A 54,512-nucleotide genomic window follows, 5' to 3' on the forward strand; every position below is an offset into this window, starting at 1 on the left:
CAACACAGAAGGTTCCCTGGGTTTTATATTCCACGAAGATCATGGTCCACCCTGAACCGCATCCGCACAAACCACGGCAGATGCGGATACCTGATGCACAAATGGAAAATTTAAAACTCTCCAGTGTGCTACTTTGGGCATCCAGCATAGACCGGATAACATAGGACGACGCAATGCCCGATCAATAAATATGAACGAGACATTACGTTGAGCGACACGCTGGGCTACTCCTGACAGTTATCTGGTTTTACCACCTGAATGCGAAATTGCAGCTGTTTCCCTGCATCTACATCAGCCATATGAAACAAGGTTGAGGAATGTGTGTTGACTGTGTTATTCAATAAAAGCGCAGAAAGTACTGTACTGTATATAAATGCATTTGCACTATATGAACTGTAGGGGGCAACCTTGCCTCATTATTTTAATCATAAGCAGGGCTATTTGGAATACAAAAGTGGAGCACTTTCCACTTTTAACCTTGCATTTGGCTTGTAAATATTAAAATTTCCACAGCCATAATCATTGGAATTTCCATCACATGTGTGATTTTGCAGAATGGCTGTCGACTTTTCCATGACAAACTGATGACACCACTAAGTTTTACCCTTGCTGGCAGTAAAACAGGTGTTAATATATTATTTGGGTCTTTCGGTAAAGTCACGTAGATAGGTTCAAAGAAAATAACAAAAAAAACTACGTTTCGATCACAACAGGATGACGACCGCTTGTGTTGCGATCGAAACGTCGTAGTTTTTACTTATTTTTTTATTTTCTTTGAACCTATCTACACGATTTTACCGAAAGACCCAAAGAATATGAATTCCTGCAGTCACGAAAGCTTTAAGTAAAGATTTCGGTGTTTAGATGTTCAAACACCAAATACAAACCTTTTGCAAGGAATCAAGTCCACATTAACCACACACAGTACTTGTGGTGAACATGCAAACATGGTCTGATATAAGCTGCTCACAAGTACTGTGTGGTTAATGCGGACTTAATTCCTTGCAAAAGGTTTATATTTGGCGTTTGAACATCTCAACACCCCCTGTTTTATTGCCAAGAAGGATACAATCTATTCTTATTACACACTTTTGTTTAACTCACTCTGTCTGTTGTTGTCGTTGTTATTGTATCCTCAAATCTTGTAACTCAATTTCAACCCACTTCCCAATGTGGTATCGACTGCAAAAAAATAGCATACTTATGTCATACTTATGACAATACTATATTCTGTCATAAAAAATAGATATTTTCAAACGGTCTTTTTTATATGTTATGTTTCGGCTTGGCTATAATTGTCCACGCTCAACTGACGTTGGCTGTAAATCACCACGGTCCCCTTACGTTATGGCAAGCTTCGGGGCCACTACATTTCACTAAAGCGTGGTTTTCAAAAAGTTTTTTTTTTAATATTACTTATTTTTCTGTCAAAAAGGCCCCATTTTCATGACGTCACATCGCACGATAAACCACCACACACCACAACAGAGGACTTCGCATAACACAACACTCCACACTACTCAAGTATTCTTTTATTGTTTCCGCTGGGGAGATGCGCACAAAGTACAGTGATAAAGAAGCCATTTATCATCATTATTATATTCATCTCTACTACACCCACATTGATCAGCCTGTAAGTGTCAAGCAGTAATAATTATGGATAACCAAAGGAAATTAAGTGTCGAGGAGCGAGTTGGTAATGGGGAGACAGAATTACTGTACTCTGTTTCTCGTTGTATTACAGAACTAGCATCTGGTGTAAAAAAGTTTATTTGAAGTTTAAAAACAGTGGGCTTACATTCAGTCGTAGGGTATAGTTAACACCTATACTTGTTAACTATACCCCAAATTAACTATACCTGTTGCAGGATACGAATATGGACACAGACCAAACTGAAATGCCTCCCCAAAATCCAAAATTCTCGCGCTTCTTAGAATACAATCTGCTTAAGTCAAGGCACAGCGTGTGTACTGTGTTTTAGTTTGCAAATATATTTTACTCGGCAATACAAGCTGAAATGTTAGAACTAAAAATCCTCTGTCGTACATTAAACAAAATGTCAGACCAACTTGAAACGTTTCCAGTTAAGCAAAGACTAATTGAAAGATCAACTCCCTTACGATTTTTTAAACTGGATTCTCAGCAGTTGATTGGCAGTCAAATTGATGCACGTGGATCAGTTTAAAGGTTGGTAAAAGTGACAGGCAATGGTAATGCTTCTGTATATTTAAAAATATGTTTTTTTTTATGCAATCACGGACGCTTTATGTAGAGTTCTCGAATGCATGCACTGTGATATGTTCGTGATATAAGATGACGAGGTTTACCGATTGCCCCAACAAGGCACGTCGTGAATGGACTTGTTACATTCATTGTGAATGGCATGCGACATTGCTTACTCTTGGAAATACCGTGCGAGACAATTTGGAACAGGATAAAAAAAAACCCACCACCAATTCTGAGAATCCCTTTACCACATGTATTGTAACGTTTTCCTTGCCTACCTGTCAATCAATACGGTTTACCCTATTCTTATACATGGAAATTGAGTTTTCAGGTCCAAACACCATACAGTCCTTTCAATACGGGCAACAACAAAAAGAGTAATATTATAATAATAGGGTTTTCCCCTTTTTTCTGGCAACAAAACTGAATTTTTTTTACAAGGATTAATGTCTGCATTAACCACAATACCTGCAGTCAAAATAAAAAAGAAAGCCGTCCCTTGGTGTGGACCAATCAGTTTCAAGGACAATGCATATATTATCATAGTTTATTTTTTGTTTGCATTTTGACTGCAGGTATTGTGGTTAATGCAGGCATGCATCCTTGTAAAAAGGTTTCAGTTTTGTTGCCAGAAAAAGGGGAAAACCCTATTATTATATTTTGGTACTGGCAAAGGAGGTCTAATGAAACAAAAAGAGTGTCTATTTTTTGTGTTTCTCCTTTGTGATGGGACTTTGTAGGATGAACGTTGAGATTTACAGGGTGCTTCAAAAAGATGTTAACACTTCCGAGACTTTGCAAAACAACACCACAAGGAATGTGCTGCTGCCTCCGGGCTCTGGAGACCACCTGGAGAAGATTCCAGGCCACGTGTGTCGACAATGCTGGCGAACAAGTGGAGACGGACTTTTTGAAGCTATTAATACACATTTGTTTACATTGTTACAGTGTATTATCCATTCGTTTTCCATTCATAAACGATAGTCCCATGTAAGTGTTAACGTTTTTTTTTTAAAGCACCCTGTATAAGGGCACGGGGTGACCAATAAGGTCTCTGACTTGGTCTGTAATAAGGTGGGCACTGATACGGGGTTGACAGGTACGCGTTTTACGACATCACTACCGACTACAGCTTGAGTTTATTTCAAGCGCATGTTTGCTCGTTTGGTGTCAGCCAACGCTGTGTGTGTGTGCTCACGTGACTCACAAGGCAGCAGCAGAGGAGGTTAAGAGTCCACACGCAATGTAGCCCCATAATTGCTTGCCGCTCGCTTTTTTTACCTACGTGACTTCACCGAAAAGAACCAAAGAGTATGTGTATTTGTGTACGTAAAGTAATATAACAATTTAGCCATTTATTTACCTTACAATTCCGTAACACTGAAATTAAACATTATCTGCATCAACAAATAGTATTTAAAATGAATGCACATGCTGATTTTCAGGTGGACAGATTTAAGCATAAAAATTATTGCCTTCGCACCTTGTGATTGTTATGTAGGCATTTTTCTTAAAGTTTTTTTTTTGCCCTAAAGGAGATAGTCTCGCTAAAGTCATGGATACAATTACCCGTGAAAATAATTGCTTTGAAACATCAATGGGAATTTAATTATAATAATCTTTGTAGCTCCTCTGCTCCGCCACGTTTGAATATTTTCTACAACAGCCTTTGGAGTGGACTTAGATGTAAGAACGCCTGTTTGGTCTTACCTGCGTGCTTTGGCTTAATTATACATTCACAGTTATTGTTCCGATATTTATTGGGGCTACCTCTTCATTATACAAACTATGCATAATCACTACCGTGACAGTGAAGCAAAATTTTATACCCCGCGTGAATTGCGATTGGTTGTTAACGTAAATCAAACAAAAAAACATATTCAAAACAAATCTCGAAACAATATTAACATTGTAAGACTTGAGAAAATAAAACAAACCAGATCCAAATTTGTATTATAGTAGAAAAGAGCGTTTCTCATTCAACAACGCAGGCGCCGATTATCTGACGTGCACTCTGTGGCTCTTCTTTGGCAATCGCACCGATCTCGATGCACGTGGCGGTGCGTCAAGGGGTCGTGTGGATGTCAGTAACTCTGCCTCGCTGCCCTCTCTGCTGCTGACATAAGAGTCACGTGGGTATGGATGTGCACCCGCGGTGGCGTCACTGGGGCTTTCTTTTCCAGCCTGCAGGCCAAGCGTTCACGGGTGTCCACTTATCAGACTGTTCAATGGTTATGAATATGTAACTCAACTTGCGTGATAACGTTTTCAATATTTGTTTTTATTTTACAACCTTTTTTTCTGCGTGTGTGTTTTCTGTGTATGCAGTGAAACTTATAGACCGTCACACGCAATATTTCCAAATCCACACATGTGCAGAGTATACGGTAGGATGCCAATGATAACCGCAAAGAAAAAAACACAAAGAAAATCAGCTGTATGCAGGAAACAACTATTTGAACTATGCTTTAGAATGTTTCACTTGACCTGATACACTGCAGAAGTTTGTGGATTATTTGTGTTTGTTAAAGTAGGGAACACTACTACATTTTAAATAATTTCCAAAACAGCCTTTGGAGTGTATTTAATTGTAGATGAAAGCAATATTTATTTTTTCTATTGTATATATACCGTATACTGTGCAGTTACTTGAACACCCACCACCACTATCCCAAGCCAATTGACTAGTAGACAACCACTTGCCAGCTTGACATGGCTTGGCCAGTGGACAGACACCCCGTTGCAATGCATCCCAGACACCCCACTCCCGAACAAATGATGCCATAAGCACAGGCCTAGATGGATTTGGTGTTCACCTAAATAGGATATGGTAGTTCACGTACGTGAGCATTTCCATGCATCTACCTGAACGTTGGAAATGGAGGTATTCATCACTCGTGGTCCCGTTGTGTACAGACCAGTTGGTCGTTTTTTAGGATGACAAATACATTTCAGGTCCTGCCATTTGACCAGAGATTCCCACTTTGAGTATCCTCTACACAACAAATAATCAATCCCAATATCATAAAAGTGTATCATGTCACAATAAAGATATATATAGCAAGTAAATTGCATTTCTGTAATATATTGGACAAAATGTTTGGCCTGTGGGAGGGGTGGGTCAAGGGTAGAGGTGGGGAACTCTTTCATTCCGGAGGGCCTAACCGGACTTTGAAGTAAGTTTAGTGGGCCACAGGTTAACACACCACTTATTCACTTATTTCGTATGTTTGCATGTATGTTGAACTTCTTTTGCACCGTACATACTCACCCGTGTTAATTGAAAGGCCCTTACAGTGGCAGAGGTGACTGAGCATGATAAAATTAGAAAATGTCAAAAATATTTTCTTCTAGTACCAGATTAGGGCAGCCAAGATACAGGGATGGACACATAATTTTTCAGAGGTCTCAAAGTGGCACATGCCTCATGGCTGTGGGCAATATGACGTGAACTCGTGGGCCGAATTTGTTTCGCAGGCTGTAGGTTCACCACCCCTGGTCGAGGGAATGGCAATGTGGCTGGGATGGGAATTGAACACACGTTGAACGTCTAGAGGGCATGGGCCCACGATGGACCCGTGAAAGTGATTAATTTAGGAGCACACCAAAGTGGGCTGTTCCCACAAAACCAAATATGCCTGCCATCTTGGCAAGTACAGTAATATAATTACACAGTCTATTGCATTATAATCATATGTCTTTGCTCACTTTGCCTATCCATTATGATTATGCCAAAGTCAACAACTTAAGTTTGGTGAGAAGAAATAAAGGAATCTGTGTGGGGCTGGAGAATAAGATGACAGAGGACCAAGTCATTACACCAAGCGCTCCTCCTGCTCATCAAGGATGGGCTTGGACTCCGGGCTCTTGCGCAGCACTGTGGAAGAAAGGCAATTATTTTAGCTTAGAGATCTCGAATTAAATAATACATGCCTACATATTAATTACTCGAGATGATCTGGTAGCTCAGGGATCAGAGCACTGAGCTGCAGCCCTGAGATGCTTGGCTTGAATCGAGGCAGCCGCTTGTGATTAAATCAGGCTCTCAAGTCCATTGAGTTGATCCGAGTCTGTTTACCAATACAGTATTCCCTCTTCATTCCCGAACTTGCTATCCGTGATTTTGGCTGTCCGAGAATCTAATTTGCAACTCTATACGAATGCATAGATAGAGAGAGAGAGAGAAAGTGATGAGATAAATTGATGTGAGATACTGTGATGCGATAAAGTGATGAGCTATAAAGTGATGAGGATAAAGCATATGATAAAGATACCTTGTCGTAGGCCAACATCACTATTCACCAGCATCTCCGAAACGTATCCCTCGTGAATAATGAGGGAATACTGTAATTGCACATGGTTGACATGTGACGAATATTTTTTGCAAGGTGTGCCTCGAAAATGGATGAACAGGTCTATTAAAGTAACTACAAAAGCAGTTCTGTGAGACCATCTTACAGGGCCATTATCTGACAGAGTGATGCACTGCTCGATGCAGAGTTCCAATTGCGAAATTTCTCTATGTCGTGACACGTTAACACCAAAGAAATGTGTACTTACGATACCATTGGTATACATTGCATTGTAGGGCATTTAATTTGTAGCTGCAATAACAACTGCAATGTGGTATGCGATGTTGTTGACATTGGGACCATCCTCAAGGCCGCCACCCTAAAATGGTGAATTCTCTGGGCATGCCGCTGGCAGTGAAGCTGGATGCCGTGTTTGAAGCGACACGTACGTTTGGTGATCGAGTGGTTGGGCCGGCTGCTCTCTTTGATGGCCGCCACGGCCGACTTGCGGTACTTGATAGTGACGACCAAGACAGCGAGAATCCCGGCGATGGTGACAAGCCCAATGGACGCGTAGAGCCATAGCTTGCCTGGGAAACACGCAGTGTGCATGATAACTCTGTGATCAGGGCAGCTGTGAGGAATGTGAATGTCCTGTGCTGATCGTGCACCGTACAGAGAGCAGCATGTACAGCACAAAGGCACAGCACAGCTTATTGGGCAAAGGAAAGAGAGGCAAGATACAAACTGTACAGATGGTATGTGGCACACTGAACACATTCTTTCGGAAAAGTAAACACCGTCAACAAAGGGTGGGAAAGCGGACAATCTGCAGAATAGGGCACATTGCTGCTGGGATTTGTGGATAGATGGGGCACACCATACAGGGAAGCCCTCTCAAGGCCCAGTGCCAAGGAAACACGAAGCAAGGACATGCAGAGATCCGGGAAACGTGCCAGGAAACAAAGGGCAAGTGGCGTAGGACAGCAACAGAGCACACAGCCAGGCAATGGATGGATGGCGCTGAGGATTAATGTGCACTGAGCAGAAGTGCGAATGAGAAATAGAAGTGTGAAGAGAGGTTTGCATTGGGCCACTGGCCGACCGAATGTTTGCGGGCAAGACGGTCCTGGAGATGGGCCATCTTGTAACCCCGCACAGCTGCCGAGTTGATTGAAGTTACGGTCTGAATATGAAACAGCCCAACTCCAGGTCTGGCTTAACGGTGCATGCGACTGGTTGCCAAGAGGCCCATTTCACCGTTGAATGAGGAGAGGTAAACAGGATCATGGTTCAGTGAGTAAAGTATGCAGAACAATGGTGAGCGAGTGGAAACTTATGATTTTTGCTCACGTACAATGAATCAATACTTTTGTAAATATGAATGCTTAAAATGTGCGTGGCGCACCATTCCTCTTTCTCAAACTGCAGAGCTCATGTTTTTCGCTTTGTTTATTGTCTTATTTGTCCTGGTATGTCCTTATTTTGTAATGTTTATATTGATACATTGTACAGTGTACAATTCAAATGATTACTTATTATTAAATACTCTCAGAAGCGGATTAACTAAAGCTACTTTTACATGTTTTTTTTTACTCCATAATTGAACGTTACTCTTAAAAAAAACAAATGCCCAGCAGCACATTCAAGCATGGCCTATGTCATCAGAAATGTTCTCATCTGATTAATGGGATATTTTAGTGCTGGTGAAAAGCTGTCTGCTATGCTTTCACAAGTTAATACAGGAGCACTCACAAGAGTGACAAGCAACAACACACTGCTTTGTATGGGTTTGTGTATTTAGAATTCAGCGTGTGTTTATAATTAGAGTGCCTGCGTGCATTGACCAGCATTTGTGATAACATGCACATGGGTGTGTGTAGGTGCGTAGCGGGGTTCAGTGTGCAAGCCCAGTCTACATGGCCATAGCCTGTGTGACTATGAATTGTATTCCAATGTCTTTGCCTAATTGTTGTTGTTTACCATACAAGATGCCAATATTTACCACGAAAAGACTGAACATCAAGAGCCATATTCTTGGTTCTTTCGGTAAAGTCACGTAGAAGGAAAACAATAAAATAATTAAAAAATATATAAAACATTATTTTATTGTTTTCCTTCTACGTGACTTTACCGAAAGAACCAAGAATATGAATCCCTGCAGTCACGAAAGCTTTAAATCAAAAATCAAGAGCCATGTTTAATTACCACTGCCGCCCTACGTGTCTTGGTTTGCGTGTGGATCTAAGAGTTTGTACTGCGAGAAGGGCGAGTGCCGCTAATTGTGTGCGTATATGTGCCACCAACTTCCTGTGAAGCTGAACGTGTTGGGATCGTGAGCACTCTCCTCCTCGTCCTTGATCTCCTCCAAGAGACTGGTGATCTTCTCCACCTGGACCCCGGCATGCTCCAACTCATCCTCCTCCGTCTTCTCCACTTCTTCCTTCTCCCACCTCTCATTGTCCTCCTTCCAGTAGTCTCTTTCTTGGGATGAGGCTATCTCCCCTTTGTTTTTGCCGTCATCCTCAGTCGCACCTGAAATGGAGAGAACAAAAGTTTGTTTCAATGCCAAGTTTGTCAAGTCATCTATTTATCCCAATCGTGTATACTCCTATCAGCATCGTATCTTATATAAATTATATACAGCGCCTTACTCCAAGGCGCTTTACAAAAGTATAAAATTGTACATAAGAAGAGAGTACGTGGTTAAAACAATGAGTGGCGTTAATAGAAGTGGTGGTGTCGTTATGGTGACAGGACAGGTGGGAGTGGTTAAGGGTTGGGGGTCCATATAGGGGTTGAGGTAGTGATAGGTTTCGTGGTAGTATTAGGGGCAAAGGTGATGATCAGGGTTGGGGAAGGCCTGGTCGTAGCTCGGGGGCGGGGGCAGGGAGTAGAAGTCAGCAAAATGTTCTAGGTAGAAGATATGGGTTGTTTTAAGGATGGAATGGAAGCAGGTTATGGCGAAGATGATTCTTTAATGTTACATGGGAGTTTGTTCCAGTGAAGGGGCGCAAGAAGGGAAAAGGAACGAAAGCGAGACTGGGCGCAGGGCGAGGGAGGCACACGGAGGGACGGTAGAGACTGGGAGAGTAGAGGACAAGATGGGACAGAGGAGTAAGATCCAATCAGAACTATCACGGTAATTCAATGTTCATAGAGGATCTGGTCACAAATTATGTTTATGAAACTAACAAGTGTTTTTGGGCAACAGCCAGGGTATGAACATGGTTCACCTCGCTGCTATAACGCATTTTAGTACACATACTCATGCCAAAAAGAGTTGCAAGTACTGTACTGCAATAAAGAAATCAAATACAGAGCAAGATAATCCAATTCACAGTAGAATGTGTACATTTTATTTCCTGCACTGAAAACAAGATACGTTTAATCGCAACATTTAACTATATATTGAATCACTGAACATACGAAAACATGTCACTCGACACCTTGCTATTGCTTTTTTCATTTTGCCAAGGCCCTGCAGCTATTGTGATGTTGACTCATGTCCTAAAACGTTTTGCTTTGCCAGGTCCCACCTATCTGGCTTCAGGTCTTCCCCTTGGTCACCGACTTTAGATGCAACTTCACTCTCTGTATTTAACTACCCCTGCCACCGCCCTCGATATGCTGCGTAGATGCCCCATTGCAGTGCAGGTGTGCCTGCTTGCAAACTCCAATTGCGAATTTGAGAAAGTGATTTTCGTCAAGCGCAGAGGTTTGGGGTATACGTTAAGACGGTGTACTGTAATAAGGTTAAAAAGAGAAGGAATTAGTGATGTCTTGACAAACCAATATTGTGGAAATACACTCTCATTTTAAAAGGGGGGGGGATAAACGATAACAGTTGGCGTCTCATGTAGCACGAGTTGAGTTCCCTCGCTGGCCTGCTGTTCTTATCAACAAGGTCACATATTGTTAACCGTTATCTTGTTGATAGAGGAGACGACCTCTGTGTGCCCGTGAACTTTGGGGGAGACTCGGAGACACGGGATTGTTTTTGCAAGCTTCAAAATATGATTTATATTTGTTAATGGCATGAGAGAAGATTTCAAATGTATTGTTAAATGACGCAGTGTGCTGAGGCATGCTAAATCATTGCTTTTGTCAGACATCACGTTACATTTTATATGTCAGTGAGGCTAATGCACATACGGATGTAACTTCCGGATAAATTATCCATAAACATAGCATGGTCGAACACACATGTCTTATCGATTCATAGCCTAAGAGTTGTTCGCAAAATGATTACTGGTCTACGAGTTGAAAGTTTTAAGTGCCACGTCTGCATCACTGTAGGCGTGTGCTTTTAAAGATGTTGGCGTCATTAAAGAGGAAGCCCTGGTGTGTTGTCAACGTGCGCGTTATTTCATTTATTATGAGGTTTGGCTCGCTTTGCCGATGCTACCTTTCCTTTTGACGTCGTTATGTATCGTTTGCCGACCTTGCGTTCTGAAGTAGATCACCAGGACAATGGCATTTTTGTGACAAAGGGCAACATAGTTATGCAAACGACAAACTTAAGGCTTGAACGAGTCTGGTCTCTAACTTGACATGCCGCCGTGAAGAGAAGCCGCTCGGGAAAGAATTCCGAGTGCAACGGAGAAAATATTCGCGAGAGACACCGCAAGTGACGACGGCTTGCGACCGAGGCCGCTCGTCAGTGCGGACAGAAGGCTGCCCACTCGACTTGCTTGTCCGTGGCCTTCGTGGGCCGCACCTTGGCCACTCAAGCCAGGGCGTTGACGAAAACTACGTTATATCCCTGCCTAAAGCAGAAGAAGGTATTATCATGTTGGCAGAGGGGAAGAGGAAACAGTGACATTGTGCAGTGTGGCTGCATAGACTGAGTCGGCATCATCGTCGACAAGGAATCGGTGAGCAAACTGCTCTGAAGATATTGTATCAATGGCTCACTCTGTTTGATGAGCACCCTAAAGCCAAGGCTGTTGTCAAGTTGAATGAGGAAATATTGAATGACACTACGAAGCTATGTAGGCCCACTCTTAAGTGAATGCTCGCGTAACCATCGCCTCCTGTGTGTGTGTGTTTATATTCTCTGCATCTGTCAGTCGCCTTTTACTTAAGTATAAAGACATTATCTGGATGACTGAGAGTGGTTTTGCTTAATTTCGAGTTGATTAATTCTGAAAGTGAGAAAGTCTCTGGTAAATGCCAAGACAACAGTAATAATTAACCAGACCTGCCTACACACGACAAAACCCATCATCAAATCCTCATTCTAATTACAAGATGTTCGCTAATAAATCCCGAACAGTTTAACACGTAGGCTTTCGCGACCAATATTATTCATAATAAAGGGTTTTTTTTGTTTCGATGACGTCAATATAAATGTGTTATTAACCCACCACCACCCGACAGCCAATTAGTAAGGTTTGTCATGTAAATAAAAGTTCCAATTAGTTACAAATTCAGTACGCCAGTGTGTTGGAGAGTAAACCCAAATAATATGAAACCCATAACATTTAAAATTTGAGTACGACATTTTGCTGGTGATTACAACCAGCTTCATCAAGCGATTTGCCAAAATTCTAAAGCAGTCTTCCTGTTTCCGGGCTTAATACTCAAATTCAAAATGCTACGCAAATTTGGACTTGAGAATAATTGCACATACATCTATATACTGTATATAAATCAATGGGGCTGCTGCAGGAATCAAACCCAATGAATTTGGGCAAAAACTGACTCAACAGAAACTTCACGCTCTCCCGGAAGGCTGTATATCAACCCGTCATACCATCCTTATTCTGTTTCGTCAACGCAGACGCAGTACAATGCCGTAATTAGAAATCTTTGTATTTGTTTCATTGAGACTACGGGCTTGTGTTGCACGGACAGCCGTTTAGCACCACTTGAGATGTCCGGCAAAAGGGAAACAGCAGCACACAGTGGATCTCGGGAAGTGTACAGTGCCCTCAGGCTGCTTGCCAGGGAGGGAAATCCGCTCTGGAGCTGTTTTCCTCTGCATATAAATTATGTTGTGATTTTTTTTTCTCTCTCTCATTCTCTCTGTTCCATTTTACAAATTGAAATCATTTTTCATTTCCTGTATTGAGGAAACCATACGGTTATGTATTTCGCGGTGCTTTCCAAATACTGCTTTACAGAAGTGCCATATCCGTATCCGTAGAGCACGTACAAGCTGTGTGTGTGTCACATGCACTGGTGTATTAATTGGTCAATAACGCCTTCATTGGCTGATAACATCTTGATATATATGGGGCCGCAGAGCTTGGGGAATTGTTGGTGCCGGCTCATCGCGTGGCTGCTTGAATGTGATTCCTCCTTGCACGTTTCAGACATTCCCCCTCTCTCAAAAAGGAGTGGTGAATACTGTGTCCGTTATAAGTTGAGAATGACATTTTCTCTCTATATAAAAGATGCACAAATGTACGAATAAAGCGAATTTGCATCTGCTTTTCTCCACGTAAGTACGGTACTCGTGCATACACCGCACCCGCACGACACAAGCTCACAAAACACGCACATCAGTGTTCATGTAAGAATCGATTATTTGTAATTATATGCAAATCATATGTTATTTATCATGCTCGTGTAAATGTGAGCTAAGAATGAACAACATTTCACGAGTTAAAATGAGATTAAATTGTCAAATTTGTTGAATCGAATCATAACCAGAAATCGAATCGATGAGGCAAGTGAATTGTTGTGTGCCTGCCTGATCTGCACACGTTCAACAAGTCACACAGCATAATCATAAGCTCATACGCACATTGCCTATACGACCCGAGATAGTTTTTTACATCAGCGCAAAGCATTGTAAAGGATCAAAAGGACATTGAGATGTATTATTAATGTTTAATTCGTGCAATAGATATGTCTTGGTCATGGATTATTGGCACGTGGCCGCCTTGCACAGGAAAATGCAGCCTGGCAAACGTCTTGAGATGGAATGAAATCTGTCAGGCATCTTGCTTTACAAGGCAAATGCATTTCCCCAAAGTGAACATTCATGAAAACATTTCACTTCATTTTTACTTTTAACTACCCTAACAAAAATGTCACCGTGGTGACAGCAATAGCCCCCCTTCCCCCTGGCTGCGCAATATGCTTCGTGAGCCTTTCCCCCCTGCAACCATGGCAATGGCTGAAGCAATTGCTGCCACTGATATTGAGGCTGCCACTGTTATTGAGGCGACCCTTCAGGGCACAGCTGGAGATGCGGGCGCTGTTTGCATTTCAGCCTGGTAAGCGGCCAACTCGGGAGAGAAAAACTAAATAATAAATATATGATCCGCCGTGCAAAGATCAAGTGCACCTTAGCTTTTGAGCCTTAGTCTAATTGACGTCAAGTGAGTTGCCTGTGGTCTGTCATGTTCAAATGTTATAGGTTCAATCACGGCTGCCCATCATTTTCACAATTGACATTATTGGGTTTTTTTTCATTTGCGTTTGCTGGCTGCAGTTATAGGCAATTATATAGTCATTACAACAACGCATCTCCTCCATATTTCTCACACGCCTATGTATGTATGTTGAACTTCTTTCGCACGGTAGGTAACCAACCGTGCTAATAGGAGGTGAGCGATCAACAAGGTCAACTTTGCAACTCACTAATTCGTCTGATTCTCATCAATACGATGTTTTTATATTGATGAACACTTACACAACATTAATAATGCCAGTTATGTATTGTAATGTCAGTTATATTCCAACCCACACTGACCGTTTGCTGAAGTACAGTCAATCAACCCCCATGACCACAAGGCATTTGGGGAGGCCTTCATCCAGCAGTGGATTTACAAGGGATGTAAAAAATGTTTAAAACATTTACAGTTATTCACCCAGGAATAACCCACTGTCTCAATAATATATATCAGGAAGGGTCTTACATTGAGATGTTTGGCCAATAAAATGAATGAGTGGCTTATATGTGGGAGATGTTATGGTGAATTGCCCAAAAGGTGACTCATTTCGCATTGTCTTTAGCCTCTCATACACCAAGCAGGGACTCGTCAGTGCAATTGCAGCCACACAAATGCAGCTCCAGAATCAAACTAAACGGGAAACAAGTAACATGCCAATGACAATGTTGTTTTTAAACATTTTTTTTTAATGGAAATACCATATAGATCCTGCACTCGTGTGAACTTATTGCCGTAAAAATGTATTGATGCCAACTACTCATAAAACTATTGATTCATCATAAGATGTGTTTCACTCGACTTGTAATTCAAGAGCCGTAAGTGCAAGTATGCAGAACGCACTTGAATGTATTTGGGGGGGGGGGGGTATGGGGAGGCGGTCACAGTTGTGTCTTGCGTCCTCCACAGTGACACGTGAGTGTCACCTCAGACTAGGATATTACCTAATATTCTCACGTATAATTTAACTTCAAACTACACGTTAAATGATCAAAGGTGATCACATGTGATGTAACCGATGAATATAATCTATCTTAATACAAAGGGCTATCGTACGCCTAACACCCTCGATACAATTTAATAATATTGTTGTGAATATTCATTTATTTTTAATCAATAGAAAGAGTATATCTCTTGTTCAGAAGCTGACCCAAACGTGTAACGTTTTTATAAATACCAGCCTGGAATGAACAACACTCGGGTCATGAATCAGAGAGGAGTTCAGCTGATAGTTTACTCATGTTGCATGAAGGGCCATTTGTCTACCATGAATGCACCCTCTGATGAGCATATATATACACACACAAGTAACATTTCTTGCCAAGACATTACATACTCAACTTGGCTTAACCCTTGCACACCATCTTCATGTATGTGTTGAAGAAACATAATATTTAATCAGGTAAAGTCCAAAGAGCTATTTGCTCTTTTTCAGAGATGATCTGGCCACATATGATAGCTCATCAAAGTGATTTATGAACGTGGAAATATATAGTATCTGCCAAATAAATCTAAATGCATGTTTATAAATATGGAGGGCAAACCCGGAGGAACCCTGAAGAAAAATCCACCCAACGGGGGTAGGTAAGGCACAAACTCCAAATATAGAGCATCATCATCATCAGGGTCAGGATCGAGATCGAATCTGCAACCTCCTGCACACCAAGCGAGGGAAACAACATCTCGCCACCACGGCACCCCAAAAAGCCACCCATATCACAATGTGGCCATCCTCCTGGCACATAATTGCCGACTGCACACTGTACAGTGATTAGAGGCTCCCAACGCAAAGGATGTCCCCTTTAGCAAACAGAAGGCACAGTCAAATCGCTGAAGTTTAACAGGACTTGACCACAGTCACAAAATCCGTGGGAAAAGGCAGCTATGGTAATACGGAAGAAGAGGGTCGGTGAGAACTCCCTCTCATCCTGGCCCTTTTCATTTTCAACGAACACACCGCACATGAACACGGTAAATGACTGGCCGCTATGGGTGAAACATTCCACCACTATTGGCCAAAGTTACATTTTTCAGAAACGTAAACTTGATCAGACTAAAACATTGTATGGCTTCCCATTGTAGACTACATCGAAAGTGTAACGTGTAAATAATTCGTCATGAGCTTGCAGAGAAACACGATGTTTTCGGACTCTTCTGTCGCTCACTCGTCCGTTTCCCGCCAAGGAAGTGAGAGTTATTTTCAGCGTGGGTTGGGGGTTTTTTTTTATCCACAGACAATTTCACCTTCTACAGTCTGCTACAACTTCAACTATTCTCAGCGGCCTTGACGAACCGCAAGTGTTCCTCGCTCCGACTAGAAAAGTATCAATCGCAACTTGATCTCCAATGCGCTGCTAAATAAGTGGCCCACGTGAATGCCTTGATGAGTTGCAATGCATACGTAACTTAAAGCAAAAGCGCAGACTGAACACATGAGCATGTCCCGATGTTTTTGTTCAGTCAAAACTGAGCCAATGTACACAAATGTTATCAAGACTGACGGCTGAAAATAGCAACATTCCCATATTGCCGCGCATTTAGAGGAACCGTGCGACATATGACTTATAGGAAACGGTGTTAAATATCCCTCCCACGTCATATGTAACTAAAACCCAGAACTTGCCCAACCATACACCACGAGATGCTGCCATCGTGTAATGGTTAGCTCACTGGACTTGCAATCCCGCCCGGTTCGATTTCCCAATGTGGCATTTTAAACAATGGACACATTTCTTAAATACACCCACCGACCCCCGCCACCGTCTCTGTCCACCCAGAAGTATAGATGGGTACGCTACAGTCAGTCGAACATAAAGTCATGTGTGATGGGATAAAATGTATGTGCTGCCATCTTTTCCAAACTACCTTCAAGAGGAGCTCTCTACAGGGCTCCTTCTCGCCGAGGTCCTTTTGCCAGCAGTGGCGTGAGCAAGCAATTGCAGAGCTGCACCGTTACCATCACACAACACAGTCGAGTGTTGTGCAGTCGCTTCGTATTGGGAGTTATTGAATTACAGGTTCATGAGTGATACAAATTTACCGTCCAAGGCATTCAATAATTTGTCATCATACAGCGTCGCGTTTCAATCCAAGAAGTGATGATTATTATTATTATTATGGTTCTTGTCTCACGTTTGTCCTCTCATTTGTATTGTGCCTTGGGTTTTTTTTTGTCCATCTCGGTTGTAAAATGTGTTTGCTTGACCCGAAACGTTACATGAGAATAACATTTTCTCGTATCTCTCGCGTACAATAACATGTCATGAGTAATAACATAATAATTTACACGTCTAAGGCGCAGTTCATCCACAGATCCCAATGCACCAAACAGGTACATCAATTCATCGCTATGTGCATACTTTATCCTCATTTTACAAGGTTTTTGTAACATGATATTCATAACTTACTTATTCATGAGATGTGTGCACGTTACACTGTTACAATGCCTGAAGCTAAGATTCTTCTGGACATGGCCAGCCTTCAGATTAAAAAAATGACTACTGTCAAAAACACAGTACACGTTTATGTGCAACCTTTTGTCAGTCCATATTCTAGATGAGGGCCTCTTTTACACCGTTTGGGTCGTGGGGATTATTTGACCATACTTCACCACACTAGTCAGTGCAGGTTAGTGATGACGGGGAACAGACACGGGGGAGCATAGAAATATTAAATTACATTTTTTTTTTACTTTAAGAAAAAATTATCATCAGAATTTGTGATTTTAACTCTTTCAAACTGCAGTCACGTTGAACACATGAGCTGTGTCCAGTCGATATCTCTAGGAAAGTTAATCTAATATAACAAAAAAAATTGGCATAAGGTTGTGTTGCTATGAGGAACTCACCCTGTAGAAAAAAACAGCCAAATTGATCAAAGGTTTTTACAAAAACCAGCGGTAATAAACTTTGCCTTTGTGATGCCACAATTCCCTGACGTCATCTTGAAAAGTCGCAAGTCATGCGCCGTGTTTGACGTGACCTCATTGAGCTGCTTTAAAAGTAACATTATCACTAATTAAACACTTTCGAGGACAAACAAACACACGTTGGAAAGTGTAATATAAAGTGTCCTCTTCGTTTTATACAGCAACAGCTTAGAATGATTGATTTTGGATGATATTTCTTTGGTTTATTTTTGGCAAAGGTAAAACCCATGAGGCAATAAATGCAATTTTTTTTATTGGGATCTAGTTGGACAATAGAAACTTGGTTATATACAAAAATACATAAACAAAGGAATAAGAAACAAGTGCACAAGGTTAAGTTCCAAACGGCAAGGCCGTGCATCAACATGGTACAACCAGCACAAAGAATATAACAAGGCTAGTAGAACGCATCCCACACAAAAATAGTCTGCAATGCAGAGCGTTCAATTGCACGTACACATAAAAGGGCTTCTAAGGTCCAAAAGTGATTTAGAATAAAAAATATTTATAATGAATGAATCCGATGAGCTATAAAGCTCTTTTTCACAGATGTCCAGTAGAAGGACAAGGACAGTCAGGTTTTAATCCCAAACATTTTTGCTCAGTTGTTCCAGACATTGGGAGCCACCACACCGAAGGCATTTAAACCAAGTTTGGTTCTCATGTGGGGGGGGGGGGACTTTTGAGCAGGAACAGGGTGAAACTTCTCATATCATTGTGCCGACAGATTGCATGGGTATACTGCTGCCAGCACACACAAAAAGTACATCCGTCATATACATGTGCTAGCACCTTGCTCATTACTGCTAAAATAATTCGCAGGCCTAGTGAAGGTGGCAAAGGACACCTTGCTTTCAAGTTGACGTGAATTGAAGAAATCCTTCATGACTTAACCAGTCTCATGGCAAAGTCTCAGAAATCTCAAGGACATTAGCTTAAGTACAGATAAATAAATACACTAATGAGGTAACAACCCACTGAGAGGTACCAGAAGTCTCTTTGAAATATCAGAATCTGGCTCAGACAAATATTGCTAAATTAATTCTACCTCAAATGAAAATGGAGGGAGGGCCTCAGCTTTTGAACACTATGTGATTTAACTTGGATAAAGACCAGTGTGTACTGAATTATCATCATTGAGGCTGTCACAGCACAATTGCTGGCATCATGTAAGTCCTCACACCGGATAAGCTCTTATAGGAACACCATGTCCGGGAATTCTGTGACGCAATTATCGTCCAAGGGCCTATATAATATTGGGAAGCCTTTAAGTACATCATACTACAACATAGGCTCGGACATTCGGGAGCATTGCATTCAATAGGGCTGAGACTGGATAGAGCTTGGATGGGTGACCATCCTGAACGAACAGCTTGTCATTGCGCTACGGAACTACGTGGTGGGCAACAGAGGGTGTTGCAGTGAAATCCATTGTTGTATTGTAAACCCTACTCCCACGTCTATGCTCCCCCGTCTTTACCAGCCCCTGCTGACCAGCGAGGTGAAGTTTGGCCAAATAAACTCCATGACCCGCACGGGGTGGGGAGGCCCTCATCCAGCAGTCGATTGACAAAATGACTGATCGTGTGCATGTACACACACACACATTCTACAGAGACGCGCAGGTAACAGGAGCACGAGCCCACGCGGACGAGGAGATGATCCTGCAGAGCAGGTTTTATGAATTTTGGAGCCGGGGGCGACGTTTAACCAGACAAAAAGCTCACAAATACCACTGCTTTACTTGGGGCAGTGACATGGCCCAGCGAGAGCGCGTTGCAGCGGTTCACCGTTCGGTATCGGCGGCCTCCCTGGTTAATACCGCAGGTGCATGAACGTTAAAATACGGCGACCAGTTCCGGATTATCCTAGTAGCAAAAGTAGCTACATATGCTACGGGCCCCAGACTTTCAAGGGCGCCGCGCTAAATGCTTTCAAGCTATCAATTCTGGCTCAGTGATTCTGCACTTGCTCTATTACTATAGTACTGTACTGCCTTCAACTTTTATGAACGACTGGGTGTTTAAGGTTAGCGATTTGTCATAATCTGGCTGTATAGCAAGTGAAAAAAATACGATTACTTTACGATGCAAGTTAACAGTTTGTTTTAATATTTCAGTTTTTTTTTCATTTAGTGCCCCTTTTTATAACAGAATGCTACAGGCCCCGCACTAGCTTAATCCGGCACTGACGGCGACCCGAGTTCGATTCCTGACCACAGCTAACCATCAATGGTCAGTGATGTCAGAATTCGTCTTTGGCCACATCTTTCTGACCAGTGCTGCGAAGAATGGTCAAAACCCACCATGACCAGCACGGTGTGTAAGAGGCCTTCACACAGCGGTGGATAGATGAGCTGTACATAAAATGTATTTATGAACCAACACACGGTTGGATAAACCTAACTTCACAGCAATGTGTCTCCCATTTTTTAAACGTTCGAAAATAGTGGGAAGATCGTGTGGTTAAATACAATGACACGATCCAGACGACGTGGGGCAGAGGAGGCCCTCGTTCCGCGGTGGATTGACATAAGCACTGCACATGCATCTTGAACGAAAGGTGGGAGTCACAAGCTTCGTCGCCGCTGTTGTTATCCTGTTAAAGAGTGCTCCTTGGGTGACTCACAGCGCTTCCCGTAAGCGCACGGGTAGAAGGCTTGGGTTGTGACTTACGGCACCGCCCGTGCCCTGGGGGAACGGTTCCAGCCCATGGTGGCTGCAGTTGAACAACGCGGATTCCAAAAACCAAAAATCCCCTCCCGTATAGCCTGAACAAGACTGTTGGGGCAAGTACTGTTAGCGAGAAGCACATATGACGGCCGGCACTGGACACGAGGGGGGGTTGGTTGCCCAGGAACCACGCCCGGTCGCCTTTGTATCCCCTAGTGGCGATGTTTGGCACTCTGCACCAGGCACTCCTTTGTGGCTGAGTCGACCTAGGGGAGGTCCAGGACCGGTTCGGATAAATCGTTACTGGTGTTGACCGTGAGGGGGGAAACGAACTGGGGACGCACGTGTTTGTTGTGCAGGACGCTAACCGCTACAACACCACTCCCCCCCAAAAAAACAAAAGCCACGTGGATGCCTCCCACAACAAAGATAAAGATCCCCCGTATAACCTGAATAGACTGTTGGGGCAAGTGCTGTTAGCGAGCACCTATGAAGGCCGGCACGGCACACGAGGGGGTGGGTGGCCAGCACCACGCCCCGACCGCCTTTGTTTCCCCAGTGGCGATGTTTACTACACACCGCACCGGGTACTCATTTGAGGCCGAGTCGCCCTAGGGGAGGCCCAGGACCGGTTCAGATAAAATTCGTCACTGGGTGTTGGCCGTGAGCGGGAATCGAATTCGGGTCACCGGGTTCGTAGCGCAGCGCAGCGCTAACCGCTGCACCACCGCTCCCCACACACAGACACGCACGCTCCCCTGCCTGCCCACACATGCACCACAGCATTCCCTCCACACGCGAATTCCCCTGCCCAATACCAACGAATGCACCGTATCCGGCAAGGCTGGCCAGCCAAGCAGTCGGTGGGCGGCGGAGAGAAAAAAATGCAGAGCAGATGCCTCTCATAAGCGTCGCGCAGTTTTAGAGGACGAAAACAACCCTTCAGTTCCAAGCAATGAACGATACGACGGGAATGCACCGAACGGACCAGAGCGAGCGTTTATTAATTATTAGAGTCGATGCCGTGTGCTGCATACCCTGCCCATCACAACTTCACGGTGTCTACAACTGTTTACACTGCACCTGTTACTACCCCCAAAAAACATTTAAATTGAATGGCACCAGTTTACGAACTGCCGGTGAGCGGATGGGTGGTGGAGCGGTGGTTTAGTGGTTAGCAAATTTCACCGCCAACCTCCACCAGGCGACTCGAGTTAGATTCTCATTCACAGCTAATCATCAATGGTCAGTTGTGATATCTGACTCCGTCCTGGGCCACATCTTTCTAACCAGCGCTGTGAAGAATGGTCCAAACCCACCATGATTAACACGGTGGGTGAGATGCCTTTATACAATGGAGCTGTACATCAATAAATACTACCTTAAATACACAACTGGCCACGTCTGCCTCCAGTGCTGATGTTTCCACATGACACTGAATAATGTACTCATTATCTGGTAAGTCAGAGTTCTGTGTTTATGTGTGTGGATACCAGTGTGTGTATTGGGGAACTGTGGTGCAGTGGTTAGTGCACTGTGCTCTTGACACTGGATGAGTCCAATGCCCCCAACTGAGCACAAGGCACGAATTATTTGGCAATGGACATCTTGTAAATTGAAACACATTTTTCAACTCGTATCTAATTTCAGTCAATGTAACAGCCCACATAGGCATGTGTTTGCGAAGAAGAGCCACCATTGGATGTTATTTGACTGCACGAATTAGCAGATGGTTTGCTTGGTACATAGCGTTCCTGGAATGGCATTGCTGAAGTGGTGAGGCTGCGTTCCAGTGAACTATTAACCATAAGGAAATTCCACTGACACCAAGGCTGGCGGCACACGGAGCGTTTGTTATCAGTTTGCAGAACAATGTCATAAATATATTAAGCGTATATTTAGTTGGAACTCAAGTTCCCATAAAGGAATTGCGACGTCTGAGGATGTCACTTGACACAGACACCGAGTTGGCCCAGCGGTCCCTTGTGATGAGACCAAAATCTGGGTTACATCTGCAGTTTTGTGAACGCAAACTCGACACTTTATACGGCACTTAAATTCGTATACATAACACGAGTGAATGAGTCTAGAATTGTAATTAAACAAACTACAATACCGCACTGTCATAGAAAAATTGTGACAACGGCAGAGAACTTTTGTTGCATCGAAGCCAGTACTGAGAACCATCTTTATCAAGTTAAACCAAGACTCCCACATTCTTCACTGTTACAGCGATACACAAGAACAGTATATCTCCCATTATAACCAAGTGCTGTATAATGTTGAGGCAAGTTCTGTTTGCGAGCACCTTTTTAGGCCGGCACAGCACCCAAAGGGGTTGTGGTGCAGACGGCACCACAACTGACCACCTCTTTCTTCTCCAGTGCTGATGCTTTCACATGACACTGGATAATGAGCACATTATCCAGCACATTGATCTCACCACTGAACCGCACTGGTAGGCACACGTTAACATAGAACTGACCTACCAGGCATTGCAAAGGCACCTATACACACTGCCAAAAAACTCCGGGGGTGGGGGGGAAGGGGGAGCCGTAATTTTTGTTTCATCAGTCGCAAAAATTAGTGAGTGATTTGTTTTAACCTTCATGTGAAATCGAATACAGTATGTCCCACAATCCAACAAAAAGTGCAGACACCATGCAATTATATCGTTTCGGTGGTTAATTGTTGCATAAATATCAGGCCAGTATCTTAAAATAAAACCTGACTAAGCAACTACGGCCGAGCCGTGCAAGAAGACGGTACTAACCCGGATACACACCCTTGTTGAGTGGGCTTGTCTGCAGGCACACAAGGTCAATGAGAGTATAGGCCCCCCGATTCAACACCACTTGGCACAAGCACGTCAAGCAAGAGGCACTGTTGTTGTACACGTATTTTTTTTTCCACCATTGCACTTGCCGCGGTTGTTGGAATGGCTGTTCAGTGAACCGACCTCTTGGGAAACGTGAATTTGTGTTAGTCATTGGGAAAAAAAAACAGTACAGCTGCAGGGTGACGAACGGTTGGCGAGCTGCTGCCGCCACCGCCACTGCTGCTACTTGTTGTTGTTGTGGGACTCCGCTGTGTAGTTCCCGTTGTAATGTTGTTTTTTTTCCACATTACCATGTGCCAGACTGAATGAATTAGCACTCAAAATATGACGAGCATGCGAAGGCTGAACAGGACAAGCTTTGCCAAACTGAATGTGACAAGCATGCCAAGTTAAAATCAACAGGCGTGCTAAGGCCACTGCACGTATTGATAATCATTTAGAGCAAAGAAACACCGCGGTTTATAGTTTGCGTTAAATGTCAAACATTTCCAACCAACATATCTATGTTGCACTCTTTGAATGTTGTCATATTTAAGGGGTTTTTTTAACACGTAGGCTTCCGCGACCAATATACATAATAGAGGTTTTTGGATTAGATCACGTAAATATGAATGCATCATTAAAACAAATCTTGCTATCCGCCTGATGATGCTCGTTATAATTACTGGTGAAACGCTGTACTCAAATTGTAAATGTTGTGGGTTTACTCTCCAACGCAGCGGTGTGCTGAACTCGTAACGAATTGTCATGTTTTGTTTATGTAACAAACCTCAAAAAATTGGCTTCATGGCCTTCCGAGGGCTTGCTCCACATCATATTCAGGAGCCAAGTCAAAGATCCGCTGATTGTGCCCTTTTATGTATACACTGCACCTCCATCGCGGTTACTTTTCTTGGGGTGATCGGGAATTGAATGGTGCCCCCCCTTCCTCCTGCCCCCTCCCCCAAGTTGTGGAACTCCCGACTGGTGCCTCCTCACCCCAGTTGTGGAACTTCCTATCAGTGGAGATCAGGTTCTCGGAAAGTGTTGACATCTTTAAATCACAACTAAAAACCTATTTAAAAAAAATATAAATCCTATTTAGTTTTGTTCCTCTTGGACTCTTATTCTTCCACCCGGTTATTTATTTATTATATTTCTTCTTTTAATTCGCAGCACTTTGAGACGTTTCGTGAAAGGCGCCTTATGAGTGCAAATTATTATAATTCTGCATCCTATGTTGAACAATCTGTTGCGGCTTTCATTAAGCAACTCAGTTGCACATTGCAGTACTTCGCCATAAAAAAAAAACAATACATTCATTTTCTTTGGTGTTCTTTACAATTGTATTGTGCGGCAGGTGTGCATTCAGCGCCATGCTATGAGATTAAGTGTCCGTATGGAACTCTCACGAAGCAGTGCACCACCCCCGTGTTAGAAAACGGCCACAGGAGGTGACATCACAGAACGACGGCACTTCCAAGGCCACTTCGAGTGACTTTTTCATCCTCACTCGGGGGGCGCTGTACTTACTCACGTGCCCTACCTAGCACGGAGAAAAATGGGCAACACTTGCCGGTGATTTTTAAACCAATATTTTTGTTACAATTCTCACCGCTGGAATTAAATTTGAACGAGTGGGGTTTTTTGTTTTATCCCACAGGGTTGTTTTGCAGTTAGTGGTGACCAGACAGAGACCATCAACTCTCTGCACCGGAGAAAACGAGCAACATGCGCACCAAATACATCGTCAACTACACGCACAAACAAACCAGGCATCTAAAATTGGAAGAAAAAAAATCAACAATACGTAAATACATTTCCAAGCCGAGTGCCTAGAAATAAAACGACATTAGAAAAACCCCCACGTAACAAAAAAGACACACACCACACACAAAACAAAGAATGCATAATTTTGTTGGTGACAATCCAGGCGATTGTTCTAAAGTTTTTGAGGAAGGGCAGGCAAGCGGTCATTCTACATTCTTATTCTTCCCGTGAGTAAACACAGGCGCTGGTGTGGGCTGCGGTGGCGGGCTAGCAGCGTGGTGGATACGAGGGCACAAGTGAGCCACGGAAACCTTCGTATTCCAGGAAGCGTTAAACCCGCACAATGAACGTACCGCTGTAAAAAAAAAAACGGCGCTTTGTGACGCTCGTGGCCGCCAGATGCTAGATAACGGTCGGCTTTTTTTCCCCGTTATAAATTATTAGTGCGCCGCAGTGGCGAGATGTTAACTGCCTCGCCTGGTACGCGGGAAGTCGTGGGGTCGATCCAAACCCTGACGCCTGTATATTTGTAGTTTGCATGTCTCTCTCCCTGTGGTCGCGTGGATTTTTTCTCCGGGTCCTCTGGTTCTTCCCTCCACATTTAGAAACATGCGTTTAGAGGATTTGGCTGCTATAAATTTCAACATAAGTCACTTTGTTGAGCTGTCATTTGTGGCCAGGTCGCTTCTGAAAAGGGGGTTAATAGCTCAGTGGGCCTTACTTGCGAAAATTAAAAGTTTAGTTTACTCAGGCAGAGCGTGCCAAAATAAGTGATTGCCCACGTGATTGGTTGCTATGTTTACGATGTTATAGAACATCTGGTAATCAAGCAGCATTTGTTGAAAACAAGCCTGATTGATCTTGCTTACAAAACCCAGAAAGACAAACCCGTTGCAGGAGTTTGCATGCTTAAACAAATGTTTGATTGATATTACTGGTCTGTAAATCCAATAGGCTGATGGATTAAAACATATTTTATCCGTATGCGGAGACACAAAACAGAAAGTTCTGCTGATATATGTTTAAATACAGTCGATTACATTGCAACATTGTACAAGTAACTCATAGCCGGTAGGCAAGTTGCTGAAGTTGTCAAATGCATACATTTTGACTCTTAACATTGAATGATAACATTTCAGTTGTTTATGTACAGTGTGTTGAACTGTTTTTTCACCGTACATAGCCAACCGTGCTAATCGGAGGTGCGGGGGAACGACACACTAAACACAAAAAGCAGTTCTAAAGAAAATAGTTTTCAATCTATATTTAAAAGTACATAGCTCCAACGGCTTCCTAATTTCGGAAGGAAGAGCATTTCAGATGACCGCAGAAACGCGTCTGAAAGCGCGTGATGCGGTGACCATCTTTGTTCTAAAAGCCACCTGCTGCGAGGATTACCGGAGTTGGCGTGATGGTTTATGCTCTTTAACGAGAACAGCAAGGTATTGTGGGCATAAGTGGCAAGCACTGCGTGTAATGAGCGCGATCTTTTTTTTTATGTAAGTGCGGCAACCGTTGCTCCAACGCTTTCTCCGTGTTTTTTTTTAATGAATGTCTGATGCGTGGCACTGTGTCCGGGGCAAGCACCTGTGGGCGAGGATGTGCTCTGCTCTTTAGTGACCAGAACCTCTCCGAGGAGTTCCTCCTTGACGGCCCATTCCACCTCGCCCTCTACAACCAACAGCGGGGCACAGCGCACAGGGCAGGGCACAACACAGAAACAAATTGTAAGGCACCGATCGCGGACCGTTCAAGAAAAATGACTGAATCCTGGCAGTACACCCAGATGTTAAAATCACATGCCAACACAGCAAGCCAGAGTTGATGAGAGTGAGATAGCAGGGCGGCAACGTTTACTATTTTTGTTTATTAGGAACTGAGCAGATAACCGTGTTTGTGTGCCACTTACGCTCCTCAGTAATCACCGGCCACACATGTAGTAATGTGAGTGTCCTTCGTTTCATACATGCGTGTGGGGTTCATGTGTAAGTGGGGAGGTGGTAGTGATGAGCACAGTGCACTATGACCCTGGAAACCCGAGTTCGATTCCCATTCACGACCAGTATTCGGTGGCCCTGAGACTTCCCCTAGATCGACTCAGTCTTAATTGAGTACTTGGTGAAATGTAAACATCAGCACTGTGGGGCCACTGGTAGCCGGGCGTGGTGCTGGCCACCCTTCCCCTCATATGCCGTGGTGGCTTTAATATGTGCTGGCCAACATTCTCATGTCAGCCCCACTGGAGATCTTTGTCTTTGTGTAAATGAGTGCACAGAATTGCCAGACAATGTGCTCACTTGAACAATATTTAAACGGTCATTTTTAATACCCTTACGAGGGATTTATAGCTTAAGTATTATCATTAGAATGAACCAAAACAATATCAAGGGTTGAAACAGTTAAGGCAAGTAATTTGGAAATAACACATTTGAGGCTTACCGAGACTTCCCAGTTCCTTCTGGAAAGTCCCAGCACAGTATTTATGACAGTTACACCCCAATAGACAAACACATCCTGTAGACGCCATGCAGACTGTTGGGGCAAGGGCTGTGGGAAAGCACGACACAAAGAGGGGGTGTTGTGGCTGGCACCAAGGCCAGTCAGATGTTAATCCACCGTACAATGTGCTCATTTAAAGGCTGTGTTAAATTAGGGATAAGAGGTCCAGACCTTGTTCAGACCTGTTTTCTAGGGGCAGGGATTTAACTGATGTGACCAGATTTGTAGTACTGGATGCAAAAAACAAATGCCATCGCTTAATCGTTTCTTTCCCCCCACCTCACACCCACCCACCATCCCCCAACACGCTGCACACGCTGGATGATGAAACCATACCTCTATCAACATAATTGACTCATGTGAACATGCACTCGTATTCACAAGAATACTGCTCCCCATCTCCACCCGATGTGTTTCCACTTAGCAACGCAATCCAAGGTTAGGGAAGTGTTGATGCAAGACCAATGATAAATTATAATGTAGGTGAAGGCTATGTTTGTCAGAACTGTGATTCTATGGAGGTTTGTGTGCCAGCCCTTATCTCAGGGTCATCAGATGGCCAATGGGTAAATACACTGAACGGCTTTACACACTGGCCAGTTTTACAAAAAAACGTATCCCAAACGCTGTGTTTGTGTACATGTGTTTGCATATGTTTACATGCATCATCGGTGGGACTCCTAAACGTAGCAGACCAATGCTAAATTTAGTTCAATAGTCAGAGTACTGACCCAGCAGCACTGAAATCCTGGGTTCAAATCTGGGGGTTTTAGTCACTCAAGATTAAACCAGGTTCTCAAGTACAGCCGAGTTGATGGTCTCAGCCTGCTTGCCAATTTCTGCAAAAAAAACTACGATATTAAATACATTTTTTACTTTAGTTAGCTAAATTCCAGCTAGGATAATGAAAGTATATCGCTTTGATTGTCATGTGACGTACATTTCTCCCACAGCAGGGCATATTTGAAAGTGTGTCTCTTCATGTGTGGACAGGAAGAGACCACTTGAAGAGCGTTCAGAAGACGTTTTGTGAAACCTGTTTTCTCTGCGGGGTAATTCTCTATCACGCAAGCCTGCAGTGCTTTGTGGGAGCTCTCAATTCATCATTTGTCTCGTGGCATGGCACCAGTAGCTCAGTTGCAATATAATTTGAAATATACTTATTTTTTTATTCAATAGACAAGGGTAACTCGTGTGGTAAGGACTATACCTCTGGGACTCCTACCGTCTGCTCTACAAGTTAAGTACCCACTAAGGATGCTTGCCTAAGCGGTCAAACCAAACCAAATGGTTGGATCTTTTTAACTTTGCACATGCGCTTATGTTCGTACAGGCAAGTCATCGCATGTGTGTTTAAATACTTACACACACTAGTCCACACACTAATGCTTTGCGCATGGATGTATGAAAAAATGACAATGTTGTATTGACTTTAATGTAGTGAAAAAATTGCTCAAGATATAATCTGTAACAGGGGTGTTTGTAAAACATTTGTAACCAATAAATACCTTCTTCTAACCGCTGCCAATGTATTACGGCTTCGGTGATGGTGCACGCAGAAATAAATGGTTAAAGAGATTACAGGGGTGGGTGGATTGGCAGGGTCAGAGCATCAATAACTGCTTAGAGCTTACGTGTACGTCTGGGGAGACACATATGAGTATTCAGTGGCCTGAAATCAAATGTTTCGCTCCGGATGACCGCTGCAAAGTAAGATCTTATGTTTTGATTATAGTGTGCTGATCTTAAAGGTGCATTGAAAAATGTTGATACTCCTACTGATACTCCTGCTGTTATGGAGTGACTCATGCAGCCAGCTATGGCTGAAAAGTTTGGTAGTACATGTTATGTACATATATCGTTTATCGTAAAATTTCAATCACAGTTCCTATGATCACTGTTACATTGCTTTTATAGCTTTATTTTGGTGATTTCGAAAACATTTTGGTTTAGCCATATTTGTGTTTTGTAGTACAGAGTTCGGCTGATAACTTTAATCTAAATTGTCTTATGGTTGTTATTGTTTTACTTCCATCCCACTGGGATTTTTGCACACAGCGTTAATATTCGGTGCTTTTTCTGGAAGACTTTGCTGTTTTTTTCCTGGATTTTTCTGTTTGCGCGTAGTCACTTTAAGACGTTTTCTTGTTCATGTTTTTTGTTTGTTGCGGTTGCACCCGATTCAAGAGCCGAATGGCTCACAGGGCTACACCAAATAAATGAAACTGAAACTAATGCTTTCAGCCTAGCCACCATAGACTGAACGAATAACCCATCACCACGTGACATTTAGTCTTCCACTGAATTTAGTCAAATGCCAGCCCTAGCAATTCAAAACATGAGTATGTCACACGACGACAAACGCTCCTCTCATAGCAGGACGTTTTCAAAAGTGTGCTCCCCTAGTATACAGAATAAAGTAACTCGCAGAGATCTCATAAGTAGTTTTGCAAATATATCCTTCTGTGGGACTGTTCTCGAACACAGTAATTGCACTGCCCTGTGAGCCTTCCAAATTGCTGATTTGCCTCATGATATGACGGCGAAAGCAAAGCTGGGTTAAAATCTGGAAGAAAATAAAAATAAAATACTGATAGGTTTCATACATCACTATGCTACCGGAGATGCATTGTGTTTATGGGTACAACCACTCCAGATTTGGGAGGTAAGTTACCATCTAGGGTGCAATACCCAATCTATATATCACTTAAATGTCATAGGCACAAGGAATTACTTAGAATGTGTAATACAAGTGAACGTTCAACAACTAAATACACAAGAGGCCAGTATTTGTAAGCAGTCAGCCAACACTCTGAGCTTTCGCAGTGATGTCACTGTCAAACCAAAGCTCCTATTGCCTGGGATTATAACCGACTTTGCACAGCTTGCAAACACCGTGCTGCTATAAATCGGTGAAGTAGACATGCCATTGTGCAACCTCACCATACAGCATGTGGATAAGCTACATTGGCACAAATTCCGAGATATAAAGCACCTCGCACACACACACACATAATCTCGTCAAACATAAAGCACCTTCTGTCAACAAACAAAGGTCACGATAGCACAAGCAGTATTTTTTTTAAATATATAAATTGCGAAAGCCCTTGCATGGGTAACGTTCCACATCCGATAGGTCTTGAACGATGTCGTTTAGAAATCATTCCGCGAGGCTTCGCTCGTAAAAAAAAAAATATTCTAGAAAACGTGTGCTTGGAGGGGTACCGAGCACGTGAAAAACATAAAAAACAATATTGGTCATTCAGGCCATTACTTTGGCTTGGAGAGAACTCAAATCAAAAAACATAATTACGTTCGTAAAAAATACGTGGGCTAGTGCAGGACACGTGCCTGAAGGGATAATGGGCCTGCGGTTGAGAATAATGATGAGAATAATGATGAGAATAATGATGGAGTGGCAGCCAAGTTCACATCCACCATGGATATGGAACGATGGAAATCAGCTCGCGTGTATGGGGCTAGGTGCATTGGTACATCGCAAGGGACCATGAGACAATAGTTTTGCGGAGGACTTCCTCCAGCATTGGATTGATCATGGCCGATGATAATAACTACACAATCGTTTTCTTTCCTAGGGTATGCGGTTGCAATGAAAGCTCACACATGACATTGTTCATGAGTAAACAGGATTCATTTTAACAAGTGTATCATTTTGATTTAAAGCTTTCGTGACTGCAGTAATTCATATTCGTAGCTCTTTCGGTAAAGTCACGTTGAAGGGAAACAATAAAATAATAAAATATATATAAAACAATAAAAAAAACGTCGTGAAAATTTGTATTGTTTTATATATATTTCATTATTTTATTGTTTCCCTTCAACGTGACTTTACCGAAAGAGCTAAGAATAAGTGTATCATTATGTAATTCATAATGATACATTGAACACCTCATGGAAAGCAGTCTTATGTGGCATCTAGACATCGTATTTTATCAACATAAAGCCAAGAGACAATAAGGATCCTAAAATGTAAACACATGTCGAAAATGGGATACAACGCTTGTTATTTGTATGGGTTCACCCGTCAAATATTCGTTGTAACTCCAATCAAACTACTCTTATCCATGGTAATATATGTGAATCATAGTATCTACATCCCCTAATCAATCCACAAAATTCACATTAACCACGTTTTTCATGGATAAGAGTAACGTAGAAACATCCGATTATCCACATGCATCCATGGCAAAGACGGACACCCAGACATGGTTACTGTGAGCACAAAATTCAGATAAAGGGAAACGTGCAGGAAACCCATCTGATTATTCACGTTTGTCAAACAGTCGTTGGTTTTGCCGCAATCGCTAAATTCATCCTATTATCCGTACGTTCTCACGCATAAGGACTGCATGGGAAAATTCATCCTGTTAGCCATATTCATCTGTGAGCCACCGCGCCTCTTATGCGTACATTACCACAGTTAACAGGGGCTGCATGGCAAATTCAATCAGTTTCAAGGACAATGCATATATTATCAGTGTGTTTTTTGTTTCCATTTTGACTGCAAGTATTGTGGTCAATGCAGACATGAATCATTGTAAAAAGGTTTCAGTTTTGTTGCCAGAAAAAAGGGGAAAATCCCTATTGTTATATTTTGATACTGGCCAAGGAGGTCTAATGATGGAGATAAACCTATTCTACAACGGTGTTATTACGGGTGTAACTCCAACTGCTTCATTTACTCGAGGGCAGCCCCTCCTACAGACGGGTTACCATTGCACTCACCTGACTCTTTGTCAAAAACTCCCCACTCACCTGGCACTCACCACTCAACAGACAACATCTCCAACTCCCTGGAGAAAGATACTCATTCGACACTGCTTTCTCATCACTCACTATGCACCAACCAATCAATGAAGACTTACCAACACCAGGGAGAGTAACATCTAAATTCCTTAAATTCCCCACTTCTAATAATCATCTACCTAATTAACACATTACATGTATGACTTCGCATGAGAGTCCTTCCCACCACCTACCCCACTTAGTTGATAAGAGCATGCAGTATGTTCCAGACTGGTGCAAAATTGTACTCCGTTCAACTGGAGAGGTGGGTAAAACGGCCCAAGTAACCTTCAGTGATGATAGACCGACACTGTGGAGTGTTCCGATTGGTCAGTGATGGCAGAATCATTTGAATGTATAGATTAGGCATCAGAGATTGGCATGAATAAATTCACCTTTTGGTGGTACCCCGGGGTACCATAGTACCCCCGACTCTCGCATAATGTCCATGATGCAGTCATTTTGTCTGTTGATGGTCGGCGATGCGGCAATCGACTCATCTCGACGAGCAGTACACGATGCAACTATTCAAAGTTGAATTTTTCGATAACGGACTTTTTATGCTAATGTTTGGCGTTTCGACATCGTGGAGTAGCACTGATTTCGGATTGATTGGTACCCCAGTTGCGGAGTTAAGTACACGCCTGGAAAAAAAATAGTGTCTCAGAAATAACATTTAATTGCCTCGGCCATTTTGTATCATTTGGTACCGCCATAATGATCATATGTAGAGTACAACACTTATTTCACTTTCTCTCGTATAACAAAATCTTGGCCTGCATACGGCACGGCGTTGGACGCAGGACATGGTCTGCCTAGAGGTGTATCTTGAAGAACCCGGCCGGGGTCTGTGACTGATTGATGGATTACACTTTTATATTTCTTGCCCAAAATTAAAATGGAAATTCCGAAATCTTAGGTGAGGTGAATTTAACTAGGATTAGCTCACAAATGCACGACATGATTCTATCGATTTTACTCAAAATAATTAACAATATCTTCTTGTTATTATTATTAATCCCACTAATTCTGTAAATGTTAACTGTTTAAGATGTTTTTTTTCTTACCCTGACTTGACCACAACTGTCATTGCGGACCTCGTGGCACGAGTTCTGGATTAAAATCCCGGGTCTACGCAGCTTTTTCTGGATTAACCACAGCACTACTTTGTGGGATGTCAACAAGAGTTATCCCATTGAGGGAATGGCCTCTGCCATGGGAAATAGCAATGCCAAATGTCCACTAAAGGCTCAGGTCTATGTATGTATGTATGCTGAACTTCTTTCGCACCGTACGTAACCAACTGTGCTCATTGGAAGTACAGTACAGTGATGAGCGCCACACTACACCATTTGTGTGTGGGAATACTTCGGCCTTTTAAGGAAAAGCACACTTCCTTAATGTTATCACCTTAGCCTCTCATATATATGGTCTATTGTGAGTATAATTGAATTGAGGTCACCGCTTGCTTCGGCGGATAGTATAATACACAGTAATTCCATTTGCCACCCCGGTGTTTCACAGGCTCAATGATGCCCCAAGTAACCCAATTGCACTGAGCACTTAGCCGCCCAATAAAGCTATGAACCTTTCAGCCGTGCGAACCAGCTCATGTCAGCTACCGAGGCAAGGCGAAGGGCACGACACACAGGGAGCATTCGAGACAAATGACCAGCTTTTGTGAGTGAGCCCGATTTCTCGTCATTCATTTTACGGTATCATTTACCGGTGAAGTGTGCAAACACAGGGAAACGTGCAATCTCTCGCCACAGGGTGCTTGACAATCACTGTACAGGCTAAACTCGTTCATAAAGCGCTACTGTTTCCGGTCCTGTATCTGATTATGAGTCGGCATCCAGATTGTAATACGCAACACGTTGCTGACAATGTTGTCTACTGGCTGCAGAGTTCTATGGGCTTCACTTAGTAAATAAACTTCGGAATTTCTGAACTTCCGAAACTCAAAAAATGTTCGTATAATTGTTATCCTAAAATATGTTAATTCCAATACACCCTGGCTCTAGTTATGACACATTTGGCTATGCCACCCGTATGGGTTTGTTTTCCCAGACGACACCATATAGATACGCTATATGGAAATAACCGATGGTGATGAATAATAATTAAATGTTGTCAAACAAATATTTGAACAAATACATCTTGAAGATAATATAATTAGTACTGTATAGAATAGCAAAAGAAAATAGAGTATGCTTGACTTAGATACTGTATAAAAAACTACATAACAGTATTGTACTTTAACTAAGTTATCAACAATAATAAAGTAACTGACACTATGCATACATCAAATATATATTTTTACATCTTAATGTGAATTGGGGTTTCAGGCATTACATGATTATATTTTTCAGTTGAATAAATGACTGTCTGTACACTCATCCATGACTAACACACAGCCACCATCCCAAGCAATACATTTCACAACGTAATATCTGGGTGACATTTTATAGAAGCCAGACTTTATTTACGTGTAACAGTGAAAAGGGAAATTCCTCTTGTGGCATAGAAATGTTGAAACCGTCCGACCATGCTCAAGAAAAAATTGCACAGCACGAAACATTCCCATACAATACGGAATACTACGGTTTTTTTAAGGGGTAACTATCTGAACCTGATGTTGGAAAACACATTTGTGTGATCAAACATTAAGAGGTATTTGATTCAGTGGCAACCGATGCAAGTCATCCAGGCTCTTACAAACCAAGGCCTTAATAAAATACGTGGAAAATTCGAATTGAAAAAGGCTGTATAAAATATGCAATGGCTATACTGGCATTACACAAATCAACAAAATAAAAATACACGGAAGAGCAACGCAAGGAGACTCTCACAAAGGCTTTTTCACAGCGACGTTTGAAGATATTTTCAGAAAATTGAATTGCAGAAAATTAAGACAAACACAAATTGAGATGGTATTAAGCAACTCGGATACCCCGACGACAGTCGTTACAGCAACCAATGTATATTAACCACAGGAAATAATTGAACACGAAAACGACTACATTCTTCTAAATAGTCGGGAAAAAGACGTTAACGAGTCATGGACAACAGATTCACCGAACAAATAAACCAACAACTGTTGGATGGAGATAAGTGTAAACAAACTGCGTGTGTGTACCTTGGTCAATGATTGAAGATGGATGGAGAGCAAAGCAATGAAATATAAAGGCACTTGGGAGAGCTGGCTGGAGTGAATTTGTCAATGAGAAGCAACACACAATACCCCATTTTTTTAAATCAGTGCAAAGATAATACCTGCTGTGACAATTCGATCACAAAAAGGGACTCAAATGGTGATTCTTACAAACACAAACCTGGAGAGATGCAAGCCGGAAATCACACTGAGAGACAGAAAATTGAATCACACTAGATCAGATAAATACAAATCAGAGACGTAATAGTGACTGGGTGGGAAACATCGTTAATAGGAACGACGGCCGATGGACGAGACTGGTGACAGAGTGGAAACCAGGGGAGTGATCTTGCCTTAGAGGATGAGATGGGGTGACGTGATGAGTTGAATATGGTGAACAAAATAGACGGTTGTATCGCAGAGCCTTGGGGAGTGGTGACGACATGGGGAGGACTTCATCCAGCAGTTGATAGAACATGAACAATTTGCCATTTACTTTTACTATTCATATAATGTATTAAAATATTGACCATATTTGGACATTCAGAGTGCATCCTGATGACAAAAGCGCTAACGCACACAGACACCCCCCACGACATCCTGCCCATCAGATGGAAAAATTCCTTCCGCTGTTTTTACAGGAAATACCTTTCAGGTGTGTCGATCACATTAAACTCAAATGACTTATGGATTTACGTAGACGTCTGTAATAAGGATACGCCTGATGTACAATGCTTTATGAAAAAGCTCCCTTTGGCGCAACGACAACCACCAGGGTGGAGTTTTCTTGAAGGAAGCTTGCACAAAGGTAGCAGCTGCATTGTCACCTGCACCAGCAATGTGTGGTGGGGAAGCAGCGAGAGGGCAGCACGCCTCCAGTCGAAGGCACTGTCACATCTTTGGTGAGAAATGCTGCGTTTCATCTGTGCACGTAGGACTGTGTTCGCAGGCTATGATATACGTGGTCTCTCGCCAACTCGGCAGCAATGCCAAATAGACGCACCGTTGAATTGTAAATCCCCTTGCCGTGCAGCAACTACGGAGATACAGGGTCTAAAGTCAAAACCCCATTGACACGTGGAATATTGTTCAAGGGGCAAGCACTGTCAATAAAGCTATGGGAGAGAGGTTTCTCGCCCACAATAACGACTTTAATTGCTTTTTAAATATACCTTCACAGCTATATAGACCCAGACTGATGTTGATTGCATAGAGCAGGGGTCAGCAACCAACATAACAAGGGCCATTTTTTTTTCAAATTCGATAAAACAAAGAAAAGCCATATTCTTAGCTCTTTCGCTAAAGTCACGTTGAAGGGAAACAATAAAATAATAAAATATTTATAAAACAATAAAAATTCTCACGACGTTTCGACCACGAAAGCTTTAAATAAAAATTCAAAGAAAAGCCCTCAATATATTTTCTAGATTATGTGAATGAGCCGCATGGAGGCTCCGGAGCCGCAGCTTGCCGACCCCGAATGTAGATGGACCGGCCACCGTCACGGTTTGTCACAGAAGCTTCGCGTTGATTTCGATTTCGTGTGCTGATCTGCGACCATGTCCAGCCGTTTTTGTCAATCCACTGCTGCACAAGGACCTCGCCACGCTGTGCGAGTTGCAGCAGTTGTTTGACCATACTTCACAACGCCGGTCCAGTGGGTTGGCAAGGGAGGTGCCCTGCACTGATGCAGATAGCACAGAAGTATGGTACAACGACGGATTTGACTGCCTTCTGAAGCCCACCACACAGCCATGCAACGTAACTAGGCCACAAGTAATCCCTGTTCAATCAAGCAACGGGGGCGGTGGGGGGCGCTCACCTCCATCGGCAGCTCTGAGCCTGTCATGAAAAGTCCACATTCCCGTGGCAGGGTGCCCGTCTTACATATAATGATATAACTAGGTGTAGCGATCACATTTCTGTATTTTTAATACACTTGTGATCCATCATGAGTGTCTACACGTGGCAAGGAAACACACTGAGAATTGAATGACAAGAGAGCAAAATTGAAAACTGTGATCTTATGTTTCATAATTGATGGGAATGCTTGTGAATGGGCCACTGTTAAAATGGAAAGACGAGTTTTGATTGTGTCGTGAAAAGTGAACTTGAATTCCGGTTTGAATGTTTTGAAAGTTAGTGAAATGAACTCCTTCTGTAATATTAATTATTCCACTGTTGGATGAAGGTCTCCTGTCACCATTGGTGGTGATGGAGATTGTTTTGAATGTTTCACAAAGCTGACCAGTCGGTAGGGGCAAGGGCAGGACCAGTTTTGAAATCGCTGGCCACTGATGATAGCTGTGGTTGAACTCAGGTTGGTGAGTTAATAGCACAGTGTACAATTCACTAGCGCGACAACTCCCCAAATTAGTAACCTATAAGATTCACTTAAGTTACATTTTATAGAAGCCAGACGTTATTTACGTCAAAGATGTTCAAGGGGGGATGTGTGTGATCAAAGTTAAGTTTAGTCCAGTTTTTTTTTCTTCAAGTAATCGTGATAACTGTTTCACATTTGTAAAATAACCTCTGGCAAAACCCAACAAGGATGCCATCAGTGGAGCCTAACCGTCCTACAATGCCCCTGCGGCTAATTTTTGTACCGACAGTCGTTTGAATACAAAGCGATTTATCTTCTTCACTTATATGTCTCTTGACTAAAATAGTAATGGGTTCCATTATTTTCACGGTACGCTCTTCTAGTCTATAACCACGGTTGATCATATTTAGATGGTTCAAGTATAAAAGTCCCCACAATACAGGATGTTATCTTATCTTAAATAGATTTATACGGCGCCTAAGTCCGAGGTGCTTAACATTTTTTGAAAAAAATTGTACATAAGATGAAAGTGGTTAAAATAAAGAGTGGCGTTATTATAAGTGGTGGTATAGTTATGGTGATAGGAGGACAAGTGGGAGTGGATAAGGAGGGTTGGCGTAGAGGTCATGATAGGGGTTGGGGTAGTGGTAGGTGTTAAGGTGATGATAGGGGTTGGGGGGTAGGCCCGGTCGTAGTTGGGGGGCGTTGGCAGGGAGTATCAGTAGCAGGATGGGCACGAGAAAAGAGATGGGGTTTTTTTAAGGGAGGAACGGAAGCATGTTAGTGAAGATGATTGTCTTATATTCCGTGGGAGTTTTAGTTCCAGTGAAGGGGAGCAAGAAGGAAAAATGAACAAGAGCGAGACTGGGCGCAGGGTGAGGGAGGCACAGAGAGGGACAGTAGATACTGGGAGCAAACGTCTAAGTGTCACCACCCACAATGCTCCATTTGTCATGATTTGATCTAATTGGCAGAGGTTTGTGTTTGCTCTATTAGCCTAAATGTAACACTAGTATTTAAATTACATATAATGTATTAATTAATTATAATTATGTGGAATGGCCAGTCTTTAAATGTGATATTATCATGAGTTGAACGTGGCAGGTTTTGGTCACCCCCATCAAGAACTATTTTCAAGTCAGTGGTGTTTGATTACGTAGTATCTGCATGTTGGGAAATTCAATGTCTATTATTTTCAACTTGTGATTTAAACTAATATGATGTATGACTTGAACTGTCATCTACAAATTATGAAAATAGTAACCTCTATTTTATAAAGGACCTTTCATATTGAAGTATCTCAAAGCGCTGTCCGTAAAAATAAAACTATACTCACAAGTATGCTTAAAATCTAAGCCGCATACAAAGCTGATAATAGCGATAATATCAATAACTACACTCGCAATTCCAATAAGTATTCTGATGAAAACGAATAATAATAATTATTACAGAGTAATCGAATCGAACAACAATAGTTTTTTTTTTATATTAAGTTATGGGGAAAGACGTGATTTAAAAAGTTCAACAGACTCAGAATCCCTAATGAACTGAGGAAACTGATTCCACAATCGCGGAGCCTGCCTGCAGAAGGCTCTAAGTGGATTGTATTGTGGGTGGAGGATATTAGGTCTTAATAAAGAGGATGATGTTGTACACAAAAGAGAGCCTTGAAAAACGCCAGAGTTAAATGGTGAAAGCATCCAACTGGCGACCATCAACTGCCGTATATATTGACCCATCAATTAGGAAGCTAGAAAGCCAGGTTTGCTGATTAAAGTTGATGCAAAACGATGGTAGGTTGGCAAATAGTGTATCGCGGTGGCAAGATAGTGCCGTGGTGGCGAGATGTTAATTACCTCGCCAGATATACAGGAGGTCATGGGTTCAATCCCAATCCTGATGCCTGTTTATTTGGAGCTTGCATGTTCTCTCCGTGGTCATGTGAATTTTTTTCCGGCTTCTCCGTTTTTTCCCTCCACATTTTGAAACATGCGTTCAGAGTATTTGGCTGCTATACATTTCCATGTGATAAACCACTTCGTTGAGCTATGATTTGTGGCCAGGTCGCTTCTGAAAAGGAGCTAAATAGCTCAGTGAACCTTACCTGGGAAAATTAAATGAATAAAAATAGTTACAAAAAATAGTGTGTAATGCCAGGAATGATAAAATGCTTTCGAAATGTAAAGACTCCGATCATAGACTTTCCAAAATGTTAAATGCTTGAGCCCCAAACTTGAGTTAGATCAGCCAACAGTTTACCTGTAAATTACGCTTGAAGGCACCCATACTGATGATCACTAAGTAATGATGATTGCAAGCAAGTGATGGTGGAGCAAGATTAGAGAAGAATCATGAGTTATTGTTTACATTTGGGTCAGCAAAAAACTCAGCAAATGATTTTATTGGAGGAAAGGAGAAAAACAAACTCACATAAAATCGAGACCAGTGGAATAGATCTCAATCTGTGGGCGGTGAGAAATAAAGACCTTTGAACTGGAAAGAGTGACCAAGGCAGGCAACATTAAAGTGTGAGGTCAGGTGATGGTGAAATTAGAGTTTCTGTTAGAAACAGGAGATGAGGTTTTTGTCGCGTATAAGGGATGATGAACAGACGTGATTTTACTGTTAATACCCTGGATGTTGCTGATGTGAACATTTAACTATGAATATTTTGAAGTGAGAGCCTCCCTTTAATCTGCAGTAGATAAATTAACATTATTTTTAAACATTTATTTTAGGGACCATTTTTTGCCAGTAGCAAAAATAATGAAAAAAATAATGGGATTTAACCCTTACCAGCAAACAGTTTCAAGGCTAATGCAGACATCAAAGCACATTTATTGGCATATTTTAGCACAAGCATGAGCAGTTAATGTAGACTTAACACATTCCAATAGGTGTCAATTTTTTTGTTTGAACATCTTTAACACCTCCTGTATTATTGCCGCATAAAGTAAAGCCTATTCTTTGTTCATCACTTTGATACTGGCAAAAATGTGCCCATGGATACAACTGCTCAACCTGAGCTTTTAATGCTGTAATGTTAGCATTGCTTTTGTGCTGTTTGCCTTTTTGCGTTCTCTGGTCTAACACGGGTGAGACAAGGCCATAAAGGAGGCCGTCTCTGATGTAGGCAAATCAGTTACAAATACAATGCATATATAATTATCCAAGCACCTATGTTAGTTATGTTTTACCACAAGCGTGGGTGTCCATTTGGTGTTTGAACATTTTAACACCTGTATTATTGCCGGAAAGAGTAATCCCTATTCTTTTTTTTCATAATATTTATTTATAATAAAGAGAGAAGTACATTTTATCAGAGTTAACTGCTCTGTAGTACGGTCAGCGCACCTACAGCCGAAGGCCACTCTCTTCCCAAAGAGTAGCCTCACCAGCGCCCTCACAAATTTAAATGAAACTATTTAAAGTATTTTTTGTTTTGTTTGACCAGGTTAGGCCCACTGAGCTATGGAGTTGTTTTTCAGGAGTAACCCGGCCACACATGATAGCTCGTCGATGTGGCTTATCATGTGGAAATTTAGAGCAGTCAAATAATGTAAAGGCGCGTTTAAAAGCGGCACAAGTGATGAGTCCAGATTATACACCTACTGATAAGGCAGCCTCCCTCCCAAAGCAGAACCGCAGTTCTAGATTTGAAGCTTTTGTGACTGCACGGATTCATGCTCTTTGTTTTTTTTCGGTAAAGTCACGTAGGTAAAATAAAATAAAACAACTAAATTAAATCACGACGTTTCGGAGGCAACACAAGCTTCCGTCTTCAGGTGGAACAGTCACAGCACAATATCTTCTAGCAGGACAGGATATCTGCTGTGACTTTTCCACCTGAAGATGGAAGCTTGTATTGCCTCCGAAACGTCGTGATTTAATGTAGTTGTTTTCTTTTATTTTATTTTACCTACGTGACTTTACCGAAAAAAAAACAAATAGTCAGAACAAGTGTCCGGGCTCCTTGCACTGTCAGGCGGCCAGCCTGCAGTAAAGTTTTTAACGGGGTCGCCTCATAAGAGCACGAGCTACCACAAGGGACACACTTACGACAGCTTGAGCAGATACATACTGGATCCAGTACTGATTGGGCACGTCAATCAGGTATTTTTTAAAAAGGCAGAGCCCCCTTCAGAATACCTAAACAGTACTGTAGTATGGGGCGGTGGAACATCCCCTGGGCGGTATGTTCAAGGCACAGGTGTTTAGGACACACTGATGTTTTAAGACACCTACCCCACCTGTGGAATGAGGTGGGGTTGGTGTATGCTAATCAGAAGTGAAGGGAGAAAAGACAACAAACTAAACACAAAAACAGTTATAAAGAAATTCGTTTTCAAACTATATTTAAAATTGCATAGATCCAGTGGCTTCCTATTATCAGAAGGAAGAGTGTTTTGAAGGCTGCAGAAGCGAATCTGAAAGCGCGCATGACGGTTAATGCTCCTTGACGAGCCTGGCAAGGCACTGTGGTTCATTTGTGGCAAGCACTCTGTGTGTAATGAGTGCGACCTTAGAATGTAGAGAATGCAGCGTAAATAATGATGTGCCATCCGCAGCCTCTCGTCGGTGGTTCAGGGGAGTGGATGAGGGGCTGCGTGGTGACATTTCCCAAGCCCCCGCCTCCACTTGATAATTGACCGACGGTTCGGGAGCGCTGAGTGGCAGGTTCATCTCACAGGCGGCGCTTGCCGCATTCATGATGAATGATATCTGCCGACGGCCAGGAGACGGATCATCTTGCCATCTTTCATGGTCCGACTTACCGGCAAACCGGCCATGGTCAGCAGTCTCTTGTTCTCTATCACTGCCCAATTATCTTTTCACGAGTAGTGTTTTTTTTTGTAATAAATCATTGTTCACTCAGGGGTTGGGTATACTTTCTTAATGGATGTGACTGGTATATATACTGTTTATAAAACGTCATATTAGCAAACATGACCATCTATTTCCAGCTGTATGTTAGCACAATGATAAATGATAAGTCACATTTGTAATGTATTACATCACTTAGCTAGGTCCCACTCCAATGCACCTTCCAATATCAGCATATTCATCACGCATCAACAACTGCCATTATCTATCAATTTCTGGATGAAGGCCTCCCAACGCCTTTTCCATTCCTCAGAGTCCTTTGCTGCCACAATGCATCTGACTCATGCACATGAAACGATCTCATTGATACTCCTGCTGTTATGGAGTGACTCATGCAGCCAGCTATGGCTGCAAAGTTTGGTAGTACATAGTATGTATATAGTTTATTGTAATGATCACTGTTACGTTGTTTTTATAGCTTTATCTTGGTGATTTCGAAAACGTTTTGGTTTAGCCATATTTGTTTGTTGTAGTACAGAGTTAGACTGATAACTTTAATCTAATTTGTCTTATGGTTGTTATTGTTTGACTTGCATCCCACTGGAATTTTTGCACACAGCATTGATATACGGTGCTTTTTCTGGAAGACTTTGCTGTTTTTTCCTCGATTTTTCTGTTTGCACGTAGTCACTTTAAGATTTTTTCTTGTTCATGTGTTTTGTTTGTTGCGGTTGCACCCGATTCAAGAGCCAAATAAATGAAACTGAATTGTTCCATCTTTGCTGCTGTCGCTCTCTTGGTCATGTTACCTCCTTTGGGCTGCCATGCAAATGCCATCCCCGAATCTACTTTCCTAAGTCAATACATTTTTTATTCATATTTGATTCCTGATCAATGTGCTCATCTGTCCGGCAATGTAAATCTAAGTATTGTTGACTGCATACTTTTCAGCTTTTGTCTAGTTTTTTGTCAGTGTACATTTTTCTGATCCATCCATTATATCAAGAGCACGCCTAACATCATTGGCTAGTGATATCTAAAATGGTCCTGGGTACCCCATTCACCAACCTGCACTGACCAGCGTGTTGAAGTATGGTCACACGACCCCCAATACGGTGGGTTGGAAATATAATGTATACCTTTGTACACATTGGCAACATGACATCAGCCGACATAGCAGTTCATAGTAGGGTAGACGTGGGGGAGCAGGTGGAGTAAGTGAAGCGGGTGGAGCAGTATGGACCTGGTGAAGCAGGTGGAGTCAGTGAACCGGGTGGAGCGGGTGGAGTGAGCGGAGTGAGCGGAGTGAGCAGAGCAAGTGAAGCGGGTCTCGTGAGTGAAGCGGGTGGATCGGGTGGAATTGGTGGAGTGAGTGGAGCGGATGGACTAAGGGGAACGGGTCAGGCGGGTGGAGCGGGTGGAGTGGATGGAGCGGGTGGAACAGGGTGGAGCAGGGTGGAGTGAGTGGGGCACACCAGCTGGTCTCTCCAAGCCCGTTCTCAAAGCCTCAAAGGTCTCTAGCATTCTTTTGCATCTTGATAATTACAGGGTGCAGTGCTGACAAAGTGCTCTTGCACTACCCCGTGTGCAACCTCGGTTCGACTCCCGGGCAAGGCTATCAGCTGAACCAGTTGAATCCACTTACCCCACCATTCATGAAGTAGAGCACAGTCAAACGACCCCCATGACCGACATGGCATGACGAGGCCTTCATCCAGCAGTGGAAAGATAAAGAGCTATAGACGTATCGATGATTCGTGTAGATGTTATTGTACTTCCCGTTTGTTTTCCTCTAGTGGATGCTGTTTTTGTTTCGAACCCACGTCTCATGGCGTTACTTTGACGTCAATTCAACACCCTGTACCACGAAACAAAATGCTGGCGCTGCTTGCTATGGGTGGAGTTTATTATCAGGTGAACTTTGGATAAATGACCAGGTTGTTACAAACATCTGTAAAGTTGATAGCTTAGAGACTAGGGAACAGAGAAGCCAGCCAACTCAAGTTCTCAAGTCGTGAGAACATTTCTGGCATCAAAATTAGATCGACAGGTTGCAGCTAAATGACATCATTAGATGCCAAATTATTACTTTTTAAATCCCTCAAACTTGTAGCCGCTTATGTTGGCACAGATTGTCACATCTTTCCAATCTCTGGTCTGTTTCATAGATTTCAAAATAAATTGTGACACATGAAATTAAAACAAATCTAGAGATACAAGTATATGTATTTTCATAGCTGCAACATTATTCCCATAATTTTGCAGAAAAGGTTAAGTCTAAACTAAAACTACTGTATTAACCAGGTAAAACCCACTGAGCTATGAGCTCTTTTCAGAGGTGACTTGGCCACACGTGATAGTACATCGAATTGGCTAATATCATCACCAGCACAGGTACAAATTTATAGAAGCAGCCAAAGAATGTAAACGCAAGTTTCTAAATGTGGAGGGCAAAACCAGAGGACCTGGAGAAAAACCCAAGCTACCACGTGGAGATACTACTCGCGAACTCCAAATATACATCAGGCATCGTCAGGGTCTGCCTGGAACCCACGACCTCATCCCACAGGAGGCGCTTGGATGAGTTCACCCAAAAAAACCAAGCAACTCTCCTCTAAAAGCTACTACACACTCAGACTGTGTATTCCAGGCTGTCCGGCTTGAGTGTGAAGCATAGTTAATGGTACTAGATTTTTTTATATTGATGTTACATTCACGCACTTTTGTATTGCACTTTAGTAATGTTATTGCGATGGAACTCCATACTTTGAATATGTCAAATTGGCGACATCACTCGCGCACTGACAGTGGGCCCTACTGTGATATTAAAATGCATATTTTATGGCGACATATGTAGTAAGGTGGCTTGAGAATCATGAATACCGGTGGTATACCTTGCATCCCTGCCCCAGCAATTGGACCAATTGTTGCGATTCAGGGTCCCGGTTAAATAATAAAAATAATATATTTTTATTGTGGTAAATGTAACGGCCGCTTGTGCCTGCAGATGTAGTCAAGTACAACATAAATAAATGATGTTTACGCAGGACATTTAGGATCAGGGCCTCTGCTAGGGTTGTGCTGGATTGAGCCCTCCACCGCCAAATGTATGTTGAACTTCTTTCACACCGTACATATCCAACCGTGCTAATCCCTCAGGCCCATCCAAGTTTACTCTCGTTCACAGTGTGTCACCGTCATGGTGCCCCCCACACAATACTGTTCTGTAGTTTGACTGCCCCCCCCCCCCGGCCATCACCCCCCACCCCAGGAGGAGCTGGAGGCTGGGCCTGGATTCGATGCTTCAGAATCTGTTAATGTATACAACGAGAAACGTCTAATGAATATGCGCGACAATTTAGAACGCACCAGCCTCTTATTTGAGAGAGAGAAAAAAGAGATCGGTCATTATCAGTCTCAAAAAGGCTTAAGTAGGCTCAGACCCATCAAAAGAAGTATACAGCAAGGGCTGAAAAGTTACGTACTCTGCATATACACAGCTCAATTTTCTGTCGGATTAAAGGACTCGTGCACGAACACAGAGCTTCACACTCACGTCGGACAGCGAACTGGAAAACTAGGTGTGTATATATGTATCAACCGGACAGTGGTGACGCATGCCTGTAATCTGGCACTGTGAGGGCAGCGATGATTGGTGGATCACACAAATGGTGTGAAACTTCCATCCCGTGGTGCGTCGAGAAGCCATAGCCTGGCTTGACCAGGAGAAGACGTCACAAACAAAGTGCAGACTAATATCATCTGTGCATTCTGCATGGGATAGAGAATTGTCTCCACGCACGCGTGGCTTTTCTCGGATTGCTTCTGTTTTCTCCCACATGCCTAAACACTCATTAATCGGCTGAAAACATCTTAATACAGAGGACTGCAGGGCTTTGGGCAATTGTTGGCTCGGGCTCACCGCCTGGTTTCCTTCCGGCTTGTCTGTAGTCCATCAGCGTTGAGATGCTATTAAATGAATGACGCTATTAAAAGTAAACATTAACATATTGCTCATCTATATGATACGGGCGACAGGATTATTTGGGGGTGGGGGAGGGAGTTGCATTTCCATTTCGTTGGTATGGTGGTGCACACCTGGTTGGTCGATCACACAGAGACGAGTGAAACTGGGTCACAACGAGATGACAGCACGTGGATTCTCTCATCCACCCGTATGTAACGTTGAGTGTTATCCACCCGTGTGCATTGTGTATCTTCTCCAGGTATTCCGGGTTCCTCCAACGATGCCACTCACGAATTGAATCGGCCAAACGTCCCAGTAATTCGGGACCGAGAGCCTGGAGACTCGCCGAGGCTTTCCTGGCTCATGAAATGGCATACGTAATTCACGGGGCATATTTATCGCCGTTATTGTTACAGCAGTATAAACCTGTGCTGTGCGCGCAGACCTGGAACGCGTTACCGGCTCATGGTCGGGATCCATGCCGGAGCTATGCAGTTTTGCCAGAGACATGAAACAGTGTCGTTTCCAAAGGGCTCACTGCGTGTGATTAGTGCGCATTCGTGACGGGCTGGGCTCTTCTCAGAGTGCGCGATAAGAAATTCTCAGACTAACAATCGTGCGCTCAGACTGACCAACTTAGGCGCGCACACGCACGCTCGCACAGAGAGATAGAGAGACACACACACACAAAAAAACTCATTACCGGGCAGCAACAGGGGGGGCTTCCCACGGGACCAGTCGCCCTTGCCGTCGGTCACGCACAGCCCCAGCACGCCGTCCCACCGTGCGGGCGGCAGGCACAGCAGCGGGGCCACGTCCCAGCCAGAGCCATCCCCGGAGCCAGAGCCGTCTTCGTCCGACCGCACGGGAGCTGCCGACCCCAACAGCAGCAGCAGCGCAAGTGGCAGCACCAGCGGAGGAGACATCCTTGGCACGGACCTCTCTGCCTCGCAACCGGCGTCGGGACTTGTGAGCGTGCGAGAGTTGTCCTTCGAGCGGGGCAGCGGACGACCTCGCTGCCGCGGTCGTTTCGGTGTTGCTGTTGTTGCTGTTGTTGTTGCTGCTACACTTGGGACTGTCGTTGCCTTGCCTGTATGAGTGGACCCGATGGTAATGATGATGGTGGTGGTGATGGAGTTGTTGTTGGGGTTTTTGTTGTTGTTGCGAGACCAAAAAGTGCGTTGCTCGGGACTCAAAGAGTACGGGTGGAGTTGTGGAGCGTCAAGAGGATGTGCGCACCACGGGGACTGGCTGCTCGACGCCGCTTGATAAAGGGGGGGGAGGCGGATTTTGCATGGAGGGGAGGGGTAGCTAGGCGGAGGAGGGCTGCGTGTGGCTCTGCGCTGGCTGGTACGTCTGCATGCTGCTCGTGCCCGTCAGGGGTTGGAGGTGGAATCGGAGATGGAGATGACTAACGCTGTCAGATACAAGCCCCCACCCCCCACTCCCACCTTCCCTTCTCTCCCACCCAACACGAATCTCAACTCACACCTCACCCTCGTTCGTCAGTCACTGTTGTCGCCCCCACCCCCCGGCCGCCGCCACCGAACAAACCCCGGGAACAATGGCACAGCTATCGAAGTGTGCAGGTGGTGAGATCCATGTGGGCTGCAGGGGAATCAGGGGCCGCCCTGTGAACGGGAAGGGGGGGGGGATTTAATTCCTTGTACTGCGGCCCATGCCAACCACGCCTCTGCCCGGGCAGCGGCTCTTTCATCCGTGTTTGTCAATGTTCATCAAACCCAACGTCTGTTCTCATCTCCCTACACCCCATTCCTGCAGCAGCAGCAGCAGCAGCCAGCAACAGCCTTAGCAGTGCCGGGTTATCCTCATAGGAAAAGTAGCTACACATATAGTAGCTACACATGTAGTAGTAGCTACACATGTAGTAGTAGCTACTACTACACGTGTAGTAGTAGCTACTACTACACGTGTAGTAGAAGCTACACATGTGTAGTAGCAGCTACTACACGTGTAGTAGAAGCTACGGGCGCCGCACTTTCAAGGGCCCCGCGCTAAATGCTTTCAAGCAAATAAATAAATGCACCGTTTAAAAATAAATTTATGCAAACCAACACACCTGAAGACGACCGTTTGAGTTATGGTCGAAACGTCGTGAGAATTTTTTTATTGTTTTATATATATTTTATTATTTTGTTGTTTCCCTTCAACGTGACTTTACCGAAAAAACTAAGAATATGAATTACTGCAGTCACGAAAGCTTTAAATCAAAATGCTTTCAAGCTATCAATTCCAGGTTCAGCGATTGTGCACTTGCTCTATTACTATAGTACTATACCGCCTTCAACTTTTATGAACGACTGGCTGTTTAAGGTTTGCGATTTGTCGTATTATCTGGCTGTGTAGCGAATGAAAAAATACAATTACTTTACTATGCAAGTAAAACATTTGTGTGTTAATATATTTACGTGTTTTTATTTTATTTAGGGCCCATTTGTAACATTTGCTACAGGCATATGTTATAGTCTTAGCCTCCACAGTCGTACACACCTCTGTCTTTCACTGTAGTAGCTAGCACCTGTTTAACGTATCAAAGCAGTTGGAATTAACATCCCTCTCCAATATCTGCTCACAACACCGTCCAACCTTCTTCACCCCCCCACCAGCCCTCCGATTAGCACGGTTGGCAACGTACGGCGCGAAAGAAGTTCAACATGCATATTGTGGAACCATGCTGCAGCTATTTTCTGTCTTCCAGTCACATAATCCACCCATACGTCTGCTCACCCTGTTTATAAAGCACATTAGCTCGATGGTGTTAACGATGAATATGGAATTTGCGTCATTATTTGTGTGTTTCACAAGTCCAACTTGTACACTACGTTATTGGGAACCTCAATTCATACTGCATCGCAATTATTTTTTTGTTCATGAAGGTACTTCTCCGTGTATAGTACGGCACGGTTACAACCAATATCCCCTGCTGGCAACATTATACGGACATTCTTTTGTCGGGGTGACAGCACCGTTTAAATGTTTAATCGTGTTAAGTAATTCATAAGCAATCTTGGGCGTAGAGCAGCTGTTTTGAAAGGTGAGTCTCGTCTTTGTGGGACGATCATCAAACGTTGCCACGCGTGCACGCATTTGACCGATGCACGCGATACCCCGCATTTACATTGTGAAAGAAGCAAAAAGGTGAAACCTAAACTGGTCAGGGGGCTGTGAAAGAGAAAAAAAACACAACCGTCCAACATGACTGCAGTCCAGAGCTTGAATGCGATGCTATCCACACCTGTACACCCCTTATCAGTGCCCTACCGTATTACAGACAAATTTACACCTTATTGGTCACCCCGTGCCCAAACAAATCTCAACGTTCATTCTATGCACTACACTATACACTACACTATACACTACACCACTACATAGCAGTCAACCCCTTGTCAGTGCCCTACCTTATTATAGACCAATTCACACCTTATTGGTCACCCCATGCCCTTATAAATCTCAACGTTCATCCTATAAAGTCCCGTCACAAGGGAGAAACACAAACAAATAGACAAAAAAATTGTTGCCCATATTGAAACGGCTGTACGTCGTATGGACCTGAAAACTAAAATACCCTGTACAAGAATACGGGTAAACCGTATGGGTTGACAGGTATGTGTTATCGCTTATGCAAGTGTAATGAGATAGTGACATCTATTGGTTGGCAAAGGGAAGCACGGGTACAGGCACCACTATAAACATCATCCAATCCCAAAGGGAGAGGTATCTGGGCCAAAGGTGAAGGGCGGGGCTGGCCGAGATACTGCGAGAACCGGCTAGAAGGTTCCACGAGAGGGCGTGGCCGGAGGCGGAGCCTAGCCGCACCTGCGGCAATATAAGCGGAGGAGGACTCTTGGTCGGTGTGTGGAGTCTTGGGTCCCGACTGCGTCGCTGCTCGCCGTCTTCTCTCTCCGTCGTTCGGCCACGTGGCGGATCTCCTGCGGAGTTCCACCGCCCTTACCGGCACGCCGTCAGCCAGCGGCGAGGCCGGGAGTGAACGGGCGGAGCCCTGCTGCGTGATCCACCGTGTGTATAGTTTGTAACAACGTTAATATCCGAAGTGTGTACTCGGAAGAGGGAGAAGATAACGTGAGCCTGTGCTGCGCCCGCATGTGAAATAAAGAAGAGGACCCTCTACACGACGTGCCGCAGAAGTCGGTCATTACACAAGGATGGGTTTGTAAATGGGACAGTTCTCACAAAGTTGAGCTTGGTTTGTCCCTCCCGAATCTGTATGGCGGCGTAGCGGTTAGCGCGCACTGCGCACACCCGAGTTCGATTACCGCTCATGGCCAACACCAGTGACGATTATATGAACCGGTCGTGGTCCTCCCCTAGGTCGACTTGGCCTCAAATGAGTTCCTGGTACAGTGCGCAAACATCGCAACTAGCGAGACAAAGGTGCCCGGGCGTTGTGCTGGCCACCCACCCCCTTGTTTGCAGTCCAGGCCTTCATAGGTGTTTGCTAACGGCACTTGTACCGACATTCTGTTAAGGCTCTACGGGGAACATTTATCTTTGTACCCTGTCCAACTCACGTTCCTGCTGAAGATCAGCTGCTGTAACTATGTGGTCAGACTCCAAATCCCAAGTTGGTATATTTTTTTAAGCTTAGTTTTTTTTCCTTCTATCCCAAAGACTCAAAGGTTGAGCAATCCCTGGCATAAAACGATTGCCGATGATGTTTACATAGCAAGCAGAAGTCTCCACCTGCTGGCCGTTCTCAGCGATGTTCAAGTATAGGAACGACTGAGGGAGCGATACAGACTGATAGAATGCGTTCCAGGTGTGTATGTGGAGCCGGTCTGCCCTGTCCCTCGCCTCCCGTCAGATAAATTGAAAATAGCAACAAGAATTTCAAAAACATACTCCACGTTGTGTTCTATCCTCCGGAGAGGTTGAGCACCAGGGGTTTGTGAAACGGCGAAACTTTTATTTCAAAGTTTTCGTCAGAAGGGCAATTGCGCATCTGCAGTAAATGATCAGAAACACCCTCCACGTTCACAACACCGCAGCTCAATTCCTCAGCACAAATTCCGCCCAAAATCTAAATTGGGCGCGTGACCTGTACCCTACGGTGCACGTGGGGCTCGAGAACCTATCCCGGATCACCAATGCCTTATCTATATATAAAAGTCAAAAATTGTCTGTTTGTGGGTTTGTGTGTGATCGATTTGACTTTCCAACGGTGGGGTTTACGTAAAAAAAAAATAGCCAGGTAACACACCGTAAGCCCCGCGGTGAGCAAGCGATATTGCTTTTTCACATCAGTCAACGTTAAATTAGTTTAATTAACGATTTAGTGCAATTTTTGTGCACTTCCCTTTTATTTATTTATGACGTGTTCACGACCATACCAACTCACGCGCCTTTGGTGGGGGGGACGGCCCATGCCAAGTCGCACGCCTTCGGTGGGAGTGAGGGGGACATTTTATTTCGCATTCAAAATTATATAAAAATACACTAAACGCTGACGTTAATTCTTCACTGTGTGATGTCCCCCCCACCCCGATGTGTGCAGTTATTAATACTATGAAATCACTAGATACTACCACTATAGGCCGTATATATTACTGCAGAGCGGACAGGGAGATCGTGGCTGGGAGGGGGGGGGGGTAGCAGCCCAGCCCCAGCCTGCTAAGGTGCCACCTCGGCCAGCTGGACAATCTAGGCGAGGCACTGCACGGGACTAGGCCTCACCACGCCACTCCGTCAGGTGAGTACTTTGTGCTATACAGTCCATAAATACTGCTATAGAGTCAGTATGTACTACTGTAGTGATAACAGGTACCACCACAGTCGCTATGCACTGCTGTAATCATAGCAGGTACCACCACAGTCAGTATGCACTGCTGTAATCATAGCAGGTACCACCACAGTTGGTATGCACTTCTGTAATCATGGCAGGTACCACCACAGTATGCACTGCTATAAACATAGCAGGTACCACCACAGTAAGTACGCACTGCTGTTATATTTTTTAGAGTAGTTTTGAAATATATAAGACCCGGGCAACGCTGAGTACAAAAACGCCCCTGGATGTCCCTTGAAATTGGCAGTGCTCAATTATACGTGTGATTAATCACAGGTGAGCTTACACCGGCTGCGTTTGCGGTGGTGCAGGGTGGAGATGTTAATGCCCTCGCCTGGTATGGATGGAGGTTGTGGGTTCGATCCCAACCCTGACGCCTGTATATTTTGAGTTTGCATGTTCTATCCGCATTTAGGAACATGCGTTTCGAGTATTTGGCTGCTACAAATGTTCACATGATACTGTAAGTCACTTCATTGGGGTATCATTTGTGGCGAGGTCGCTTCTGAAAAAGAGATATATAGCCTAGTGGGCCTTACCTGGTAAAATACAAAACATTGTTTCGTTTTAAATCTGGGTTTCAGCCACCCATCAATAAACCAGGTTCTCGGTTGTTGCGAGTTGATGGTTTCAGTCTCCCATTATTTAAACAAGTAGCCCATTCGTAAATTCGGTTGTTCGTCTAATTTGGCTGAAGTCCAGCTCTGGTTTTGATTGGTATGCGACGAACGCTCTTCGCAGAGTAGGCCGATTGAAGTGGTTTTAATAAATGTGGTTCTGGGACGTCATCTTCTGGGGGCCATTCTTTCACACAGTGTTTCACTGCTACCTGCAGACATTATACTGGAGGAGGACAAGTGACATATAATTTGAGACTGAAATATCTTAAAATGATGTTGCAGAATAAATGTCGATAAAATATGCAGTTAATTCACATTATTTGTCAATTTGATAGCTGTTCGTCGCACGTGAACACGTGGAGGCAATTAAATGCTATGTAGTTTAACAAGGGTGGTTGAAGTCATTCCCTGACTTTTGCTCACATAGAAGAGGGTTTTAATTCCAGGATTATGGCTGTTCACGTGGTTCAACAACAATCTCCATCCACAGCAAAGCACTTCCCCCACTGTTGGACACATTGCCTGAATGCCCTCAGCATATTGGGAATTGTATTTTTCATTGAAGCTGTTTAGGACACACGTTTTCAACCAAAGTACTCTTTTAGTAGGTCAAGCAAATGGAAGTCACCGAGAGCCAGGTCTGGACTCTGTGACATAAAGGAACTTCCCAGCCCAGACTGTTGAATTTGGCTGCGGTGGCTTAGGCTGCATGGAGTTCAGCATTGTCTTGGAGAGAAAAAAAACTCCGCTGGACAGTAGGTCGTGATGTTTCTTTCGAATTAGTGCGCACACATCCTAAAGGACGCTGCCGTAGTAGGCGCTCTTGATAACAGAACTTTACATGAATGCTCCCCTTCTGATCCCAGAACAATGACGCCATCACCTTTCTACATGGAAAGGAACCCGTAAAATGTTAATGGGCGGTGGAGAGCTAGTGTTTTGATTCCGCCCTGGAAAGCATTGATTTCTGGAGTGTGATGATAAACTCGGCTCTGATCACGTGTGACAATGTATTCTAGGAATGTTTGTCCTTCTGTTGTGAAACGAGCGAGCAGCTCGGGGTTGATGCACATCCAGTCACGCTTGCCGAGAGCAATGACAGAGCAATGACACAATGTGAAAGTTCGAGTGGGCATGGCATCAGTTTCAACGCTGCCAATGCTCATTCACGTTCCTATTGCAATTGCACGGACGGTAACACGGCAATCGGCAAGAATCACGCTTTCCACGTGCGTCATGTTGGCAGGTGTCAAAGCAGTCTGTTTGGGCCCTACCATGCCGACATTATCCATCACACGTGTGCGACCGCTCTTTAATGCGTGCACACTAACCAAACACGGTGTATTATCCGAGCGTTGCATCTCCAAAACTGCGTGTAA

General features: G+C 43.5%; 1 protein-coding gene across 1 annotated transcript; it reads right to left on the minus strand.

Annotated features, from left to right (window-relative positions):
- Positions 1-1,512: 1,512 nt before the first annotated feature.
- Positions 1,513-48,102, minus strand: LOC116939060 (uncharacterized). Its single transcript, XM_032946950.2, has 5 exons — positions 47,393-48,102; positions 26,701-26,784; positions 8,827-9,054; positions 6,969-7,109; positions 1,513-6,104 (listed from the first exon to the last, which is right to left on the minus strand). Exons 1-5 carry the CDS (start codon positions 47,613-47,615, stop codon positions 6,043-6,045), a joined length of 738 nt encoding a protein of 245 aa, XP_032802841.2. The 5' UTR covers positions 47,616-48,102; the 3' UTR covers positions 1,513-6,042.
- Between the last annotated feature and the right edge of the window lie 6,410 nt (positions 48,103-54,512).

Source organism: Petromyzon marinus, chromosome 5 (assembly GCF_048934315.1).
Source record: "Petromyzon marinus isolate PM22_M1 ecotype Great Lakes invasive population chromosome 5, UKy_Petmar_22M1.pri1.0, whole genome shotgun sequence".
NCBI lineage: Eukaryota > Metazoa > Chordata > Hyperoartia > Petromyzontiformes > Petromyzontidae > Petromyzon > Petromyzon marinus.

Excerpts from the sequence above, each read along its gene's own strand:
- LOC116939060 (XM_032946950.2), bottom strand. The coding sequence starts at position 47,615 with ATGTCTCCTCCGCTGGTGCTGCCACTTGCGCTGCTGCTGCTGTTGGGG. Across the intron at positions 26,785-47,392 it reads GCCCCCCCTGTTGCTGCCCG|AGGGCGAGGTGGAATGGGCC; the intron begins GTAATGAGTTTT and ends TGTTGGTTGTAG. Across the intron at positions 9,055-26,700 it reads GAGCACATCCTCGCCCACAG|GTGCGACTGAGGATGACGGC; the intron begins GTGCTTGCCCCG and ends TCTCCATTTCAG.